This window comes from Pinus tabuliformis, chromosome Q, assembly GCF_031772625.1.
Source record: "Pinus tabuliformis cultivar Carrire ecotype Pingquan chromosome Q, CPIR1, whole genome shotgun sequence".
NCBI lineage: Eukaryota > Viridiplantae > Streptophyta > Pinopsida > Pinales > Pinaceae > Pinus > Pinus tabuliformis.
Window position 1 is genome coordinate 700,527,038 of NC_142296.1, and position 72,089 is coordinate 700,599,126.

Consider the following 72,089-nt stretch of genomic DNA (forward strand, 5'->3'; position numbering starts at 1 on the left):
TGACTTGTGCGGTCCCCGATTGCAATATCAAAATTGGCGGGGAAATGAATTATTGCAATTGGCAAAAAATACTTTATCACAATCGGCGAGAAGGAGTGGTGACGAGACTTGGATATGGAAATTGGCGGGGAGCTTTGCAATTTGTGATATCTCAAAAGTTAAAAAAAGGGAGATGAGCGGATATGTATCTCAAAAAGGGAAGGGGCCAATAGTGATTATGGTTTGTGGGTCCTGACGCTTAAAAAGGGTTTCAGCATGATTTCTAAATGTTTTAAAACATTTCAAAGGGGAATGGGAAACATGGCTAGAGTTGGATATACAAAGGGATTTTGGCTAGAGTTAAAAATGGGTCACTGCGGCTAGAGTTTAAAAAACAAAGGAAAAATGGGGTTTGTGAAAGAAATGGTTTTAAGAGAATATGGAAATTTCTCCAAAACAATTTAAACTAGACCTATTCTTCCTCCTTTAATCTCCAATTTGCAAAGCACATCAACCTCTGATCTGAAAATGGGGCACTAAAGGTTTCTTGTCAACTTACAAGAACCTCTCCCACTTCCAAAGCTTAAATATTCCCAAGACTTTATGATTAACCAATTGCTTAATTAAAAAGTGCTTGAAAATAGGTGTATGCTTGTCTTTATTTTTGGACTGTTCAAGTTCTTATGTTCATTTGCTTAAACTGATATGAAAAACATTTAAAAGCAAATAAAGTAGCAAATACAATGCAGCAATAAGCAATCACACATGATAACAATATAATATGGAGTTCACCCTGATATCTTGGGCTACGTCTTCTTGAGCTCTAATCAACTCGATTAGGCTCTTTGGGATTACGGTTAAAAATGTTTTATAAGCTCCACGCTCAACTCCATTGGTTTACACAGAACCTATGGGTTTAGAAATACCATCTCATCCCGCTGGCTGTCCTTACTCTGTAGACAGATCTAGGCTTCTCTGGACTTGACTCCTTCAATCAGTGCTCTGAGCTTCTTGAGCTTTTGGCTTCTCTGACTCCCTCAGAACTCTGTATTGTCTCTGGAACTCCTTCTGTCTTCGACACACTCTAGACACCAGCAACAGCTTGATCATTTTGATCTCTTTGTTGTTCTACAGCTTCACTACATCATCATGGCTCTTTGATGTCTGCTTTGAGATCTTTGGCTTTGAGGCTCTGCATCCAACTTCTGGTGGCTATGCCTCTGTCAAGCACTCTGGCTCTACGGCTCTGGTGCTCTGGTTCTTGGCTCTGGCTTTGGCTCTGTCTCTTGGCTCTGCTCTCTGGCTCTGGCTCTGGCTCTCTCTGAGCTTCTCTCGGCCTTTGCGTGCCTCTGTAGTTCACTCGACCTCCAAGCGACTCTCTGCAACCTTCCAATGCTCTCTTAAGCGACCTTTGGTCAATGGTGCTCTCAGTGTATTTGTAACACATTGGTTACAGTCCTCCATCATGGAAAAACCACGCGTTTCCATAAAAGAATCAGTTTCTCATTGTAATGAATCGGCGGGCACAGGAAACCTAACTGTTCGGCCTTCCCCCTGCAGAAATAGCCAAATAATGCAATACACAGGAAAACTGTCGAAAACACATGATTGGAGCATTTAACCGGATCTCAAAATTCATTCAATCGCATCTATATCCCTCTCGGGTCTGTCCTGTCATCATAAATCGAGATTGCATAGGCGGGAGGTCAAAAAACCCAAATACAAAGGAATTCATAGAAAATCCGAAAACCCGGACATCAAAACTTATGAAATCGGGTCTATAAACCCATCGGGTCCGGCCCTTATCGGCATATTGTTATCGCAAGTCGCATGGTGCATGTAACGGTCCTTTGTATCGGGGATCCACTGGTCGCCCAATCGCCGATCACCCCAATCAAATCCTGACCGTTGATCTGTGCACCCAATCCAACAGACCACGTGCAAGCGCACATTGCCCATCGCTTTATTGCATGTCGCGATATCGTTGTCGCAATGGCCCGGGGGTCTTCCCTTTGGTGATTCCAATCTCCGATCTGTCGATGCGCCGATCAATGATATCGCACCTCGCGTATCGCATCGGCGGGGTCTATGCCTCTGCTCCTTCGATCGACGATCGCCCCGATTGCCGATTCAATCGCATATTGCTTTGCCTAGGGTCCCGATATTGGGTGCAGCCTACCTCTAACCCGATATATCGGAGATCACTGATCGAGGGTCTTTCCGCCCTTGCGTTAAGTCCTTCCCTTGGCTTTTTTCGATGTGATTTGTTCAATGAGCCTTTTAGGCCATTTTCATAAGAATTTGCCTCTTCAAAAGATAAATGCAACCTTCTTTCTGTGATAACTTCTTCATCCGAAGTCCATTTTAGCTCATTAAAATTGAATTAGATTCAGATTGAAAGGATATATGCAATGGGACTATTTTCAAAAGCATCCTTTGACTTTCATTCTTGAGTAAAAAGTCATCTAGGATCATTTTTTGATCAACCTCTTTCAGGAAAATAACAGATAGATGCAAATGATTAATCAAAATAAAAATTATTTTTAGGGGTCATGGATAACATATGGCTTGGAGGCTAGCTCCAAACATCTTTGTTCCTTTGTCCTCTTTGTACAACTAGAACTCTCCTTTCAGAAGGTGACAACACCTTCTTTGGGAGGGAATTTTAACGTTGAGGTTGTTTCTTTTTGTTGCCCATTTTGAAAGGAGGTTATTTTTTTATGATAGTTTTGAACTTTTGCATGTCTTTTAATCATTGTTAAGATTTGTGAAGTTTAACTTTTCCTCGATGTATTTCATATATGAAAATGTTTTTATGTAAGCACATTTTATTATGTATATAATGGTTGTTTTTCTTTTTAATATATTTTATTTTATTGAAAGATGTGAGTGTTTTTTTTTTTTCAAATCTAAATGGCATTTTTTAAATTGAATAAATAGTTAGAAAGAACAAATAGATCCATAATAGATAAAAGGGATGTATGTAGAATGCAGTTTTATCGATTTTTTTTTAAAATAAGTAAGACATGATAATAAAGATTTATTTGTTAAATTGAATAAATAGTTAGGAAAAAATAGGTCGATAATGGTTAAATGGATGTATGTAAATTTATTTTTATCGAAGATTTTTAAAATAAGTAACATATGATAATAAAGAGTTGAGACGAGTAATTAAAAAAGGTGCAGTCTAACATATAGACAAAATAGACCTTTTCACTGAAATCCATAAAACAATTTCAAGAAAGAATGTGATTTTTGTTGTTGTTTAAAATGCATGTTTCAATGCATAAATGGATTGGGTACCCCGAAAAACCTCTTAGGGTACTTAAAAAACTTAAACTCTAGTTTTTAAAATCTCCCTCATATTTTGGTTACAATTAACTAAAAAAAATGTAGCGAAAAATATGATTTTGTCTGTAAATTAGACTATGGCATTAGAAAATATATGTCAAATTAAATAATTAAAAAATATATAAATTTAAAATATAAAAGAATATAATAAAGATTAAAATTTTGAGGTAAAAGAACATATATATTACAAATTAAAATAAATTATCATGTAACAAAATTTAGTAACTTTAGTAATAAAGAAAAACAAGATAGAAGTGGACAACTAAATAAAATATAGACATAGTTGTATAGGTTTTAAGCTTACCAAACGTTATAAGGATGTCTTGGTTCCAAATGTAATGGTGCTAAGGCATTGTAAGGATATTGATATTCCTGTATCCTTTAAAGTAGTTATAGTTTAAGGTTATTAAGAAGGATGATTTTAGTATTAAATTTAGAAATATAAAGAAAATGAAGAATAAATTAAAATAATACAATCCAAAAAATCATATATAAATAATAGTAGTTATAAACATCTAATATATATATTAGAATATTAAAAATAAGAAATAAAAAATAGGAAATAATAGAACAAATTGATAGGATCACAAAGCATCGAGATAAGGTGATTTTATAGGATCACAAAGCATCGATATATGGTGATGTTTAAAGATATCATTGTTTGATTCCATAGGACAAATAATTATGGATTTTTTTGGTCATCAAACACTAATACCAAAGGCAAAACCATGGGTGCCCATATACTTGGAGTTGGAAAACTACCAGTAACTTGAACTTGACTTAGGAGATTAACCTAGTCCTAATCATTAACCATCTCATCTGAGTTTTCACTTTCCCCCGCTCAAGCTAGAATACCAATACACTTGCCACCCTGGTCCTCTCCAAGTGGTCCATTTTACAACTTGATGACCCCATGTGCCACTGCACTGCATGTATGCATGAGCAAGCTCTTAAGGCCTTACAACTACGATTGCTCACACACGTCTACCTCAACATCAAGTTTTACAATTTCCTAGGTAAATTCCTTGTACCAAAACCCTTAGGGTGTTCACACTTCACACAAACCAACTCCTTTATTAAACATCAACACCATTTACTCCATCTTTGTTCTTTTCTTTTTCTTGTCCATACCACCTCTCTTTCACTATATCTTACCCGTTCCTGACTTTTCAACACCGTGCTGGCATTATGATACACGTGTTGTACTTTATGGCAACCCACTTGTAGCAAAACAACTCACTTGTATATGGTAACTATATGAATCTATAGGAGAGATATCAAATGTGACAAAATGCATGGCAGTTCAAGGAATCATTTCAGAAGTAATATGGCAAATTATAGTGTAACAGGTATATTCAGAAGTAACAAGACATTGGTATAGAAGAACAGGAAGATGGAACTTAGGTCTACTGATCAGAATAAAGAAAGTAAAGGAAAAGGTTGATGTAAAGCAGTTTAAGAAGTATACGCAAGTGCACTTAGTCAAAACATCGTCTACACAATGGTCCACAGAACAAAAGGAGCGTATACGTATACATGCACTCCCACAGAAGGAAAAGAGCGTACATGTTGGAAAACAAAGGTTTTGGTCCAAGGTATTGGTCTGAGGTATTTGGTCCAAAGTATTGGTCTGAGGTATTGGTCCTAAGTGGTTTTGGTCCAACGTATTGAGAAAGACCTAAAACTATATACAGAGGAGAAAATCAAAGGGATAAGTAATGAATATCTTATGAAGTGTTAGATAAAAAAAAAATATGCATGTAATGGGTTTCTGATGCTTTTCTTGATCTAGACTAAATATACACATGAGTGTTTGATGATGGATGAGATCTAATGATGGATCAGGATCATAATGACTTATCATTATGTGATCTGATAATGGATGGGCTAGATATGTTTGCTAACTCATGGTTTATACTTTATATGTAATGATCTGGGTATGTCTAAATTCGGGAATTGCAGCGAAGTTATAAGTATTTACATATCTATACGCTGATTCACTTTGGTGAAGGTGCGTATAGATGCTGGTTTGGCTTTTCCAAGTAGTGTATGCAAAATAAAAGCTTGATGTTCAAGGATGATTGATCTATCAAATCAGTGTTGTTGTTTTACTACTATCTGTCAATGAAGTCTTCTTAGATCTGAAAGTAAAACTGAATGCATAAAGAGTTTGTGTCTCATTGATTAATTGATTGAGAAAGAAGGGTGATTCTTGTTGCTATCTGTTTAGAACTCTGTAATACGACAATAGATCTTCAGAATGTCACTGATTGGTACAATTTTTGGTTCAGAGGTTTTATGATTCAATATCTTTAGAGGTATACGTAGGTTGGGCAAAAGGAAGTAACGCATACATGCAGGTTTACTTCATTAAAGGAGCGTATACATTCTGACACACATCTTTTGAGGTTACAGTTAGTTCTGGTTGTTGATGTAGTGTTATGGGCTCAAACTTGTGTAATGGTTATAGCGATCTGTCTATTCCAGTTGATTGGTTGAATTTGATTAAGCTTGAATGAATGGTTGATTCAGTTGTGTCAGAGGTTCAGAGGTTTCCATGATTGATTGTTTCAGTTATATCAGAGATTGATGATTGGGTTTCAGTTATATCAAAGATTGATGATTGGGTTTTAGCTATATCAAAGATTGATTGGGTTTCAGTGATTGGTTGATGCAGATGTATTTGATGGTTGTATTGCAGTGGTGATTGATTTTGAGCTTCAATATTACTAATGGGTCCAGTATGAAAATTTGATGAAACGTGGCCTTCATATTGTAGTATTGTGTACCAGGAGTATCTAGACTGAAACTTTATGAAACGTGATCCCTGGAGGATATTGAGGGTTGGAGCCTTCAGTGAGGAAGTCAAAGCTTCCTGCCAGTAGTGGCTGGTGATTTGATCATGGGGTTGGACCTCCCTTCCAGTAGCAACTGGAGAACGAGTCAAGCTTGTAGCCTTCTGTAGGTTGGAGCCTACGTACTAGTAAATATATTGGCTAGTACAAGAACTAGGGGGTTGTAACTCCCTTCTATAAGAAGCTGAAGAACGAGAGAAGGTTGTAGCCTTCTGCAGGTGGGTACCTGTGTACTGGTATGAGTCTGCACCAGTACAAGATTGTAAACAGATTTTATTATTATTAAAAGAAGACAGAGATGACAGCAGTAGGTGGTTTTCACCCACATTGGGTTTCCACCTTAAATCTTGGTGTTCATGTGTGTTGCTTATGTGTGATGGTTTATTTTGTTATTACTGCACATGGTTACTATTTAATGTTTAATAAAGTATTGTTGCACTGATTAAATATCAACATATGATGAATTAACTGAATCATAAGTTCACTGGATATATGCTGGTTGCCTCAAGAACAGTTGCATGCACACAAGAGTTCCCTTCACTAAAGTAGCGTATATAAATCTGATTATGGAAATGAAAAAGTTATTGATTTGTGAATATTGATTCACCACCCCCCCCCCTCCCCCTCTCAGTATTATTTCCAACAATTGGTATCAGAGCAGGTCCTTTGGGAGAAGCTTACTCGCTTGAAGGAGATATGTAGTAAACAATGGGAAAGAAGCTAAAGAAGAAAGCACCTCAAAAGAAGAAGACATATCAAAGGAACTGTGACAGTGGGAGAGGCGATTGGCCTTTATGTGGAAGCAACTCTTCAAATTTAGAATCACCTTAGAATGACTATGAACAAGCAAAAGAAATATCAGGTATGAATTTGTTGTCCTCTAGTGATACATTTCTCTGTTCATTTGAAGATAATGAAAGTGACAACGAAACAACTGAATTTTTTCTTATGGGTGAAAGAGAAAGAAATCAAATAGAGGCAGAATTTAAAAAGATCTCAGACAAAATTAGAGATCAAAATGATCTAATTGATAAAATGGAATGTCCCTACAAAGAAGAAGTTACTAGGTTAAAAGCCCAGTTGGAGGAAGGAAACAAAATAAAGAAGCAGTACAAAGAAAAGGAAGATCAAAGTCAAAGGCTGCAGGATGAAGTGACATCATTGAGAAATGAAATGAATGAAAAGGACACAAAAACCAAGGAACTTATAGAAAGAACCAGCTATTGTAAAGGTCTTGAAGCTATGGTCATTTCTCTAAAGGAATATCTCAAAAATTCAAATAAGCATAATGAAGAACTACTCCAAGCATTTGAAGAACAAGAGAACGAAGTTCTCGAATTAAGGAAACAAGTGGAAGAAGGAAGAAAAGATGAAGCAATCATGAAGAAGTAGTATCTTGAAAAGGAAGAGCAATACCAGGTTGAGGTAAATATCCTAAAAGGTAAATTAGAAGAAAAGGATAAACTTTTACGATTTCAAGATAGTACTAAGATTTTTGATGATATTCTTAGTAGTCAAAGGTATCCTACCATCAAATATGGTCTTGGATTTCATGAAACTATTAAAGGAGAATCTAGCTCACAAACTGAAGCAAAGAACTATAGTGCAAAATCTGAAATTCTCAACAAGGAGATAAGAGGTCAACCCCATCAACAACCAAGGAAAGGAAGTCTTCAAAGAAAATCATTTACTCCTAACTATGGAAGTGATAATTGGTTCTTTACTCTCATGAATAATGTTGAATGTTTTATATGTCATAATTTTTGACATGCTGCAGCAAGATGCAGAAGTAGAATGGTTCAAGCTAATGACCATCACACAAAAACATCATCAGCTTCCAGGTACTTCAAGGGATATTATTTTTCTTGCAATATGTTTGGTCACAAAGCCATTGACTGTTATAGAGGGAATATGAAACATATAAGATGTTATGCTTGTAACAAGTTTGGGCATATAACAAAAGAATGCAGGAGAAAATTTCGGCCAACATACCAAAAGGAGCAAACTTCATCACACTCCAAGGTATGGAAGAAGAAGGAAGTACAGTAAAAAATATGTGGCATAGCTCAGTATACAGACAAAACAGACTCAAGAAGAACTAAAAGTATGAAATTTCAGTGCTCTAATTCTCATACACAGTTATAATGAAGACAAGTCACGTATATACGCTAGTTAGAAGCTGCACAATCACGTATATGTTGGTTTGATGAAGAAGCAGTGGGACAAACTCATGAAAAGGGGTCTGATATGGTTCAGTCAATTATCAATTATCTTTTTTGTTCTAATTGATGATGATTATAATCTGTTGATGATATGCAGAAGTGATTTTGACCCTCTGTTATCGAGAAATCTAGTGTCTATTCAGAGTTGCTAGTCCCACTAAGACGGGTAGCTATCTTAGAAACAAACAGATTAAAGTCACTTGTTTTTCCTTTACGAAAGAGAGATGGGAAAGAAGCAGAGAGTACCAACCTTAGTCTTCCGCTTGGCTCCTTGCTTGTTTCCTTTCCCCTTTGACAGAATCTCGCCACTGCTTCCTTACTTGTCCAGCTTCACAAAGCACCTGTAGATTCACAGTAGCATAATACTATCAAAGCATAGAGATCTTTCACTGTAAAAAATATAGGATCAGATATATATTGGCCATACAAATTCATATAACAAACATAATATTCAGAGATACACAAGAATATGGAGGAAAACTCAAATAGATTTATTAGTAAAAGTCATAGAAGAGAGGATTACAACCACTTGGTCTGACCCAACGCCATTCTCCCAGCTTGAAAGCCCTCTTCACTTCACACAAAGCAAGATCACCCAACAATGTCTTCAAAGAGAAACCAGCACCACCTCTTTGCAAATTACCAAATTCCAACCCTTGGATCTCTTGGATGAGGGATCCATTTATAGATATTTGCAGGGGGGTGAGTCAGCTTCTGGGATTTTGATTAGTGTCATCTCTCTGATAGTTCTTAGTTCCACATGGAGATTTTAGATCTCTTACTCATCCCTGGGCGAACTCAAAGAGGCAAGTGTCAAATGAGCAGTTTCTAAAATATTCTCTAGGTTTCCACCTAGCAAACTGCTTGTGCCATTTGTCTGCTCTCGCTCATTGCACCCTATGAAAGGGATTTCCAGTATGCATCGCACTTTTGGCATGTGGCAGGTGAGATGCATCGCACCCTTAGCACTGGGCAGTCTGTATGGTCCTGCTTTGACCAGTTCTAAGTAGATTTTCATGGAAAAATTCTGGGAGGTGATTTAATCAGCTGACCTTGCTCCTTTAGGGTATGAAACAACACTTTTAGGGACTTAGAAGCCCTTGGTTTATGGACATATGTGATTGGGTTGCAGTGCCCAAATATGTCTATAATAGTTGCCCCCTAAAGCATGAGGTCTTAAATCCTTTGATGTCAGGTGAAATGCTTTATAATGAGGATCTGAGGTTTTTCGCACTGGAAAGTGACCTGTAATAAGATACAATACAATACATTATCTTCATAATATTTTCATGATCTGGCTGAGGCGAGCATTCCCATGCTCAGCTTGATAAATTCATTTTCATGTACATAGGACAGACAATCGTCTGTGTGCAGACTGATGAATCTGGTAGAGCCATCATCCCTTAGCTTGGATGATTATCTATGCAGCAATGATGTACATTTGATGTCTTTATTTTCCTGAATATATCGCAGCTCGGATGGATGAAACTAGATCCGGGATCTTCAAAACTCGTTCAATCTTCGCCCGAAGTACAAGTCGATCCATGTGAATAGGTGTCTTGATGTCGAACATGGAAATACATTGCCTGATTACCAGCCAATGATGTAAGCTATTAACAGACGCGAGAGGAATCACCGATAATGATGATGACCCTCAAGGTACCGCAGTACAATTCACGTGGTGTGAATACATGAGTTGATGTCAAACACCATGCAAAATCTTTTGGTCAAAGACCATTAGTGTAAACCTGTCGCCGGAAGTGAGAAACTTGCCATTGAGGCATGCAAGCTTCAAAGTACTGGAAGGGATGTCCCTAGGTTGGCTTCTTGGATAATGAGTTGATGTCGACAAGAAGTGACCTGTCGTAGGAGGGCATTAATGGATCCCACATCTACGACACGGAATGGAGCAAATGATTTCGTAGAAGTGAAAATGATCTGATGATACAAGGTTCAAGGTAGCGATCATGAAAGAATGAAGCGTGAAGGTATTGTAGCGGATGAGACACAAGCTGGGTAGGTGAATTCTCTGAGTGACTTCTCTTGAACATATCGGCGACACTGAAATGGATTGGTAGCGTTAACCCCAAAAGTGGATGGTACGGTGGAAAAATGGCGATATGATCGGTGAATGGAATAACCCAACCCGACTCAATCATGGTGATGGAGTGAAGGTGTCATGTTCAAGAGCGACCTGCTACCAATGAAGTTTCTTCAAGTTTTCTTCCCAATTTTCCCCAGTCATTTCTGACCAGTACCTTTTTATTTTTGTCAAGCTTGAGGAGGATAACATATGCTTGTTCTATAATTTGCCCTTCGGGCAAACCCCTCGCTATGTTTTAACGAGCCTAGCGATAGTGAAACTCGCTCTTGTCTGAATGGACAAGTTTGTCGCTATTGTTTTAACGAGTTTAACGACAAGGATAACTCGGCCCTTTTCAATTTTAGAGAGTCTGAAAAGAGACGGAAAGAAGACTCCAATATTCCTTTTTCGTAACATAATCCCTTAAGTTAGAAAAAGTATAAAACAATGCGAAAGGGATGACTTTATGATAGTTTTAACGAGCCGAACAAGACAAATGCTCGATCTTTTTGTGTAATAATCCCTTAGGTCCAAAAAAGATTAAAATCTAGAGGAGGGATAGCACTTCCAATCACTTTAACGAGCTGGAGAGGCCAATCGCTCGGCAATCTTTTCATATTTTACGAGTCAGATGAAAATAGCTTAAGGAGACTCGTTTTTTGAGGAACGAGTGATGTTTTCAGATAGCAGCTAGTTCCAGATAAGGTTTGGAACTTTCCAATCATGGCAGTGTAAAAAATGTGGCTAATAGGATCACTCATCGTAGCTGTTCCTCAAAAGGGGTAAACAATCAAATGGAGGTGAATAATCGACAACAACAAAGTGGAGGTGATGGTAAGAACACGACCAAGGCTCAAAAGCTGATGATAATACATTCACAAAGGTTATTTACCAGAGGTGGGTTTATTTTTTAATGAGCTTAAACTTTGGTGGAACATATGCTCATTGCTAGGTTTAATTTTTAATGAGCTTGAACTTCGCTTAAAACTGCTCGTGCCAGTCGTATAATAAGGATGTCTCATCGATAGGTTCATTTTTTAGGGAGCTTGCACCATTCGAAATTATGCTCCGACTCCTTTCATTATGTAAGCTAGGAACGACCAATCCTACGAGTTTAAAGGGTTAAGAACTACAAACTAAGAAAATAAATGGTCGCTCTTCACTTTCACGCAAAAAGTTTGCATGCCCCCAGGTATAGCGAATTAGAGTTTCCCCAGATAACCCCTCAATTTGCAGACAAAACACTTGTTTTATTGTGAGAGGCCTACCTTTCAAGGTTACCCTTAAATTGCAGACAAAACATTTGTTTTATCGGGAAAGGCCTACCTTTCCAGGTTACCCTTCAATTTGCAGACAAAGCATTTGTTCTATCGGGAAAGGCCTACCTTCTAACAAAGGTATCTTATTCCAGTCTAATCCCATTTTCCGAGACAGACGGGTGTGTCAGACCAGTCATATATCCTCTGTGGAAACCTACCCTATACCTGAAGTTTTCCTGCCGAAGCAGGCTAGGGTGCATGCCCCCTGGGTTTCAGTCTTAACCACCAATCACTCGCGCTCATTAGGTGGACAGACTAGAGATTGACGAGACATTCCTTGTGCAAAAAGACCTGTTAGGGATGGCATTTGACTATTAGCTATGTGTGAACTGGGGAATGAAAGCTGGTCTACGAGTTGGACCACTCTGCCTTCATGTGGAAAACACATTACTCGAAAGAGTGAGGAGACGATGGCTCCCATGCTATAAATGTAGTCGCGCCCAAGGAGTAGATTATAATCTAAAGGTCCTTGGACTACCATTACGTTTAGATAAACGATTTTCCTTCTCAAAGTTATAGGCAAATTTGGAAGGATCCCTAACGGCCGACTAGTTCCTTTATCGAAGCCTGTCAGATATCGCATCTCAGGCAAAAGCGATGGCGAACCAAGTGCTTTCCAAGTAGTTGAGGAAAGGATACTCACAGAAGCCCCTTCATCTATGATGGTACCAACCATGACCATTTTGTAAGTTTGCACTATGATTTGAAATGGTACATTAGATGGTAAACGAGGTCTGCCTAGTAGATTCCAATCGAAGGAAATGACTAGGTTGCTTGGAGGTGGGACCGAATAAACGGCCAGATACAACTCCGACGAATTTCCTTCCTGCGGTAAAGGAATGGGCAGATTGCCCCCATGTTCATCGGAGTCTGTGTTTACGAAAAGAATTTGAACGGTGTCGTTCTCATTCTCTTCGGTGACTGTATCATCTAAAGGTAAATCTTCTGAAGTCAAGATGGGGTCGACTACCATCTCGACTTGTTGACTTTGGTCCAATGTGGACTCAGAGGGTTTATCTTCAATGATAGGTGCTTCGACCGACTCCAAAGGTGGGTCAGTCAGATTTTCAACTAGCAATGGATTCGGCAAGAGTTTCTTGTACCCAGGAGGGAGTCGCTATGGTGATACAGGACGATTATCCAAGACTCTTTTAGCTTCATCCAGGAAGGGACAATGATGGAGGGCATGGTTTCCTTCACACAGTCTGCAGGGAAATTTAGATTTTCCTTTTTGTCTGGTGACTTCGCTTTCACTAGTTGACAGTGTACTTTCAACATGATCATCAGAGGTTGACGACACCGGATTGTGCAAGCGGGGAGACCAGTCCCTTAGGATCTGTGGGATGCAAGGACAATCTTGGTGATAATGGTCTCCTTTGTAGATGACACATGGAGATTTAGGTTTGGATGGTGCAGTGTGTGGATTTTCGCTAGACGATGCATGGTTGCTCCTTTTTTCCATTGGCTCCTTCTTCTTCTTCTCAGTTACTTGGTTTTTAGTTTTACTATCTTTACCAAGCGAAGAGAAAGAAGGAGAGGGAGAGACAAACGAAGTAGAAGGTTTTGGGGGAACTCTGGTATCATCTAGTTGCTGATTCGATTGTTCAGGAATCACAGTGTTTTGAATGACAGAGGTCAAGAAAAGCCATACCGACAGGCCAATTGTCAGTCCTGGAAGGGACAATGTGGCCATATGAGGTGCACCAACATCTCCCCAAGAGGAGAAAGTACTAGGACTTCCCCCAAGGGGAAATCCTTGGTTGGTGGACTCCATTTTCTCAACCTAAGACTAACAAGGGAATAGTGAAGTTATTCCAATTGAAATAAATTTCAGACGCTTTGACACAACTTGTTTTTTCAATTTTTAAGAGTCGAGAAAAAGCTAAAGATGACTCTAGTCGCCTTCGATTTTTAATGAGCCTGAAGTGACAAGTGCTTAGATGGACCTTTTCCTTTAAGGAGTCTGAATGGAATGAAAGAGACTACTCTGGAAATCTAGACAGAGATTTACCAAACCAATCGCAAAACTGTAGAATACTTTTTATGGTACGGCAATCAATCTTCTTGAATGTCGTGTTCAGTGCATTGCAATCGATAGGGCGGCAGACATGGCTTCCTAAGGATAAAGGATATAGCCTATTGTGGTATCCCAATATATACTCGACGGTACGTGGGAGCACAAGTCCATACTGACACTTATTGTATCAAAGAGGAGGAATCACCCAACCTACGATGAAAGTGACAGTTACCAGGCTTTACGACGCCAGAATACGTCTCTAGCCTAGACTTCTAGATGTTGTGCATTAGGTTCCAAAGCATTTTTATGTTCATTAAATTTATTTTACAGTTGATCTTTCTTAAGAAATTTTCCTTTCAGGTTCATCGCGTGATGTAGATATACAATTCCTAAAATGAAAAATCTAAGATGATAAACTATCGTTTAAACTTCTTTTTGCAATGAAAATCCTAGCAACTAAGGAAATAGAAATGAAATCCTTTCGACATAGAGCAGAGAGCACACACTAGATGCACTGTCCTGAATCAAAATCAACAAGCAGTCTAAATGCAAATGCACGTGCATGTATTTGTTTTCCGCTTTCTTAATGTGTGAATGACAAAAATAATGCTAAATACAAATCTAAACTATTCCTTCTTTCAAAGCGACAATACTAACGATTTTCTTTTCAAAAAACGAAAAGGAGACAAGACGACACTTTTACGATTTTGAATTGAAAACTGCTTTCGACACTTGAAATACTACTAATTCAGATCAAATACAAGAGTAACAGTATAATCGACTATCAAGAACAATGGGATTCTTTTCTTTTACTGAAAATGACACTTGCGACACTTCCAAATCAAAAGACGACAGTTCGATTAAGCTAATTCTTTGTAAAAGAGAATTGTAAATGGCGCACAATACATAAAAACATTCACAATTATTTGTACAATAGAGGTTGGATGATGCAAAGAAGGGGGTTTCAATAGTGGTCTACTGATCACAGACAGCAAAACTCCTGAATAAAACTGAAGACAGTGAAGAAAAAACCAAAATCTGGAGGCAGATCTTGTCTTGTCTGTTCATCGCACCTGCAACACAGGGAAACAGGGATGCATCCCACCTACTGCACACGGGAGGTGCGATGCATCCAGATTTCCTAAAGGAGAGGGTGCGATGGTCAAGGAACGAGACTTTAACTTAGTTTTCGGTCACAGTTTGCAGTTTAGTCCAGGGATTTAGGCCGAGCAAATGATAGTCAGTGACTACAAAGTATAGGGCTGATCTAATGAGGTTACTCAAGCTACCTCTAGGGCACTTAGGATGTTTGCAAATCAATTGTTCATTTCACAAACAAACTCGAAGATTGACTAAAGCAGCATTGATCTACTTCGCACTTGCATAGAAAATGTAGTTTGAAGGCTAGCTGGCTTGACTTCAGGCTCCGTCTGTGGTTTATGAATCAAACAAATAGAGACAAGAAATCAAACTAATCGCTCCCCAACGGAGTCGCCATTTTGTTATCGGGAAATCTAATGTCTATTCAGAGCTGCTAGTCCCACTTAGACGGGTAGCTATCTTAGAAACAAATAGATTAAAGTCACTTGTTTTTCCTTTACGAGAGAGAGAAGGGAAAGAAGCAGAGAGTACCAACCTCAATCTTTCGCTTGGCTCCTTGCTTGTTTCCTTTCCCCTTTGACAGAATCTCACCACTGCTTCCTTACTTGTCCAGCTTCACAGAGCACCTGTAGATTTACAGTAGCATATTACCATCAAAGCATAGAGATCTTTCACTGTAAACAATATAGGAGCATATATATATTGGCCATACAAGTGCATATAACAAACATAATATTCAGAGATACACAAGAATATGGAAGAAAACTCAAATAACTTTATTAGTAAAAGTCATAGAAGAGAGGATTACAACCACTTGGTTTGACCCAACGCCATCCTCCAAGATTGAAAGCCCTCTTCACCTCACACAAAGCAAGATCACCCAACAATTTCTTCAAAGAGAAACCAGCACCACCTCTTTGCAAATTACCAAATTCCAACCCTTGGATCTCTTGGATGAGGGATCCATTTATAGATATTTGCAGGGGGTGAGTTAGCTTCTGGGATTTTGATTAGTGTCATCTCTATGATAGTTCTTAGTTCCACATGGAGATTTTAGATCTCTTACTCATCCCTGGGCGAACTCAAAGAGGCAAGTGTCAAATGAGCAGTTTCTAGAAGATTCTCTGGGTTTCCACCTAGCAAACTGCTTGTGCCATTTGTCTGCTCTCGCTCATCGCACCCTATGGAAGGGCTTTCCAATATGCATCGCACTTTTTTCATGTGGCAGGTGAGATGCATCGCACCCTTAGCACTAGGCAGTCTGTATGGTCCTGCTTTGACTAGTTCTGAGTAGATTTTCATGGAAAACTTCTGGGAGGTGATGTAATCAGCTGACCTTGCTCCTTTAGGGTATGAAACAACACTTTTAGGGACTTAGAAGCCCTTGGTTTATGGACATATGTGATTGGGGTTGCAGTGCCCAAATATGTCTATAACACCCTCATAAGTTGTTGATGACTTGATGTATAACTAGTTGATGATGATGCCTTGATGATCCTTACTGATATATGCAATGATCATATCTGGTAATGAACAGTTGGCACAAGTTTAGGGGGAGAATATGCTATGCTTCTAATAATGCATTGTTGGCATTATGTTTAGAAGTCTTTGGTACTTATGTTGCTGAAGTGTTTAAATGATACATCATGCTATGTTGCAGCCATGAGTTGCATATGATGAAATCTCAGATGATACTTACATTACTTGAGCCACCTAGCTGTTATTTAGATCAGATTTATGGATGATTGTGGATAACCTTCTTTATGATGCATACAGTACATATGATATGTTGCTTACAGGACAAGGAGAAGTACAAAGCTTGAGTACACAACTTCATTATTTGATGATGAGTCACTCATTTATTTTATGCTGATGTCATCATGCCTTCAAAGATGCATAAAGTTCATATGGTGCAGTTATGATGCAGGATTCCTATAGTTCTTGGCTCTCACATGGTTAAGGATTGTTGTTGTTGATGGTATCAAAAAAGCTTGACAAATGACTATGATCTCATGGTTTGCTAGATACATATTGCTATCCCTTTGATGGATACACATTATGTTGGATACATGGATGATTACTTAAGTTGCATATTGATAAATATTGTTAGTTGGCCAAGAGAACGGTGTTATTACAGGTCTCATGAAGACATAGCTATTTGAAGACATGGATATTCAGAGACATGGCTTACTTAGTCACATAACTGTTGTAGGGAAAAGTATCCGACTCGGATGACCCTATCCCACTCTAAGGGTGACAGTTCCTTAGCAACAACTGCAAAACAAACTACTTAAGGTTTACTTCTTTATGAAAGCAAAAGAGAATGGAGAAAGCACTAACCGTTGCCTTGCGCTTAATGTCGAATCCAAACTCTTCTCTTTGGCCGCTTGCTCCTAGCTCTTTGTTCTTCTGCTCGCCCAGCTACGATGAGATCCTGCAAAATAACAAAGAAGGAAACTACAAGAGGCATGCAATCATAACTGGTTCATGGATTAGTGTAAACCAAACATGCAATCATCACAATATATAATTGAAACAAGAGCACATAGAAGAACCTCAATAGCTTTTATTAATGAAGAAATAAAGGTTCTGAGAGTATTACAACCATTGAAGGCTCCAACCCAGCAACACCTCCCAGCAGAAAGAATTGCTCTTCTTCACCTCTCTCAAACAATCACCCAATAACTCAATAGTGAAACCAACAGCATATCATTACTTTGCACAAAATTCCAGCCTCCTGAGCTCATAGGAGAGAGCTCAATATATAGATGAATTGAGAAAGGATGAGTCAGCTTGCAACTGATGTGTAGCTGCCTTGTGTCCTCTCTCTCTTCAGTTAATCTTTAGTTGATCTTCAGTTCTTGAGTCCACTTGGAGAACTTTGCTTCCACTTGGAGAAACAGAGCCTCTGACTCATCACAAGGCGAAATACCTGATCCAAGTGTCATTTTTGGAAGATTCCAAAGCAATGACTCACTGTGCCACTTGTCCCTTCTCGCTCAGCGCAGGTGGCCTTTGTCCCACTTGCTTTGCAACGCAGGTACACCATGGAGCAACTGAGTTTCAGCGCAGAAACCTAGTGGAGCACCTGCTTTGATTTCAGGATTGCTTGTTTTTGAGTGTTTTCAGGTGGAGAAATGATCTGAGCACTGTTGGTTTGCTGACCTTGTTCCTCTAGGGGTAGGAACATCATGTTTAGGGAACTTTGGATCCCTTGGATTATTGACAATTCATGCTTGTTGCTGTAAGGCACAAAATTGTCTATAACAATAACCATGATGACTTCTTACTTTATGATGATAGGTTTGATAATCACATAGGTTGATTATCATGGTTGAGGCTTATCAGATGTGGGATGTTCCCTAGTGATGATACATGGTTGATATATTGAAGGTTCTTGTGGAAATATCATGCAGTTCTTGATGATGATGTTATGATCATAGATGATGACTATGGTGTTTTCACATACATATGATATGATTTTGTGTTACTGCTTGAAGATATGACATATGCTTAGTTGATTCATGGAAGGTTATGATAAGGCTCTTTATACTAAGGAAACAGAGAAATTTGATCTTGATGAGATCAAGAGGATGAGTTGATATCTATATGCGGCATACTTTGTCATAGGTTGACGATATTTACATTGTCATATATTGGGAACTAATGATGGACATATACAGGTTGCTGGACTGGATGTTGCTGACAGATGCTTATGGAGCAGATCATATATGGTGTATGATAGTTGCTGATGACTATCATGGTCTTGTTTAGATCTTTGGTCTTTGTTATAAATTTCATGTATATCATTTAATGAAAAGGTCATATAAAGGCCCATAATATGTCTTTGTCTGTCATACTCTTTTAATGAGTCCTTTTTGGTCATATGATGTAATTTGTACCCCCACTATGCATGGGAAGGATGATGTAATAATTGCTATATTTCAGTCATGTATAAACAATTGGTATATCCCCACTTGGTTGGGTAGATGAGTCAAATTTGGTATATCCCCACTTGGTTGGGAGATTGATGTATGTATAAGTCATTGGTGATAGGAATTTCATACTCACATAGTTGAGTTATAGAGTCATGTTATTCTTTTTGAAAATATATTTGCAGACTCTGCATGTGCTCAGAGGGAGCATGGATGGTATAGTGCATCTCAGTGTGTACAAAGGGGGATTTTAATCAGAGAATTCAACATGTGCCTAGGGGGAGCATGATCAATGTTTATATTCAGTTGTTCAGATATGAAAGTCTTCATTTTGGTTAGCCCTTTGCCCTTGATATCAAAGGGGGAGATTATCTTGGTCCGCCCTTTGCCCTTGATGTCAAAGGGGAAGAGTATTTTGGTGTTTCTTATTATCTATAAACAGTTTCTACAGCTTGCAGTAATCAACACCAACATGGTTGCCATCAAGTCCAAAGGGGGAGATTGTTGGCATTCTGATAGATGTGTTGTACTTGATGGCAACCCACTTGTAGCAGAACAACTCACTTGTATATGGTAACTAGATGAATCTACAGGAGAGATATCAGATGTGACAGAATGCATGGGAGTTCAAAGGAATCATTTCAGAATTAATATGGAAAATTACACTGTAACAAGTCTATTCAAAAGTAACAAGACATTGGTATAGAAGAACATGAAGATGGAACTTAGGTCTACTAATCATAATAAAGAAAGTAAAGGAAAAGGTTAATGTAAAGCAGTTTAAGAAGTATACGCAGGTCCACTTAGTCAAAACAATGTATGCACGCTGGTCCATAGAACAAAATGAACTTATATGTATACACGCACTCCCACAGAAGGAAAATAGCGTACATGTTGGAAAACCAAGGTTTTGGTCCAAGGTATTTGATTTGAGGTATTTGATCCTAAGTGGTTTTGGTCCAAGGTATTGAAAAAGACCTAAAACTATATAAGGATGAGAAGATCAAAGGGATAAGTGGATAAGTAATGAATATCTTATGAAGTGTTAGATCAAAACAAATATGCATGTAATGGGTTTCTAATGCTTTGCTTGATCTAGACAAAATATACACCTGAGCATTTGATGATGGATGAGATCTAATGATCGATCAGGATCATAATGACTTATCATTATGTGCTCTAATAATGGATGGGCTAGATCTGATTGCTAACACATGGTTTATCCTTTATATGTAATGATTTGTCTATGTCTAAAGTCGGGAATTGCAGCGAAGTTATAAGTATTTGCAGATCTATACACTGTTTCACTTTGGTGAAGGTGCGCATACACGCTGGTTCGACTCTTCCAAGTAGCGTATGCAAAAGAAAACCTGATGTTCAAGGATGATTGATCGATTAGATCAATGCTGATGTTTTACTGCTATCTATCAATGAAATCTTCTTAGATCTGAAAGTAAAACTGAATGCATAAAGAGTTTGTGTCTCATTGATTAACTGATTGAAAAATAAGGGTGATCCTTGTTGCTATCTGTTTAGAACTCGGTAATATGACAGTAGATCTTCAGAATGTCATTGATTGGTACAATTTGTGGTTCAGATGTTTTATGATTCAGTATCTTTAGAGGTATACGCAGGTTGGGCAAAAGGAAGTAGCGTATACATGCATGTTTGCTTCATTAAAGGAGCATATACATTCTGACACGTCTTTTGAGGTTACAGTTAGTTCTAGTTGTTGATGCATTGTTCTGGGTTCATATTTGTGTATTGGTTACAGTGATCTGTCTGTTCCAGTTGATTGGTTGAATTTGATTAAGTTTGAATGAATGGTTGATTCAGTTGTGTCAGAGGTTCAGTGATTGTTTGATTCAGTTGTGTCAGAGGTTCAGAGGTTTCCATGATTGATTGTTTCAGTTATATCAGAGATTGATGATTGGGTTTCAGTTATATTAGAGATTGATTGGGTTTTAGTGATTGGTTGATGCAGATGTATTTGATGGTTGTATTGCAGTGGTGATTCATTTTGAACTTCAATGTTACTAATGGGTCAAGCATAAAAAGTTAATGAAATGTGGCCTTCATATTGTAGTATTGTCTACTAGGAGTATCTAGTGTGAAAATTTATGAAACGTGGTCCCTGAAGGATACTAAAGGTTGGAGCCTTCAGTGAAGAAGTCGAAGCTTCCTGCCAGTAGTGGATGGTGATTTGATCAGAGGGTTGCAGCTCCCTTCTAGTCGCAGCTGGAGAATGAGTGAAGGTTGTAGCCTTTTGTAGCTCGAAGCCTACGTATTAGTAAATATATCGGCTAGTACAAGAACTAGGGGGTTGTAGCTCCCTTCTAGAAGAAGCTAGAGAACGAGAGAAGGTTGTAGCCTTCTGCAAGTGGGTGTCTGCGTACTGGTATGAGCCTACACTAGTACAAGATTGTAAACAAATTTTCTTATTATTAAAAAAGACAGACGACAACACCGGGTGGTTTTCACCCACATTGGGTTTCCACCTTAAATCTTGGTGTTCATGTGTTGCTTGTGTGATGGTTTATTCTATTATTACTGCACATGGTTATTGTTTAATGTTTAATAAAGTACTGATGCACTGATTAAAGATCAACATATGATGAATTAGCTGAATCATAAGTTCACTGGATATACGCTAGTTGCCTCAAGAACAGTTGTGTGCACATGCGAGTTCTCTTCACTGAAGTAGCGTATATAAATCTGATTATGGAAATGAAAAAGTTATTGATTTGTAAATATTGATTCACCGCCCCTCTCAGTATTATTTCCAACGCACTGCCTATTCCACATAATGCCCATGGATGCATTTGTCTACTTCTTCCACTCCAGCGCTTGATCCCACCTTCAATGCCTTGGCCCACTCAAATATAGAATCATATCCATTCTTGGAAAGGTATTAAATACATATTTAGATTTATTTATGCAAGGGTGCTTTCTTGTAAAATTTATTAAATTATTATTCATCATTTGTATATTTTTTAATATGTTATCTACATTTTAATTTTTTTGAGTGAAGTCGATGTAATATACCCTAACCACACCATTGAATATTGAAACTTCATGTTAGTTTTCCATTATTTATTTGTATAGCTTCCACCATAGAACTATTTCTTTATTGTACATTGTGAACTATCTGTACCACTACAACTTCACTATTAGTTACACTTTTATAAAACTATGAGGTATTCATATCCTTTCATCATCACAACAGCACAACTTATATATTAGACACTATATTATCATATATAGTAATCATCAAAGTCATATATATCACCAAATTAAAATCCATGTAGTTTTGAGAATTTCAAGATAATTTGATCATACAACAATGATTTTTTTTTTTCTTCTTGGTAAAAACTAATTCTATTAAGAGGAAGTATGGTACAATATGAAGATACAACCAAGAGAAGCAAGAAAACAGGCAGCCAGAAAGGATTGACTATCCACCTCGGCCCCTTGGAGAAAACAAGAAGAGAACAGTGCTAAGCAAGAAGTAACAAGAACAGAACAGAGGATTCTACCCAACGTGGGTAGAATCAACTATTCGGTATTTTTTTCCTTTCTTTTTGCCAACTTTGACCCAATCAAGATGAATCTGCTGAGCTGGCATGATTTACAAACTGAGCTGGGCTGACGGAGAGGACTCCTTGTCTGAATCCGAGGGAGAGGACTCATGAATTCTTTTCTGTGAGTTTGGTGGGACAGTAGATTCCTCAGGACCAGTCGAGGGCGGATCCTGTGCTGACATTGCTTCCATTCCTTCCGCATCGCCTTCCTCTTCATCTGAGCTGGAATCAATATCATCCATGGGAGGAGGATCATGAGGTTTCCAGCTTTTGGATTTCGGCCTAGGATTGGCTTTCTTCTTTTGGGCAGGGATCGAGGGACAAGAGCTCTGAAGGTGCCCTGTGTGATGGCAATTTCGGCAGCGAAAGGCTGTGTTCTCGTAATCTAGGGTCTGAGTGCAATGGAAGTCTCCAATTTTGAGAATAATCTGATCAGGTAGGCCTTTGCTCATATCTATTTCTGCACAAATTCTGGCGAAGGTGTATATATCTTTTTCCCCTCTGGAGGTGTCTGTGGTTAGAAAGCGTCCTAGAGTATCGCTGATTCCTTGGAATACAGCAAAGTGCCATAGATGCGCCTGGAGATTAGGAAGTCTGACCCAGATGGGGAGCTTAGTGATGATTTCTGTAGAAGGATCAAAATATGGGAACCAAGGGGTGAGGAATAAACCTGCTGAGCCCGAAAACCATGGGCCTTCAGTTAATGTTTTTTGGTAGTCTTCACTGAAAGCAAATACTACAATGAAAAAACCCTTTGAGCAGAGAAAAACCTTGCAGTTGTTGGTCCAGTTAGAGTGAATCCATTGGTAGAGATCCGCTGTGCGTGGCCATAGCCCATTGAACCTACATATAATGGCATGCTCTGCATACTTTTGGATTTGCTCATCCAACGTAGGATGCATTATTTCAATGGAGGGGGTTTCTTCCAGTTTTTCCACCAAAAAAGGTTTGGGAGCCTGAGCTGGTGGAGCTGTTTTCTTGGGCCTCTGAGCATGGACAACATCTTTGTATGAAAAAGCCGCAGCTGAAGATGACTGTCCAACAGCTCCCCCTCTCAAACGAAGGGTAAAAATGATGGAGGCATTTCTCTTAATGCTGTAAAAAGAAAGGGGATAAAGATCGTCAAGTTGTTTACCTTCGTGGAGGAGACATTGAGAAGCAAAGGGAATCCCCAGCCTAAATTCCAAGATTCGCTTGAGGTCCTGCACTAGATCCGAAGAGCTTACCCATTGTAGCAGAGTTTTGCCAGAAAGGAGCACGATCTGGATCTGGAACGAGGCAGAGTGATCAGACTGCTGCTTTCCACTGCATATATTCTCCATAGAAAAAGGGGCTGTCACAATTCTGGGCACAACCTCTGCTAGACGGAGAAGAATAGCATCGGTTTGATTTGGACCTGCGACGAGAGGCGGCAGAGCCAAGGGAATATGGCACGACAACGATTTTGTCTTTGTACCTGCGGATATCGCCTTTGAAGACATCAGGCCTGACCCTGAAGAGCCTTCACTTTCTAGCTTCAAACCCTCGTCGACGAATCCTCCCTCGTCTCTTATCCACTGCACCAAATCTCGCACGTCTGGGCTCAACCCTACGCCCTTCATGTCGTAAAATATCCTGACAGCCTCTTCGGAGCACCCATTCTGTGCATACCCACAGATCATCGCACCCCATGAAACCTCGTCTCGCTTCCGCATTTTGTCAAACACTTGCTGTGCATCCGCCATATTCTGGCATTTTGCATATATGTCAACTGGCGCACTCCCGGCCAAAACCTCACGCTCCAATCCAGCTTTAAAGACATGGGCGTGGATCGGCTTTCCTTCTTCAACCACTGCTATGCCGACAGAGGCTATCAGAACATTTCCGAACGTGGACTCGTTCGGCATCGGGCCCCCCCACTGCATTTGGCAAAAATGTTTGAGGGCCTCGCTAGCGTGCCCCTGAAGTCCAGTCTTGATAATGTGGGCATGGATCTGTTTACCCCGAGCCAGGGCTTTGGCGGCGGTGCATCTCTTTAGCATAAAAGCATAGCTGTTGGAGTCTAGGAAAACACCGTCTGCCATTTCCACACCCTCAAAAATCTCATTGCATCGTGACCAGAATACGGATACACCATGAAAATAACGCAGAAAATCGTTGTGTACAGATTCGACGTGGTTCTGTTGGAGGTGGTAACCGGAAAGCAACCCATCGACCCGACCATTCCCAAAGGCGTCCATTAGGTGGAGTGGGCGCGAGACACAATGCAGAGCTCGGCTTCTGTCTAGTTCCATACAACAATGATTTAAACTAAACAAAATTGATCAAAAAATTCTAAGAAATTATTAGGCAACACAAAGATTAATTCTACATTAAATAAGCTTGAAAAACAATACAAATAAGTAGATACTTATATAAACAAATGATAGATGATCTAACAAAAAAAACAAGAAAATTAAAACCATAATAATTTAATGTACATAATTAAAGAATTAATAAACTCAATAAAATAGTAATAAGTAAAATCAAAAAACATTTTTACATTTAAAAATAACAAACTATCGTTAAAATAAAATTTAAAAAAATAATACTCATTCATAGAAATAGAGTCATATTTAACAAAACTAAGCTAGATGCTTGGAAAATGATTTAGGAAAAATACAATATCAATTAAAAAAATCTAGCATTAATATATTTATAACTCTACCCTATCATTCAAATGTATAACAACTTAATCCATTCATAAAAATTCAATATAATCCATCAATAAATCATATTTCTATATAAATTAAAATACATGCATTTCAGCCGACAAAATACACATACATTGTCGTGAATTTTTATGAATCTCATAAAATAATCGATACATCATAATCAAAATAGGAGAATCCATAAAATAATGGAAAGTAGTATATGTCGAAATAAAAGAATGTATACATTATAATGAGAATAGGTGAATCCATAAAATAATGGAATGGAGCATATGTCCAAAGATGTTTCCTAAGATTTAACGAACTCAACCCTAACGTCGTTTTGGAGTGTACTTGCTAACAATTCGTCCGTTTATTGGTTGCGTAGGTCTTGCATTCTTTTCGAAACCCTGCAAAATACAATTAATTGAAGATCAGAATATTAATGATTCGTATTTATCACAATATCAATTCATATATGAATCATAAGTTTTTATTAAGTTGGAATTAAAGATTTTTCTAAATTAAAAATTATAATATCCAAAGGAACGTCAAACAATCATTTAAACATTTTTTTATAACTTTATATTTTGAAATTCTAAAGCTTCACGTTAAAATTAATAGTTTTTTTTTTCTTTTTTTCTTAAATCTAGGTGAAATTTTGATTTATATTATTTAAACTAGTTCTTTTATTGTATATATAGATTTGGCACTCTAAAAACTCCTAGGGTACTTATTGTACAAGGGTTACACATCAAACTTGTGATTTCAATGAATTCTTGCCAGATTTTAGAAAAATTAAGCTAAAAAAATCCACAGGAAAAATTTCAAAAAACCACACTAAAGACAAATGGAAAGAAAATTATACCCCAAAAATCATATTAAAAAATAAACATTAAAATAAATCAATAATCAATCATTTTTTTAATTATTATATTATTATCTAATTTTAAAGTCAAAATTAAACCATACACTAAATTGATATATACAACTCCTTTATTTATGAGAAAACAATAAAACCAATTCCCGACAGTTATTTGACTACTAAATACATTTCCTAATCATAAATTATTTGACTACTATATACATTTCCTAATCCTAAATTAATAATTATTAAATGTTAATTTTACAAAAACACATGCAGCCAGCGAAAGAATTCATCTGTCTTAACTTTTTTTCAAAACCAATCTTCACACAAATTTTAAACTAATTTATTTGCCTTCGTAATATTTTTTCAAACATAAAGATCCAAAATCAAATGAGAAATCCCGGGTTAAGTATATCACAAACTGTTAACATTGTAACATTATTCAGTTAATAGCAAGCATGAGAGAGAAAACCCAGTACGTACATCATTCACAGCGTCTTGCAGAGCCTTCACTTGGTCTTTCGAGACTGTCCTTACCTGCACAGGGTTTAGTGAAAAAGCATCAGGTCACAGGGTCGATACTCATGGACGCAGATGTGTGTTTAGGGGGTCGATACTCATGGACGCAGATGTGTGTTTAGGCGATAAGGAGACAGGCGATGAAAATACCTCGTCAATCACGCTCCAAATGACTCCCTCCGTGCAAGGAGGAGTCGTCAAAGATCCCGTATACCGGTAATATTTCCTGCTATCGAATTTTATGTCATTTGGATTCACCAGGCCCAGGGGTTCCTGCGGCGGTTTCATATCCGCAATCGACTTGATTTCATCCATTAACTGTTCATTATACCCAAACATTGTGAGCATTAAAACATAATCGCCTCCTAATCTGCTAATGAGGCAAAATGACATTTGTATACAAATATACCTCTGCCAAGAAAGTGTCAGGCCCGCCAAACTTGTAGAGGATTCCAATCACGGCAATTTCACCGTCCTGCGCTTGGTGCACGATATGGATTTCTAAGGGATGCCTGTTTCAATGCAAAAACCTTTAGAAATGCCCAAATAGTAGAGTATAATTTAGTGAAGCAAAGATTGAAAAGAGGATTTTGAGATTCTACTTTTGTCCATCAATAGTGTGCTCGGCCGGGGTGTGCCAATGGCTTTGACGCAGTGTGAATCTTTTCCCTTCTATCTCAACACCGCCGGCGCCTTCCGACCAGTTCACCTGATGCAATATAGCCATAGGTGTAAGAGAGAATCGAAACCGAAACGTTTAGATGGAAAAATCGTTAAAAGAAGAGAGAATCGAACCCGAATCCTTTAAATCGAAAAAGCGTTAAGAGAAGAGGGAATCGAGTCAGAAACATTTAGATGGGAAAAGCGTTAAAAGAAGAGGGAATCGAACCCCGAAACCTTTACATGGGAAAAGCGTTAAAAGAAGGTTTCGCTTACTGACCATGATGTCGTGACCCCTGTTCATAAGGGTTGTTTTTCCAGGGTAATAGAATCTGCGGAGCCTGCCCGGTCCGGAGAGATTAAGGCATGTCTCTTCACCACATCGATGGGAGACTGATGCGTGCCGTTCCCGCAGGCCTTCCATTCCTCCTTGAGCTCCCCCCAGTGCTCAGGCCCATTGGGACCCTCTTTATACTCGAACTCACTCTCATCCTCTGTTCGTCAATGCAACAAAATCGAGTTTCAGATTAATCTCTGCAAAATTCTATATGAAGATTTAAAAAAACACAGTTATGAAGGATATGTGACAAATTACCAACTTCTTGAGTTCGAACCCTGGCGATGAAGAGGATCAGGGCAAATGCAACGAATTTTGATATTACATGTCGCGCCATAGTAAGGAAGCGAAACAAATAATGGGCGGGACAGTAGAAGGTTTGGGTAAACAGAAGCAAAATAAAGAAAACGAAATAACATAAAAGCTATACACTGAAGCTTACCTGGTAGTCTGTTGGCTTCCCCAATTGCCTTGCCTGCTATTTATTTCTTAGTTTGGCAGCAGAACGCGCTGGCGTGGAATGCGATTCGGTGTGAAAAATAATAAAAATAATAGAATTTCCTGCAACATTCGTCAGTGACTGGGTCGTCTCGCTCTGCTAAGGAGAGGACAAAAGAAATACAGTTTCGAGAAGGAAATACAAAGTTGGTAGAGCTTTCAAGTCCTCAATATCAATATCAGTTGTATCGTGGAAAGGACTTTGCGCCACATAAATATTTCAGGCACTTTCCAATCTGCCGGATTTGTTCTTCCCGGCACCCATACCTAAATGGAATCATGGGATGGTATGTGAATTCAGGTTAACATGATTTAGTGCAGGCCTCGTCATTACAATTTAAGTTTCAGTGTAATATCTTCTGGTTCACGTTTTTTATGATTTATTTCGTTGAGGTGAGAGTAGGAGCCTTTTCAAGTAACATTTTCAATCAGTAATTTTTCGTCGAAGATTTCTCAACTTACGCATGTTGAATGAACTCTTAAAAGGACATTAAAGTGGTATCGTTGATGTAACGTGGAGGTTGAAGAATTGTTCTTTGAGAGGAATTTTTTCGTCGAAGATTTCTCAACTTACCTATGTTGAATGAACTCTCAAAAGGACATTAAAGTGGTACCGTTGATGTAACGTGGAGGTTGAAGAATTGTTCTTTGAGAGAGATTTTTAATTGTTGAGATTTTCTATTTGGAGTAAAATAGGCAAAAATCTCTGTAGGTGACAACAATAGAAATTTAGTTCCTAGATTAGCTCCATGTTGTTGGGAGATGATTAATGCCTCCTATATTTGATGTGAGTGAGTTAATGAGGAGGTTAGATTCTCTTTGCTATATAACAGGCAACCATTCGGATTGTTTGCTATGAGGGTGAGAGTTTTGTGAGGATTTCATTTTTGTAATCACCTGTTTGATTAATAAATTGCCGATGCCTATGTTGTGTGGACGTAGCCCAGATTGGTTGGGTGAACCACGTTAAATTTTTTGTGTCTTATTTGCTTGATATATCAGTTGTATATTTTTGTTTAATTTCCGCTATTGGTTGGGTGAACCACGTTAAATTTTTTGTGTCTTATGTGCTTGATATATCAGCTGTATATTTTTGTTTAATTTCCGTTGTGCATTTGATCTCCAACATTAATGTGGAGGTTGTTGTTGGAAAGGTGGAGGAGACAAAACATAAATTCACCCAAAACACATGAGTTGCGGCTCTTTTATTGATCCCATAAAATTTTATTCTTACAATGATTCTGGTGAAGGTTATTTTCGACTAACGACTCGCCTAAAATATCTTGACATGCATACGCACTTAACTTAGTTAACTCACACTCTAAATATGGACTGCATTTAACTCTTCTTCCATCACTCGACTTGACTCAACGCTCAACGCTCAACACTCAACACTCAGTTAACTAGTTCTATAATTTTAGGGAACTCCACATGTGGGAGTAATTACAATTTTTAACACTTCCCCTTAATTACCATTGTATGACTCAACATGACCTAACTATCACACAAACATGCATGTTGGTCTACGTCTCAACTAGGCTTACAATGACTCAAGAGTTTTACAATTTTGCATTTTCTTTTTCTCTGCTTCTAGATTTTATATCCTTGAAATTGCTTCATTCTCCGTTGAACTTTCTTGTTTTAGGCTTTATTCACTTGTTGTTGCTGCAATTTTTCTTTGACTTGTTTTGAACTTGTTCGGAAAAACAATTTGATCTTGTCTACTGCATCTTCCTCTTCAAATATTCGTTCAACTATGGATTGTTGCCATAACATTGCATCTTCAAATTGTCTTCTTTTCTTTTCTTATTGCGCTTCATATTTGTGACTTTCTTTCTGCCATATTTCTTGATAGCAAAACCTTATCTCTTCTTGGTTTCAATGTATTCATCTTTGTTTTTAGAAACATCCATATCACTCTTTTCACTTTCGTCATCAGGTAGAGATGTTTTTTTCTGTAATCTGCACATTCAAGATCATTATTCACCATTTCATTCAATTCTTTTATTCTAGTTACTACTTTAAGACTCGCTTCAATTTGTTCTATTGGTTTCTAAATCCATTCTTTAATGAGCTTCAAATTTGCATCAAACTTATTAACAACCTTGCTTTCAACTTCTTTGCCCGTGCTATTCTGAACACCTACATATTAAAAACCAATGTTAAAAAAATCTTTAATATGACTCTCTTCAATGAGAGCTTCCTTCTCTACATCTGCCTTCTTTTCAACTGCATGGAGGTTGTCTTCCACTATTATGTTGTTAGTGAATATTCTCTTCAAAAACTCTTCAATCACTTTATCGTGTTCTTGATCATCAACTACTCCTAGATGACACACTGCTTCATGAGCAGTTCCAACAGCTTCAAATCTTGTTGCTACAGTGGCATCTTTAACCTTCAATGTTTCATCACACGTGGCGCTTATCATATTGCCACAATCAATCCCTGTTTCAAAAAAGAAACCACATATCATTAACATAATGTTCATCTACACTATGATGGGATATCTAAACATGCATGTGCTTATTGTCAATTTCATTGACAATTTCAACTTCACCAAATCCATCAACTATAGTTGGATTCACCAATTCACATATAATTTTGCAGTCATCATTACATATGTCTCATCACAGTGGGATTCACAATCATCTGCATCATCCATGTTACAATGGATTCTTTGAGCATTTATATGCTCTTGCTTTGTTTTACACACAAAGGCTTCTGCTTCTCTCTCTACAATCTTTGTTGCATCTTGTTCATCCATATCCATGCTTGCATAATAGGTTTCAATTTTATGGTCTTGACAACCATCATCCACTTTTGAGTGGAGTTCTCCAAGCTCTGTTTTCCTCTCAGGGTCTTGCTCATCTACTCTCATATCTGCAATTGACTTCTTTTCTTGTGACATAACCTGATGTTGCATGTCACTCCCCTTTGCACCAAATTCTTCTTCCAGGAATTTCCATGCTTGCTTGGAAGTTGCAGCTTTTGCTATCTTACACAAACACTTCTCGTCCAATGCTTGTTTTATAAAATTCAATGCTAAAATATCACATGCTGCATCATATGGGTTATTAGATTCGTACTCAATTAACTTTCTAGCTCGAAGAAAAGTTAACATATTGATAACCCAATATTCACTTGTGAACATAGGAGGTGGTAGAAAATCAAAGCTACACCAATCACCCTCGATTTTTTCTTTGTCTTATGCTATACTTCTCTCAGTTCCTCTACTGCAACGTGAACCTCTCTGACCATGGCAATGGTCTTTACCTCTTCTTTTTTATTTATTTTCTTAATATGCTTTAGTCACGCTTTACGACCCATGACTACAGTCTTTCCTCTGTTTTATAGATTCTTTCCTTATTGCATGAGGTTATCTTCCATATCGCCCCTGAAAAAAAAATGATTTTCAATATGCACTCTCATAAGACACAATCTTCACCCAAAACACTGTCATGCATGACAAAAAAAACTTGCAGATAACAGGATTTTGCAAAGCGCTAAACTCTCTTGTTAAATAAAATCATTTTCTTTTAATTCTCTTCCATTTACAAAAATTTCCTTTATAATATCTTCTTTAATTTTTTTTTGTTAAAAACAAAAACGTTCTATAAAGTCTTTTCCTTTGGAACCCAATTTTGTTTTCTTATTTAAGAATAATTTAAAAAAATATATCCTTTCAAAAAACTTTTGTTTTTTTTAACCTTTAATATATATAAACCAAACCTTTTATTTTGAAGGCCCTTTTTAATAAAAGAGTTTCACCATGTAAAGCATCCTCGTACCTTAACGCTCTTTTTACTTGTTGACTTTTTAACACGTTAACGCGTCTATCGGGATGAGGGCATGCGACTAACGCACTGCACCACGACAAGCTCCAACTTTAGTTTTTTAACGCAACAAAAATAAGTTTAACCCGTGTGCTTCCGGAAATGCGTAAGCTTGTGACTTTTAACACACTGTATATACCCTACAAGGTGCGTTATAGCATTAACCACAAGGAAAAAAAATACCTTGAAATACCTTGTTCTGATACCAATTTGTTGGAAGGGTGGAGGAGACAAAACATAAATTCACACAAAATACACCGACACTTCTATTGATCACACAAAAACTTGATTTTTACAATGAATCCGATGAAGGTTATTTAACCTTTTCCACTAGCCACTCGTCTAAAATATTTTGATATGCACACACACTTAACTTAACTTAGTTAACTCACACTCTAAATATGGACTGCATTTAACTCTTCATCCATCACTCAACTTGACTCAATGCTCAACACTCAACACTCACTAAATTGGTTCTCTAATTTTAGGTAACTACACATGTGGGAGTGATATTATTGTGAAAGGAGGTTACTTTTTTTTTTAAGATATAATTTCAACCTCAGGAGGAGGAATGATTGTTGATTCTCTTTTTGTTTTTATTAGTCTTATAATTGGATCTACAACTGCGAGTTCGGCGTTACAACTTTAAAAAACTATTTGAATTAAGAAATTTCAAGCGTCACCCAATCGCGCCTGCCAATGGTAAGTGGTAGTGTAGCTAATTGAGGTAACATGGCGGTAATTGTTGTTGCAGTTTCATATCTACACCTTTAGTGTGTGTCCATTCACCTGCGAAGGCTTCCACCGGTAACTATTCTAACTATGTTGTGGTTGTCCATTTAGTAGCAACCATCCTCAGAATTTGTGAGCGAAATGATTTGATATCGAATAGTCTTCATTGTTGTTTTGATATCGGTTTCGCTTGTGAGGAACTCTGATTCTGCGACACCGAAATGTTCCCTTTTCCATTTTTCTCCAACATGAAAATGGAACACCAGTGTTGCCACGGTACCGACCTCTTCCCCAGTTGTGAAATACCATGTGAGGAACTTCATACAAATTCTCGACCATTACACCTTTGTCCCAAGAGTTATCAAACATTTCAACAGAGGTATCTCATCAATTCCTACCAATCGGGTGGAGCTTCCACCAAATCTCTGATATTTGTATATATTAGAAACGAAGGCACAGTTTAAGGCCCTGCTTGTTTTATTTAATGCTAATTCTAAAAATCTCCATTAAATAATTAAACATTCTAGAATAATAATTATTAATTTAATATCTTAAATTAATAATTATTTTATTCTAATTTTATAACCTATGATAAAAATTGTATTTTTGGATCATCTAACATTATTGAGTTATATTATGTATTTTTGGATCATCTAACATTATTGAGTTATATTATGGGATCGATCTATTATGACCTAAACTTTTGGAGGCTTCTTGTTTTGAAAATATAAGCATGGGAATTGGGAAATTTTGATTAGTTGTAATCTTGCTCATATGGTTTTCTAATTTTTCTTTCGAGCATCGCATTGATGGTCATTCAATGCCATTTGGAAGCCAAACAACTGACTACAACAATTCGAGTACCCGCAGGTTTCTATGTTCCCCACAAGCTTTCGCCGATTTTTCCACATTGATTACAAATCTCGAGAAAAGTTTGTCAGTAGAGGATTCACATGTAGTTGTATTCAGAGGATCTTACGACGGGAGTAAGTTGAAATATTTTGTTGAACTGTGATCCTAATATTTATAACTTCAAGTACTAATGATGTAATCACACTTACAAAAGGAAATTTAATGACAAATTCAATTTGTAGTGTTAGTTTCTTGGTTTCGATTGAAATACCCACACATTACAATCAGTGCAGCCTCGTCCTTAGCATTGAGTTTGTATTTCGATAATATCACACCACCATAGAGTTTCAACAACAGTATGTTTTCAAGACTTCAAGGTATAAATTTCCTTATTATGAAAAAGTCACACTTTTGAGAGGATTTTTAAATCCATTTTAGGTTTCTTGTTACACATTCTTAATTTTGCATGGGAGAGTGAAAGTGAAAATTTCTTCAAAGTGATCAAAGGTTCCTGGAATGTTATAGATAACTTGACATACTCCGGACGGCCTAAAATCTCTGAGAAATGTGCTCAGATTTGCAGGTAACAACATTGACTCTTTATTAAATTCATGCCATAGTTCCATGTATCACAATACATGTGACTGGTAGGACCATGAAATTACATGTAGTCTGATGTATGTTTTAACATAAGAGACCTTCCTTGTTAAAGATCAAATTGCGATAATGATACTGTTAAGAATGTGGATGGGTGGTTCTATGATGCTTACTACACTAAATCCATGACAAATTATCCATTTCCGACCAACTTTGTTCAGCATTTGCTAGCGTATCTCATGGAGCAAGTGAATGCAACACCCCTTTTACATAAATACTGTATTCGTTTTGTTTTTTAAAGAAGTTTGCAGGAATTTGAATAGTGTACAATTTGAGTGTTTGAGAATTATTGAAATCACTAAATCCATGTATGTATTAAAAAATAAATTTTAAACAAACATTATTTCATCAATTTTTTTTTTGCCAATTCCAACTAAAACTTAAACACCATCTTTGTTAATTTGTATTAACATAATTCATAAATAGCGGCTAAGTGATTATAATTTATTTATATTACTTTGTTGTCCCCTGTAACCACAGACCTGCAAGGCTATAAATAATCCCTCTCGCAGTATAGCCCTCTTAAGTCAATTATACAATGCGGTAAACGTTTCTTATAGTTACACTACGGAAGTAGTTTTTTTAACCTCGTGTTGATTGTGGATTTTGGGATGCCACAGACATGAGCGAAATCAATTAATTGATTTGACCCATGTCTCACTGATCCTTGAATATTCTGGGGATCCGCAACTCAGGGGTGATGCTCATGGAGATGATGACTACCAATTTCAGGTTGATGGTTACCAATTTCACATTGAATAATGCGTTAGAAAATTTTACAAGGCAAGAGGAGAGGAGTCTGGCTTAAAAATCGATTGCGGCAAATTCAAATTTAGTTGCGGCAAGGATATCACAATTTAATTGAAATAGAAATTTAACGCACATCAAAACAGAGTAAAACCAAAAAGGTTGTGGAAAATCTACTCATGAAGGTTTAAAACCATATCGCAACAAACCATGCTTTAGATTATATTTGAAAACATAGTAAAAACACAAAAACATACTGTGATTTAAGCTTCATTAGGGTTGCAGAGTAACTATTTGTAAAACTCCCTAACACTGGTTTTCATGTTCTCATGTGGCCACCAATATTTCCTCCACGATTTTCTCGTCGCTACCTCTCAGACATACACACTCACTCCTCTCTACTTGCTCAATCATGCAAATGACTTTTACATTCATATTTATGAAAACATACAAATTTGACATTAATACATGACATAGCAAATAATTAATAGACAACATGAGCGATTTTACATAATAAATGGTTTTTTGAACTTGCAGTTTCTATGGAGTGTGGTTAACAATGGCAGAGTAAATGTTTGCCCATACCTATTTACCAATAAGTACCTTAAACTCTTTGCTGTGTTGCGGAATGGTAAACCATGTACTTCTGCTCAAACTTTAGTCCTTCCACCTGCAAACAAAATTGCAACCTGCAAAAATACTTTTGACAAGTATGGTTGCTGTCATAGTGTTTAACGCGATGGTTAGGATTAACATTTCCAACACTCCCCCCTAATCACAACTGCCGCCATTGACAATTACCAAACAATCTCTGACATAAACAAAACTTCACGTGCCAATGACTTTGTGAAGATATCAACAAATTGTTCGTGTGACCTGCAATGTTGCAACACAATTTCATCATTGTTAATCAACTCTATGATAAAATGATATTTAGCATCAATATGATTGGTCCTCTTGTGAAAGACATAATTCTTTGACAATTCAATTGCAGAAGTGTTGTCACAGAAAATAGTTGCCATTTCCTCTTGGTTGTGGTGAAGATCCCTCAACATCCTTCTCATCGAAACTGCCTGACACGCTGCTGTTGTTGTGGCGAAATATTAAACTTCTGCTGTCCACAATGACACTATTGGCTACTTCTTGGAGGTCCATGAATGGCTTCAGAACCTAAATGAAAAACATATCCTGACATGCTTTTTCTGTCATCGACACTTCTGCCCAATCACTGTTAGTGTAACCAACCAGCCTGAAATCATCTGTTGCGACGTACAAAATACCATATTGTTTTTTCCCATTCACATACCTTAGGATACTTTTTGTTGCTTCCCTATGTGTTTCCTTGGGTGTCTCCATAAACCTCGACACCACACTCACTGCATACGTTATATCCGGCCTAGTGGTGGTCAAATACATCACGCTGCCTATCATGCTTTTGTATAATGTCGGATTGACATTGTTGATGCAATATTCTTTGCTCAACTTCAAACCCATGACAGTTGGAGTTGGTGCAAGCTTGATGTTCTGTAGATTAAACCTCTCTAAAATGTCTGCCACATACTTTGCTTGAGAAATAAAAATTCCATTTTATGTTTGCTTCACTTCTATGCCCAAAAAATCTTAACAACCGCAAGTCAGTGATTTCAAGTTCACTTTTCATGACTTCTTTGAAATCAGCGATGAGAAAATCATCATTGCCTTTAAAAATAAAATCATATACATATAAGACAACGATAAGTATCTTACCGTCACTCTCTTTGATGTAGAGAGTAGGCTCACCGTCAAATTTGTCGAAACCACTGTCCAACAAGTAAGCATCTATCCTGTTATACCATGCACATGGTGTTTGCTTAAGCCCATAAAGAGCTTTCCTCAACCGATGCACTTTGTCTTCTTTGCCTTCAACCTCATAACTAGGTGGTTGCACAACATACACTTCTTCTTTCAGCACTCCATTAAAAAACGTTGATTTTACATCCATTTGATACACTTTCCATTTATGGTGTGCGGCAGTCGCCACAACTGTACACATTGTCTCCATCCTCAAAATTGGCGCAAATGTATTCGCATAATCTCTTCTATGTTGTTGCTTGTAGCCTTTGACAAGTAGCCTTGATTTATGCCTTTCAATCTTATTATCGACATTGCTCTTGGTCCTATAGACCCACTTCTCTCCAATGACTTATTTTCCTTGCAGAGGGTTCACTAACTCTCATGTGTCATTCTTTTCTATTGCTCCTATTTATTCCTCCATTTCCGCAACCCATTTTTCTTCTTTGAATGCATCCACAAAATGGATTGGGTCATCTACATGACAAAATAATGCAAATAAGGAATTCAGACTAGCATTACTATCAACTTCATCTTTCTCATAAATTTCATTTAAATTTCTAAATTTTGGTCTTCTTGTGCTTGCTGAAGATGGGCTTGACATGTCACTTGGTGTTGCGCTTTACAATGTGCTTGGAGAAGCACTTTCTTCATGGGTGTTACACACACTCCACAACACATGCAAGTTCATAAAACCATTTATTATGTAAAATCGCCCATGTCGTTTATTAATTATTTTCTTTGTCATGTATTAATGTCAAATTTGTATGTTGAGATAAATATCAATGTAAAATTAATTTGCATGGTTGAGCAAGTAGAGAGGAGTCGAGTGTGTAAGTCTGAGACCATTATGCAACACATCATAGAGTTTAAGGTACTTACTGAATTTTGGTAAATAGTCATCGAAAAATATTAACTCTGCGACTGTTACCCATACTCCACAACACCTGCAAGTTCATAAAACCATTTATTATGTAAAATCGCCCATGTTGTCTATTAATTATTTTCTATGTCATGTATTAATGTCAAATTTGTATGTTGAGATAAATACAAATGTAAAATTCATTTGCATGGTTGAGCAAGTAGAGAGGAGTCGAGTGTGTAAGCCTGAGAGGTAGTGAGAATAAAATCATGGAGGAAATATTGGTGGGCGCATGAAAACTAGTTTTACGGAGTTTTACAAACAGTTACTCTGCAAGCCCAGTGAAGCATAAATCGCAGTAAGTTTTTGTTTTTTACTTGGAGTTGTGGCCTTCATTTATCACGTGAATGTATTTTCCTATGTTTTGAAATATAATCTAAAGCATAGTTTGTTGTGATATGGTTTTAAACCTTCATGAGTAGATTTTCCGCAACCTTTTTGGTTTTACTCTGTTTTGTTGTGCATCAAAATTTTTGTTTCAATTAAGCTTCTGTGTAGTTGCGATATCCTTGCCGCAACTAAAGTTGACTTTGCCACAACCGATTTATTAGATAGACTCCTCTCCTATACCCCTGTGAAATTTTCTAACATGGTATCGGAGTGGGTTAAACTTTGTTAGTGTAAAAACAAGTGTTTTTACTAGCAATTAAAAACTGTTTTCAGGGCATAATGTTTTGAGCGTATTTACCAGCAGATAGAAAGTTTTTTTTTATTCTCAGAAATGGCAACATCAAGCACAAGCTTGAATAATCCTCAAATACCTCACTTTAATGGAAGAAATTATGATTATTGGGCTATTACAATGAAGGCCCTATTTTCTTCTCAAGACATTTGGATTTGGTGGAAAATGGTTTTCAAGAACCAGCTAATGCAACAGCAGACAATGCCTTGTCTCAAGAAGAAAGGGATTTGTTGAGGGACAACAGGAAGAAGGATGCAAAAGCCTCTTCTACATTTTTCAAGAAGTGGATGAAAGTCTTTTCCCAAGGGTTGCAGCAGAAATGAAGTCCAAGCAAGCATGGGACACCCTCCATACAACCTACCAAGGAATGGAAAAAGTCAAGACAACAAAAATGCAAATGTTGAGAAGAGATTCTGAAACACTTTGTATGAAAGAGTCTGAGAATGTAGACTCATTTTTCACACATGTAATAGGGTTGGTTACTCAAATCAGGTCTCATGGTGAGACACTTGAGGAAAGGAGAATAGTTGAGAAAGTTTTGAGAAGTTTGCCAACAAGGTTTGATGGCATTGTTGTGGCCATAGAAGAGACAAAGGATCTCTCACAGTTCTTAGTGGATGAGCTTCATGCATCAATGGTTTCTCATGAACATAGAATGAATAGAGAAGCAAGCTCCTCATTGGAGCATACCTTCAAGACACAAGTTTCATTTGGTCAAGGTCGAGGCAGAGGAAGATCGTATGCTAGAGGAAGATGAAGAAGCCCACATAGAGGTGGAAGAAGTAGCCCTTCAAGCACAAGTGGAAGGGACAAAAATCAAAATCCAAGTCAAGGCCTAACCAAAAATCAAGCACAAGGTTATAGGTATGATAAATCTCAAGTTCAATGTCATTACTGTAAGAAGCATGGTCATTATGTAAATCAATGTAGAAAGAAGCAATATGACATTAGTAAAAATCCAAGTGTAAATTTCACAAAAGAAAATCAGAACCATGATAGCATGTTTTTAGCTTGTAATGTAGCACAAGAAAAACAAAGTGATATATGGTATGTAGATTCAGGGTGTAGCAACCACATGTTAGGGTACATAGAAATGTTTTCCAATATAGATGAAAGTGTGAAATCTGAAGTGACATTAGGGACTGATAGCAAAGTTTCTGTCATTGGTAAAGGAAGAGTTAATATCCTAACAAAGAAGGGGGAGAAGAAGTACATCTCAGATGTTTACTTTTTTGCTGGTCTGAAGCATAACCTCATAAGCATTGGACAGCTCATGCAAAATGGTTACAATGTCTTCTTCAAAAATGATGTGTGCACAATTTTGGATAAGCCTCCAAGCAGACAACTGATTGCAAAGTTTCAGATGACAAATAATAGAATGTTTCCCCTAAAGATAAGATTAGAATTGAAGGAAGAAGGTGCACAAGCACAAATATCAATGAATTTAGAAGAGAATGAAAGAAATGTCGCAATTGTCACACAAGTAAACTATCAAGAAAAGGTCAAAGATGAAAATTGGTTATGGCATTTTAGATTTGGACATCTCAACTTTGGAGGTTTGACTTTGCTGCATAGGAAAAGCATGGTGAAGGGATTTCCACTCATAGAAAAACCACACAACCTATGTGAAGGATGTATCTCAAGAAAGCCACATAAAGAGATATTTCTAGCGGGAAATTCAATAAGGGCGAAGGCACCTTTGGAGATTGTCTATTCAAATTTATGTGGACCAATGCAAACACCATCAATTGGTGGCAGCCATTGTTTATTGACTTTCATAGATGACTACACAAGGAAGACATGGGTCTATCACCTAAAATAGAAAAGTGAAGTGTTTGAGTGATCCAGGTGAATATTGGTGGCCACCCGCCAATTCCAATTGGACCCCCACCATTGCTTCTTTCAGTTTTTCAATTTCCTTAATTGTAGCACACTTTACTATTTTTAGCAGTTTTTCGGGTCCTAAACTTCCGGAGCCATTTTGAAGCCCTAAACAACGTTTTTTTTGGAAATCTACCATGAGCGATATTTTTGTCTAAAATTGTCCTTTCCATCATAGTCCTTGAAGGGATCTTTCCAATGAGTTATCATGCATGTCAAACAGTGATAATATGACCAAGTCACAACCCCGAGAAGTTGGTTGTCCAACTCACCCCAACGGGGCCCATAAATTCTTGGTGTTACATCTCCTCCGGTTAGGGTTTTGGTTGTTTAGGGTTTTCTCTTATTGTTCAATAATAAAAAGGCCCTTGAGCCTCATTGTAAGACAGTTTAGAGGCATGTAGCTGCCACATCTCTTCTCAGAGGTAAGCTACCATCGCCCTAGCTAGTTTGTTTCCATTTCTATTTGTAATCATATTTCAGTATTTTACATTAATGAAATGAAGTATTATTTCCATTGCATCTCTGTGTTTATGGTTATCTCTGTAATCTTTTGCGTTCCTGTTTAAATCTAGATCATTAAGCGCTTTTGCCAATACAAGGCTCTTGTTGAGAAACAAAGTGGACACTACATCAAAGTCTTAAGGAATGACAGAGGTGGTGAATACATCTCAAATGACTTCCGTCGACTTTGCAGGGAGCATGGAATTCACAAGCAATTTAAAACAAGGTATACACCTCAACAAAATGGTGTGGCAGAAAGGAAGACTAGGACCATTATCGAAATGACAAGGAGTATGTTGAACGCAAAGCATTTGCCAACTGATTATTGGGTTGAAGTTGTCACTTTCATAGCGTATATCATGAATAGATGTCCAACCAAAAGCATCTAGAATGTGATTCCTAAAGAGACATGGAGTGGAAGAAATCATAGTGTCACTCACATGAGATTTTTTGGATGTGTGGCATGTGCACATATCCCGAATGAGTTGAGGAAGAAATTGGACAGCAAGAGGGAGAAATGCATATTTGTTGGATACCGGGATGAATCCAAGGCATACAAGCTCTACAAGCCATCGATCAAGAAGATCATAATCAACAAAGATGTGCAGTTCATAGAAGAGGAAGCATGGGATGGAACAGTCAATGTGAAAGCATGTATACCACATGAGGACAAAGAGGAATTGACAACAACAAGCAATTCCTCGGCAGTGACTCCCTCTTCTCCTATTCAAGCACAACAACGTAGGCAACAAGCAACATTGTTAACAAATAATATGATAGTGTCACGCAGTGAAGAAAGTGCTTCTCCAAGCACACTGTAAAGCGCAACACCAAGTGACATGTCAAGCCCATCTTTAGCAAGCACAAGAAGACCAAAATTTAGAAATTTAAATGAAATTTATGAGCAAGATGAAGTTGATAGTAATGCTAGTCTGAATTCCTTATTTGCATTATTTTGTCATGTAGATGACCCAATCCATTTTGTGGATGCATTCAAAGAAGAAAAATGGGTTGCGGAAATGGAGGAATAAATAGGAGCAATAGAAAAGAATGACACATGAGAGTTAGTGAACCCTCCACAAGGAAAATAAGTCATTGGCAAGAAGTGGGTCTATAGGACCAAGAGCAATGTCGATAATAAGATTGAAAGGCATAACTCAAGGTTACTTGTCAAAGGCTACAAGCAACAACATAGAAGAGATTATGCGAATACATTTGCGACAATTTTGAGGATGGAGACAGTGTGTACAGTTGTGGCGACTGCCACGCACCATAAATGGAAAGTGTATCAAATGGATGTAAAATCAACGTTTTTTAATGGAGTGCTGAAAGAGGAAGTGTATGTTGTGCAACCACCTAGTTATGAGGTTGAAGGCAAAGAAGACAAAGTGCATCAGTTGAGGAAAGCTCTCTATGGGCTTAAGCAAACACCATGTGCATGGTATAACAGGATAGATGCTTACTTGTTGTACACTGGTTTCGACAAATTTGACGGTGAGCCTACTCTCTACATCAAAGAGAGTGATGGTAAGATACTTATCCTTGTCTTATATGTAGATGATTTTATTTTTAAAGGCAATGATGATTTTCTCATCGCTGATTTCAAAGAAGTCATGAAAAGTGAACTTGAAATGACTGACTTGGGGTTGTTAAGATTTTTTGAGTAAAGAAGAACAAAAAGCTTTCAAGTCCTTGCGAAATAATGACAAGGTAGTAGTTCTTAAAGCAGATAAAGGTGGAGCAGCAGTCATCTTGGATAAAGAAGACTATGTACGAAAAATGAATGATCACCTAAATTGTGGCAGTTATAAGAAGCTGAGCAGTAATCCCATGGCCAAATACAATGATCATGAGATTAAAAAAGCCATGGAGAAAGCTGAAAGAAGGTTGTCATCTCCCAAGCCTAAGGATCAGGACCAACCTCAATGTGGTAAGGTTTTTCTACCTTATATCCATGGGGTTACAGACAAAATCGCTAAAATCCTAAGAAAGAAAAACATTATTACTCAATTCTCAGCTCCTGGTACTATCAGACAAAGTTTGAAGTCTGTAAAAGATGATATTGACAAGCATCAGCTTAAAGGTGTCTATAAAATAGACTGTTCTTGTGGAAAAAGCTACATAGGTGAAACAAGTCGCTCCCTCCAGACAAGACTCAAGGAACATGGCGCTGACATCAGGAATGGAAGATCTCGTACCTCAGCATTGGCAGAACACTCCTCGAAAACTAAGCACCACATCTGCCTAGAGAACGCATCAATTATCGCAAGGGAAGAGCAGCATCAAAGATGAAAGATCAGAGAAGCACTTGAAATTATTAAGCATCCTTGTAATCTGAACAGAGACAATGGTATGGAGATTAGCGGGAGTTGGCTTCCCCTGATCAGGGAAATCAAAAAGCGTCAACCCATCCCCAGGTAAGCCTTCAATAGGTAAGTTATCCCTATCCTATCCTATTCTATTGGTGAGTGCTTTTTATTTTTATCATAATTAGAATTATTAACATTAAAATACTTTAATATATTAAAATTTTCATAACTATTAATTAATTTATAATTATTATAATAATTAATTATAAATATTATTTATTTATAATTAATTAATATAATTTGGTTCAATTATTTGCTCCTTTATCTTAATAATTATCTTTCTAATGCTAGAATATAATAATTTCTATATAACTAAATTAATATATTAATTACTATATTGATCAATTATAAATATTATTTATAATTATTAATATGGATTGATTTAATATATTAAATTAATTTATAGAAATTAATATATTTTAGTTTAATATATTATCTAAATAATTTTTTTTTAATATCAATTCTATCTTTAGGTTATAAACCTATTTATTAATTTTTTTTTTTTTTTTAATTTCAATAAAGCATAAGAAGATTTATTAAAATGAAAAATTAATTAAAATAAAATAGAAAAATAAATTAAAGATAAATTAATATATAAAACTTTTTAAAAATATTATGTATATTAATATTATATATTAATAAAAAAATTTAAAAATTTATTAAAATGAAAAATAATTTTTTTTAAAAAAAAATATTAATTATTATATATTAAATAAAAATTTGTAAAAATATTAATTATTATATATTAATTAAAAAAAAAATTAAATTTTTTTTATATATATTAATATTATATATGAATTATTATATATTGATTAAAAATTTTTAAAATTTATTAAAATGAAAAATAAAAAACTTTTAAAATATTAATTATTATATATTAATTAAAAAATTTTAATAAAAATTTTTAATAAAATTTCAATAAAGCATAAGAAAATTTATTAAAAGGAAAAATAAATTAAAAATAAAAATAGAAAAATAAATTAAAAATAAAAATAAAATTAAAATTGAAATAAATCTAGATTCAAGCCGACCTGTGCTTTTCCTTAAAAATTTTATCCTCATGGGTATTTATTCTATCCATTCTGCTCTTCTTTTATCATCATTCTCAAACCCTGATGATGGATCCCATTTGGGATTTGAAACGTTGGTATAAAAATGTTCATACTGTGGATTCTCCGGTCAATGGTTCAAAAAAAATAAAATGGCATTTTTATTTCTCAAGCAAAGTATGTGGCAGACATTTTGGAGAGGTTTAATCTACAAAACATCAAGCCTGTACCAACTCCAACTGTCATGGGGTTGAAGTTGAGCAAAGAATATTGCATCAACAATTTCAATCCAACATTATACAAAAGCATGATAGGCAGCTTGATGTATTTGACCACAACTAGGCCGGATATAACGTATGCAGCGAGTGTGGTGTCGAGGTTCATGGAGACACCCAAGGAAACACATAGGGAAGCAACAAAAAGTATCCTAAGGTATGTGAATGGGAAAAAACAGTATGGTATTTTGTACGTCGCAACAGATGATTTCAGGTTGGTTGGTTACACTAACAGTGATTGGGCAGAAGTGTCGATGACAGGAAAGCATGTCAGGATATGTTTTTCATTTAGGTTCTGAAGCCATGTCATGGACCTCCAAGAAGCAGCCAATAGTGTCATTGTGGACAGCAGAAGTTGAATAGTTCGCCACAACAACAGCAGCGTGTGAGGCAGTTTCGATGAGAAGGATGTTGAGGGATCTTCACCACAACCAAGAGGAAATGGCAACTATCTTCTGTGACAACACTTCTGCAATTGAATTGTCAAAGAATTATGTCTTTCACAAGAGGACCAATTATATTGATGCTAAATATCATTTTATCAGAGAGTTGATTAACAATGATGAAATTGTGTTGCAACATTGCAGGTCACAGGAACAATTTGTTGATATCTTCACAAAGTCATTGGAACGTGAAAGTTTTGTTTATGTCAGAGATTGTTTGGTAATTGTCAATGGCGGCAGTTGTGATTAGGGGGGAGTGTTGGAAATGTTAATCCCAACCATCGCGTTAAACACTCTGACAGCAACCATACTTGTCAAAAGTATTTTTTCAGGTTGCAATTTTGTTTACAGGTGATAGGACTAAAGTCTGAGCAGAAGTACATGGTTGACCATTCTGCAAAACAACAAATAGTTTAAGGTACTTATTGGTAAATAGGTATGGGCAAACATTTACTCTGCCACTGTTACCCACACTCCATAGCAACTGCAAGTTCAAAAAACCATTTATTGTGTAAAATCGCTCATGTTGTCTATTAATTATTTGCTATGTCATGTATTAATGTCAAATTTGTATGTTTTCATAAATATGAATGTAAAAGTCATTTGCATGATTGAGCAAGTATAGAGGAGTGAGTGTGTATGTCTGAGAGGTAGCGACGAGAAAATCGTGGAGGAAATATTGGTGGCCACATGAGAACATGAAAACCAGTGTTAGGGATTTTTACAAATAGTTACTCTGCAACCCTAATGAAGCTTAAATCGCAGTATGTTTTTGTGTTTTAACTATGTTTTCAAATATAATCTAAAGCATGGTTTGTTGCGATATCGTTTTAAACCTTCATGAGTAGATTTTCCACAACCTTTTTGGTTTTACTCTGTTTTGATGTGCGTTAAATTTCTGTTTCAATTAAATTGTGATATCCTTGCCGCAACTTCTTCTCCCCCTTCTTTGTTAGGATATTAACTCTTCCTTTACCAATGACAGAAACTTTGCTATCAGTCCCTAATGTCACTTCAGATTTCACACTTTCATCTATATTGGAAAACATTTCTATGTACCCTAACATGTGGTTGCTACACCCTGAATCTACATACCATATATCACTTTGTTTTTCTTGTGCTACGTTACAAGCTAAAAACATGCTATCATGGTTCTGATTTTCTTTTGTGAAATTTACACTTGGGTTTTTACTAATGCCATATTGCTTCTTTCTACATTGATTTACATAATGACCATGCTTCTTACAGTAATGACATTGAACTTGAGATTTATCATACCTATAACCTTGTGCTTGATTTTTGGTTAGGCCTTGACTTGGATTTTGATTGTTGTCCCTTCCACTTGTGCTTGAAGGGCTACTTCTTCCACCTCTATGTGGGCTTCTTCATCTTCCTCTAGCATATGATCTTCCTCTGCCTCGACCTTGACCAAATGAAACTTGTGTCTTGAAGGTATGCTCCAATGAGGAGCTTGCTTCTCTATTCAGTCTATGTTCATGAGAAACCATTGATGCATGAAGCTCATCCACTAAGAACTGTGAGAGATCCTTTGTCTCTTCTACGGCCATAACAATGCCATCAAACCTTGTTGGCAAACTTCTCAAAAATTTCTCAACTATTCTCCTTTCCTCAAGTGTCTCACCATGAGACATGATTTGAGTAACCAACCCTATTACATGTGTGAAAAATGAGTCTACATCCTCAGACTCTTTCATACAAAGTGTTTCAGAATCTCTTCTCAACATTTGCATTTTTGTTGTCTTGACTTTTTCCATTCCTTGGTAGGTTGTATGGAGGGTGTCCCATGCTTGCTTGGACTTCATTTCTGCTGCAACCCTTGGGAAAAGACTTTCATCCACTTCTTCAAAAATGTAGAAGAGGATTTTTCATCCTTCTTCCTATTGTCCCTCAACAAATCCCTTTCTTCTTGAGAAAAGGCATTGTATGCTGTTGCATTAGCTGGTTCTTGAAAACCATTTTCCACCAAATCCAAATGTCTTGAGAAGAAAATAGGGCCTTCATTGTAATAGCCCAATAATCATAATTTCTTCCATTAAAGTGAGGTATTTGAGGATTATTCAAGCTTGTGCTTGATGTTGCCATTTCTGAGAATAAAAAAAAACTTTCTATCTGCTGGTAAATATGCTCAAAACATTATGCCCTGAAAACAATTTTTAATTGCTAGTAAAAACACTTGTTTTTACACTAACAAAGTTTAACCCACTCCGATACCATGTTAGAAAATTTCACAGGGGTAGAGGAGAGGAGTTCATCTAATAAATCGGTTGTGGCAAAGTCAACTTTAGTTGCGGCAAGGATATCGCAACTACACAGAGGCTTAATTGAAACAAAAATTTTGACACATAACAAAACAGAGTAAAACCAAAAAGGTTGCGGAAAATCTACTCATGAAGGTTTAAAACCATATCACAACAAACTATGCTTTAGATTATATTTCAAAACATAGGAAAATACATTCACGTGATAAATGAAGGCCACAACTCCAAGTAAAAAACAAAAACTTACTGTGATTTATGCTTCACTGGGGTTGCAGAGTAACTGTCTGTAAAACTCCGTAAAACTAGTTTTCATGCGCCCACCAATATTTCCTCCATGATTTTATGCTCACTACCTCTCAGACTTACACACTAGACTCCTCTCTACTTGCTCAACCATGCAAATGAATTTTACATTCGTATTTATCTCAACATACAAATTTGACATTAATACATGACATAGAAAATAATTAATAGACAACATGGGCGATTTTACATAATAAATGGTTTTATGAACTTGCAGGTGTTGTGGAGTATGGGTAACAGTCGCAGAGTAAATGTTTTTCGATGACTATTTATCAAAATTCAATAAGTACCTTAAACTCTATGCTGTGTTGCATAATGGTCTCAGACTTACACACTCGACTCCTCTCTACTTGCTCAACCATGCAAATTAATTTTACATTGATATTTATCCCAACATACAAATTTGACATTAATACATGACAAAGAAAATAATTAATAAACAACATGGGCGATTTTACATAATAAATGGTTTTATGAACTTGCAAGTGTTGTGGAGTGTGTGTAACACCCATGGAGTAAATGTTTGCCTATACCTATTTACCAAAATTTATTAAGTACCTTAAACTCTCTGCTGTGTTGCAGAATGGTCACCGATGTACTTCTGCTCAAACTTCAGTCCTTCTGTCTGCAAACAAAATGACAACCTACAAAAATACTTTGACAAGTATGGATGTTTTCAAAGTGTTTAACGTCGTGGTTGGGATTAATATTTCCAACATAATGTTAAGGGGTTATTATTATTTCTTTTGAAAAATGCTTACAATACCATAATCAGCACGTGATATGGAATGCATTAAATGTCCAACAATGAATATGGGATTTAGTTTTTTTATAAATTTTTGTTGGTAACTTTTGGTGAATTGGTAATTTGTTAAAGTAATTTAGGTAAGGTGTACTATTAAATTTAAGGATAAATTAGATTTCCATTATATCAAAGATATATGCAATGTTAAGTTAATTAATTAAATATATCAATAACTTATAACTGAAACCAAAAATCCCAAATCCCAAATTCCAGAAAACCCACATAAAAATCTCTATCCAAAAATCATAAACCCTACTAAGAAGCTCATGGGAAATCTCTATCCCAAGTTTCACTTACTATTAGAAATTGGTTACATAACATAATAGAAACCCGGATTAAAGCATTGCAAGAAAATTCAATCCATGATTTCCCCTAATGTTCAACCTACTCAGAAAATATTCCCAAATCCTACTCATACTAGTGAGGTCAATTTTTTTTTTTTTTCACTTTAGTCATGTCCATCCATTTCTGGAGTATTTCCAAAATTAAAAATCCTCACCATGCTTTACCCCAAATGATCAAGTCATGCACATTCAATGATTAATTATATCAAAATTTGAAGTCATTCATTTTGTTTCAAGATAGGATTTATCAATTGCAGTTTAATGTTTCCTTACATTTCCAAACCATTATACTGTAGGTTTGTCTATAAATTGTTGTACCCATGGCTGACGACCCAACTACCAGTATGTTTCTTTATTCGACTTTCTATTGAAAAGACAAAGGAGTAAAGGCACAAAATTTCACACACACAATAACGAGAGTCATGGATCTTCTATTGATAAAAAAACTTTATTTGACTTCATTACAATGAACCTGGTGAAGGGTATTTAAAATTTGTCGTCTAGTGACTTTCCTAAAATAACTTAATCTGCAAACACACTCTAAATTCCACTTTACCCAAAGCATGATTTAACTGGAAGTTACTCAACTTGAATGAGTTAACTAACTCTCCAAATTTAGCTAATTATTGCATACATGGGTAATTACAATTTCCAACACTCCCCCTTAATTGCGGCCATATGACTTAACATAACTCAAAATGACTCAACTATGTCTACTAGACTTACAATAGAAATTGACTCAATCACACTATTACACGAAGGGCACTTTTAAGACATTTTTTTAAGACAAAATAAATCTTTTGTCTTAAAAAGTCACTTTTTATTTTAGTTATTTTACATTAAAATTTAATATCAATTGAATTGTCTTAAATACAAAATTTAAGACAAAAATAGTTTGAGAAAAAATATTTTAAGACAAAACTTTATAGTTAAGACAAACAATTTGAGACAAAACTTTATCTTTAAGACAAAAAAAGTTTTAAGACAAAAATATTTTAAGACAAAACTTCATATTTAAGACAAAAATATTTTAAGACAATTTTTTTTTTATTTAACACAAAAATAGTTTGAGACGAAAATATTTTAAGACAACTTTACATGTCAGAAAATTAGCAATTAAGAAAAAACTATATCAATTTAAGACAATATTATCTAACACTTGCAAAATTGACTCTCGCAGTGTGCCCTAAGTCTGTCATCTTGTGGGCTACTACTGTCTCATGCCTATACCAAGGTTTCTATTTCACTTACCATTCACGTTATCTTATATAAATACAACAAATTGTTGGGTTCTTAGTTTTGTGGAGGTAGCCGACTCTGAAGAATGCAAAAACGTTTCCTAGCAATATTTACTAGACATTAATTCCTCTTTTGTCCCTTTGATCTCTGCAACTTGTCTATCGTTGCATTCAGGAAGTTTGTAAAATTATTCCATGAGTGGATAGGGGATAATTATATTTTTAATTTTTGAAAAGAGATATTAAAACCACATGAAATTTAATCATATCAATTTCTTTCTTTTATATTATATTTTCCCTTTTTATTAATCATTTTTAATTAAATATAAATTAAAATATGCTAATTATATTAATTTTCTAATTAATTATAAAATTAAAATACAACATTTTGAAAAGATAGAATATTTTTAACTAATTTTCAAGTATTTAATTTAACGTATATTTATTTGAAAATTATATAAAAAATTACATAAAAGTAATAAATTAAAGATAATTTGATTTTAAAACAATTAAAATATACATACCACATTATAAAAATAGAACTACATTGAACGTGTTTCTCGATGGGCTTTGGCTGGGCAGATTTTGTAAATCAGAGCATTTAATTTTCGGTTGTCTCAAGTTCAAGTCTCAGGATGTGTTTTCAGTCTCAGTGCAACCTGCAGTTGCAATGCAACACTAGTGCGAGCCCAAGGGTGAGGAATATTGAAAATGATACCTTGACTAAAGGTTTGGTTCCATCATCTCCCCGCTCTAGATTAAGCACGCTGAGGAATGGTATTAGGATTTCAAGAAGTACGTGTGCAATTTGTTTGCAGACGATGCATCATCTCGTTCATGGGTGAAATTTTACTCTTGTGCACGAGTGGTGTTGGGCCATGGAAAAGGTATCTTTTATCCTCATAATAGCTTAAATTAATAATCTGTCTTGATGTGTTTATCTTCATTTTAGGAATAAATATTAAAGAAACAATGGTGGAAGCTGGATAAAACTGATCATTAACGAATTGGGTAAATCAAAACATGAAAAACTAACTTTCACTATCTTTATAAGCAAGAACATGAATTGAACCATTGTTGTCCAAACGACAAGAACAACAACGACCAAGAAAGGAAAAAGATAAAAATGACAATGGAAGATCAGGAGGGTTAATTCTATTGTGCAATGAAATCAGATTGTTGGTTGTGAAATCCTCAGGATCACCTGATCCTGTTTATTCGCTTTTATCCATTTATCTTTCCAAGGTTATATAAAGCCATCAGGCGAAATGAACAACTAGTTATAAATTTTAAGATTTAACTATTCATTTTGGACAAAGAGTACTTTCATTACTGTGACGCTGTAACTCTATTATCAAGTTTAATGAAGAAGACTGTGTTTTACCTATAATCGTATTCTGAGTGTCTTATGGTAGTGACTCCTGGAGACTTTGGGCCTAGTCGATAGGATATTTTCTACTTTAATTGTGTCATATTTATTTAGGATTATTCCTATAATCGTTTATTACTGTTAGTTTGTGAAATTAGAATTATTCTGATTACTATGAGTATTGATGATCATGATTTGATTTTGTCGTTCAAACTAGATTCCAGAGTTTGTCATGTTTTATATTTTCGTGTTAATCTTTACTGAATTTATCATATTGATTTCAGTATTCGATTGTTATTAATTTTGAAGTAGTATTACTAGATATCTCAAGCTTATAGTTGATTTCTTTCGATGAGATGTTTGCATAGTTACTTGTTGTTCAATTTCTATATCTTCCTTCACGCTAAACGAATTATTGTCAATACCAGTTTGATTTTCTAAGACTGATTTGTTTTACTTGCATTCCGATTCAGTTCTTTCCATAATAGATTAAAGTAGATTTGGAAATGCTTTAAATATTTCTTTTAGAATTGTTTTGGATTGAACTTCGAGAATGAGATATTAATCATTGAAATGATTCTAAATCATTTCATTATGAATTAGCCTTTGAATTCACTTGCATAGACAATGTTGAACTCTCTTGAAATAAACAGACTTAACATGGGTTGATGATTAATGTAGGTATTAAGATTGCTTGTAACAATCATCTTAGTGCACCAACATTTTGGCACCATTGCTGGGGAGAGTGTTTGAAAGTGATTTATTTTTATTTTGCTGTAAAAGAATTGGGTTTTAAAAACGGGTGGTAAGAACCTACACAACCAACAAGTAATGTGCTTGCTCATCAGCCCGCTTTTCAGCAAATGCATAGAGGTTAAATAGGAGTAGTTTTTTTTTTATTTTTTATGAATGGCTAGGAATAAAAAGATAGAAAAAGATCATAACCCCCTACCTAAATCCACAATCCCAAGGGATCGGTGAGCCTTGGCATATCAAATTTTATAGATGAAATCATAAGTAAAGCAGAGTCTTAGGCATCAGTAGGACCCCACACTATATCTCGAAAAAACCCTACTGTAATCCCTCAAGCAACAGGCTCACCATCTGCAACCTACATTGAGATTTATAGCTAAATTGGAGGATCATAATAGAGCCTTCAAGTTACAAAAAATTTACATTCTGATCCTTTATAGGAGGGAAAATCGTGCAATTTAAGAGAAGGAGAGGGAGAAACTAGTGGAACTGCTAAGGCAGAGCCACATTTGTCTGAATTAGGACCTCCTGTGATCCTAGGTTTGGGCAGTGCTGCAAAACCATCTCGGATTTAGAATACTCTGCATACTCAAATAGCACCCCCTGAAGTCCCGCAAGGATATTGGCACATTTTTTACTAAATGGCGAATCAACCTCAAGGACAGACCTCGACATTGGAATACCCCATAGTTGACCCAGTAGCTAATGCCTCGATGAAAGCTATTCCCTTGAAAAACCTTCCAACCTTTCATGGGACAAACACAGAGGATCCAGATGCCTTCGTATTCGAGTTTGACATCCTCTCTAGAGGATGCGATTGTACCATCGACCCTCAAAAACTGAAGTTGTTCCCTTCTACCCTAAAAGGAGCAACTTTGAGGTGGTTCATGGGTTTATGTGGATGCACTATTAACTCTTGGGATGACATGAAAACTTATTTTCTCACAAAATATCATGACTATTATAGGATTAGGGAATTAAAAGATGAAATCTTTAAGATGTCTACAAAGGATAATGAAACTTTAGAAGAATATGTCGAACGGTTTCACTACAATTTTCAGAGATCCCCTCACTCTACATTAGCAAAAGAAGTCCTGGAAGACTTCTTAATTAAAGGAATGAAAGAGGAGTGGATAGAAACTATAAATTTGATGGGGAAGGGAGAAATTTCTCAAGAGGATTATGATGAAATCATTCACTTGTGTATAAGGTGTTCGCGAGTTAGTACACACACTGGGTTACGAAGCTGAGATCTTATCACTAGAGGAAGCAAACTGCATAGTGGAGGTGTAACAAGAATGGAAATCGGTAACCTCCTGGAGGACTTCAAGACAGACATCCTGGGCACCCTTACAACGCAGTTGGACGTCCTGCAGGCCAAACAGAAACAAGCCTTAGCAGAACATAACTTGGCCATTTTTTTCCCACGCTACCAGAAGAAGCACAACCAATGAGAGTGTCCATTGGACATGGTCCAAACATGCGCTATCTGCACCAAGGACCATGCCACTAAGCAGTGTCCATCACTTCTAGGGCTAAAAGTAGTTTTTAAAGAAGCAGAAGAAGAGACAAAACCTGTATACCTAATTAATCAACGTAATCCATACCCATCCCAGTGGCCTGCCTCTACTTCACAAAATTTGAACTGGTCTCCAAATTGGGAGTGACATCTAGGGATCACTAGTCCTCCTGTGGGGACATGTCCTCAACCTCAACCTACATTATCAACCCCATATCCATTACAGAAAAATCCACAGCCCCTTTTGCGTCCCCAACTACCAACTCAACCAAATCCAAACCCCAATAACAGACCGGTTCAGCAGATACAAATTGTTGAAAACTTAGATTATGAGACTGAAAAAAAAGAATGCTGTGAACTTAGAGTGAGGTCAGGATGCATTATCACTCTTGAGGAAGACAGAGACCAACCACCAATCGAGTTATAAACCCAAAATGTACATACACCATTGACTGTGACTGACACAAAAATAAAACAAGTAGGAGATACAGCTGAGCATAAAGATCTTGAAAAACTTATAGTTACCTCTCCCCCGTTCCCTGAAAGATTAAAAATACCTAAACCAGTTGTTTATCCAGACTTTGATCTCGCAGGGGAACTAAAAAATCTTTGTATTAAAATTCCTCTCCTCTAGGCCATCCAAGATATTCCTATTTATGCTAAAACAGTTAAAGAACTATGCGTGAAAAATCCTGTGAGGAAAGTAAAAGCTTCACCCACTATTCATGTCATAGGGACCTTGTCTGATTTTCTCTTGAGCGGGGAAACGCTGATAAAATATGAAGATCCTGGGAATCCCATAGTTACAGTCCAAATATATGGCCACTCCTCTCCAAACACATTAGTTGACTTGGGTGCAACCATTAACATCATAACAACAGAAACCTGTAAGGCACTTGGTATCATAGCCCTGGAACCAATGACCACCATGATAGAACTTGCCAATCATTTGGTGGTAAGACTAGAGGGAACTTTATAGGATATTACGGTTTCTGTTGATTCATGGGAATACCCAGGTAGATTTTCTCTTCATAAACCCAAAAAATTGATTAGATGGGCACCCTTTAATTTTGGGTTGAGCTTGGCTGGCAATAGCAGATGCTTACATAGGTTTCCAAGAGGACAACATGACCATTGCTAAGGGGGACATTGTAAAAAATCTTGTTTTATATCCTCTTGCCAAACCAAGTGCGCCCATTGTAAAAATACATAAACAACCACCCTCATATTTGGAAGAAAGGATTCATTCATCGCATACAATAGCAGAGGCACTTTAGTTCAAGAATCAGACTGAAGATGATGTAATCAATATGTTTATGAATCACCCAGCCACTACGAACAATGTAAAATTTCAAATGTTAAAATAAATTCTTGACAATGAAGCCTTGGAAGACCCTTCGAAAGATACTAATGATCAACATATCCAACAACTGTCGTTCATAACAATAAGGCTGTTGAAATTGAACCAGGAAAGATTTTAAACATTAATGATAGTCTGGACAGTGACCAACAACAAAAGCTCATACAGGTTCTGCAAACATGTAAAGGGGCTTTTCCTTGGGGTTATCCAAACATGAAGGGCATAGACCCATAGTTATGTACACAACATATCTACATTGAAAAGGATGCTCGTCTTATCTGCCAACCTCAACGGAGATTGAATCCGCATCTCAAAGGTGTTGTAAAAGAAGAGCTACAGAAGTTACTAGATGTGAATTTCATTTATCCCATTTCAAATAGCAAGTGATTCTCTCTGCTGGTAGTTGTTCCCAAGAAAAACAAGAAGTGCTGCATCTGTGTCGATTATTGGGAATTGAAGAAGGCCAAATAAAAAGATCGCTTCCCTCTTCTATTTATTGATCAAGTCCTTGAAACACTGGTAGGAAATTTTTTTTTTCCTTTCTGGATGGCTTCAGCGGCTACAATCAAATCCAAATCATCCCTGAAGACGAAGACAAAACCACTTTTACCTACCCATGGGGTACATTCACTTACAGAGTGTTACTGTTTGGCTTATGCAATGCCCCAACTACGTTTCAAAGGGCCATACTCAGTATTTTCGCTGATATGATAAATGAAGGACTTGAAGTTTACATGGATGACTTTACCTCGTATGGGGACCACTTTGATCAAGTGCTACATACATTAGAGAAGGTCTTGGAATGATGCATCGCCACCATGCTTTGTTTAAGAAATTTCAAGTGTCACATGATGATGATAGAATGCATAATCCTAGGACACCACATTTCTGCAGCCGTGATACATCTAGATCCAACAAAGATACAGGTAATTCTCCTACTACCTACATCTTGTACTCAGAAAGAGGTACGTAGCTTCCTTGGATACGCAGGTTGATATCACAGGTTTATAAAAAAAAATCACAAATTTCTACACCTTTGTATGCTTTAACAGTAAATGTTGACTTTAAATGGTCTGATAAATGTGACACAACTTTTACAGATTTGAAGAAATTAGTTTCGACAACACCAGTATTGTGTGGACCCAACTAGGAGCTGCCCTTTCACATCTCTACGAACGCGTCAGATGTAGCAATAGGTGTTGTCCTTGGCCAAGAGGAGGACAAAAAACCTTATGTTATTTATTATATCAGCAAAAATCTTACTGCTGGTGAACTTAATTATATAGTAACAAAAAAGGAATTCTTAGATGTAATTTATGCTATAAACAAATTTATACATTATATAACTCGCTATCAAGTTTTTCTGTATACTGATCATTCCGCCATTACATACTTATCTAACAAACCCATTACAAATGGTCGAGTGACTCGTTGGTTGTTACTTTTGTAGGAGTTTGATATCACCATTAAAGATCGGCTAGGGACGGAAAACCCAATTGCAAATTTTCTGTCTCAGGTTCCAAAGATAAATGATCCATTAGGAGTAGATGAATAGTTTATAGACAAACATTTGTTTATCGTAGTAGCTAAAATGCCATGGTATGCAGATGTGACAAACTATTTGGTGGTAGGAAAGTTGCCGAGACACTTGACAGCAAGGGAAGGGAAATAGATTGTCCAACACAACGCCTGATTTTCTTGGATTGGCGGATACCTTTTTCATACAGAGTCTGATATGTGCATATGCAGATGCATTCATGAAGATGAAATCTACGACATCTTGAAGGCTTTCCATGACGATCCCTGCAGAGGACATTTCGCAGATCACAAAACTGGGCATAAGGTACTACAGATGGGTTATTATTGGCCCACTATTTTTAAATACGCTAAGAAATATGTCCAGGCTTGTGATAGCTACCAAAGGATGGGTCGTCCTGGTCAATCTGATGAAATTCCGTTGCAGCCCCAATTGGTAATAGAACCTTTCAAATGATGGGCATTGGATTTTGTTAGCCCATTTCATCTGCCATCAAACCAAAAGGCCTACATATTGGTTTCTACAGAATATGTAACAAAGTGGGTAGAAACAATCGATTTTCCAAGAGCTACAAAAGAAGCCATAATCAATTTCCTTTTTGGGTTATTTGTGCGGTATGGTTTACCTAGAGAAGTGATAACAGATGGAGGAGGGAAATTTGTAGGAAATAATATTACAGCCACTCTACGGAACCACCACATCACACATAGAGTCACTTTCCCGTATCACTTGCACGCGAATGGGCATGTTGAAAGCACCAACAAGGTCATTGAAGCAATTCTAACCAAGACAGTTTCGACACATTGGAGGGACTGGGTTGCTAGACTGCCAGAGGCGTTGTGGGCTTATCGTACAACTTGGCGAAATACTACCGGATATTCTCTGTACCAACTTGTATTTGGCAAAGAATCTATTTTTCCTATTGAATTTGAAATAAAGACTTTCAGAATAGCCCGGGAAGTGGGATTGGATCTAACGGAAGCCCAAACTAAAATACTTCAACAAATAAATGAATTGGATGAGGCTCGACTACTTTCTCTACAATGCACCATAATTATTCAACAACAAAGTGAAAAGTTGCATGACAGTCTTATTAAAAAGAAGACATTTCAAAAAGGAGAATTGGCACTCCTCTATGATTCCAGATTCTAAGACTTTCTGGGCAAGTTACAGACAAGGTGGCTTGACCCTTATGAAATTCAAGAGGTACACAACAATGGCATTCTCACTTTGACTACCATTGATGAGTCTGACCATTATTTCAAGGTGAATGAGCTTCGGGTGTGTTTTTATCATAAACGACTCACCAAAGAGTCCTTTTTCCAACAAGTACGTGATGATCGCACTATGCAAATTTTAGCTGCAAGGAGTGAAGACCCGATAGCTTTAATTTCATAAAAAAATCTTTCTTGAGTTGGAAATAATGTATATATTCTCTTTACGGTTGGTTGCAATTTAGTTTAGGCATCACTATGTAAATACGAGGATTTCTCTTGTTTTTGGGTGTGTTTAATAATTGTTGTTCAATCGATTGAACAAATCCTGTTCAATCGATTGAACAACTTCAATTATTCTTTTTGTATATTTTGTTGTTTAATCAATCGGACAGTTCGATTTTTTTTTCCTTTTGTCTATTTTGTTGTTCAATCAATTGAACAGTTGTTGTTCAATCAATTGAATAACATTGATTTCTTTTTGTGTGTTTTTTTGTTCAATCAATTGAAAAACACCGATTTCTTTTTGTGTGTTTTGCTGTTCAATCAAGTGAACAACTGTTGTTCAAACAATTGAACAACACCGATTTCTTTTTGTGTGTTTGTTTTTCAATAAATTGAACAACACCGATTTCTTTTGTGTGTTTTGTTGTTCAATCAATTGAACATCATTGATTTATTTTTGTGTGTTTTGCTATTCAATCAATTGAACATCATTGATTTCTTTTTGTGTGTTTGTTGTTTAATCAATTGAATAACACTGGTTTCTTTTTGTGTTTGTTGTTCAATCAATTGAACAACTGCTATTCAGTACAATGAAAAACTGTGATTTATTTTTACTGTTCCATCAGTGATCATTCTTTTTTCCATTTTCTTTCTCTTACATGTTTTTAGTGAAACCATCTATTTGGATTTGGAGTTTGTACCTGAGATAAAATAAAAAACAATAATATTACCATTATGACTTGAAAAACCTTTGATGGTCATATTTATTCCGAAATTGACCTGGTTGATCTATATAATGTCTGGTTGAATATCTTCTCTTTGGACACATCATAAAATGATTACTATCCTAATATCATGCTGGTTTATCTTTCACACTTTCAATTGATAATTCCCTTCGGTATGATGATATGGGGATAAAAGCATAACTTTCATCAACATTTTTTTTCTACTTCTCACACCATCCCTGACTCTTAAGGAGTAAATGAGCCTCCCTCCCTTTACAATAAAAATATGAAAATATGAAAATATGAAAATATGAAAATGTAACATACATCTTCTTAAAGAGGATAGGGGGTCTCATCATGAGCTAGCCTACCATGATCATAAGGATGTAACAAGTGACATTCCATTATGGCCACCACACAAGGGTAATGAGTTTTTTGATGGTTAAAACTATCAGAGGGAAATGAGGTCTGATCACAAGCCGATCTGATCACTTTGTTATATCGCGGTGAATAGCAATATGATTATCTGGTTACCATGCCAACATAGTGGTCTCTTTATAACAAGGAAAAGGAAAATCATATAAATACTAAAAGGAGGACTCTGGCACATTTTTGGGGTTAAAAAAAACCATGTCGAGACAATGAACGCCTGCTGGAAGCAGTGGCTCTGCTTGTGGTATTGAATTACTATGTTACATTGCCAAATATTCTTTATGCTATTACCCTGTATTGATTCATTTCTAAAGGAGAATTTACCATTTGAACAAAATTTCTAACTAAATTAAACAACATGCATGGTAAACTATATCTTTATATGCATTATATCATTATTGTTCGATCAACCGATACCAATAGCCATTACCATTTATCATCGATCATGCGTTCGACACCTTTTCCACCTAAGGTAAATACCTCTTCACATAATGATCTAATCTCTGTTTTATTCCTTTTACGGGAATTTCAAATATTTTGACTTGTATTGCTCTAACTGTTTTTGTCATATTTACATCGCTTTGATTGATTTTCCGACTGCATTTATGACTTCCCAATGCCTCCTCCCTCTTTCCCATGCTTTGTGGGCGTGGATGCCCTTTTTTGATTGGAGGGGGGATGGTTTGTGTTATGGATAGCATGTGTGATGATTATTAAACTGCTTTCTGGTTGGAGGAGGGAAGGAATACATTATGAATGCGCGTGTGTAATAATTATTAAATTGTTTTCTGATTGGAGGGGGAAAGGCAAGCATTATGGATAGCATGCACATTAATTATGAAGTTACACCAAATACTGCCGATGAGATAAATAACATAATTTCATTTGATATTCTCTAAAATAACGTCACTGGTCTTGATCTGAAAATGAGATCTTAGATTAATATTAAGGTATCACAGACTCATGTGCAAGATTTTCCTATATTACTTAGTGCAACGGATCCAAAAGATTGTGAATAATATAGACAATAAGCAGTTAGAGAAACATAACAAACACACACGCATAACACAAAAAATAATCAAGGCGTTCATCCAAAACTCTTGGGCTACGTCTCTTGGTCTAGCTTTCAGTGGTGACCTCTCTATTATGTCTTCAAGAGCAGAGTTTTTACAAATGTGAGCTCAAATTGAGTCTCAACACAATAGGAACAAACAACAGGGTTTTTCTTGAATCCCTCAAGTCTTTCTGAGTACATAGACTCTCCCTCTCACTCTCTGTCTCTGTTTTCTCTCTGTCTCAGCACTACTTGCCTCTGTCTCTGACACTGAGTGGCTTTTAAGCGTATCGGCACTTGTTTGTTCATTTTCCCTTTCGGGCTCTCTGGCTTCCGGCCTCTGTCCGCTCAAATCCCCTCTGAGCATTAACCAATCATGGGGTAACGTCTTCAGGTATGGTGGCCACCTATTTTTAAATGGAAGGGACCATCGGCGTGTTTGAAATCCCAAAATAGTAGTTTCTCTGTTTACATACAGAGATACATAGAAACGCTGAATTTTTTTCCAAAACACCTTTTATCGGACTTGAAATATTATTGAATCTTCCCTAAACTCTGTCGGGTCTGCCTTTATATCACTATCGCAAGTCGCTAGTCATGGGTTCCTTTGTATTTGGGTTTATAATGAAAAACCCCAAATACACAGGAAAACCCGACAAATTGCTCCATATCGGACTTCAAAATATATCATATCACATTCATAAACCCTTTCGGGTCTGGCTATATCACATGTTGCATATCCCTTTTGACTTCCAATCGTTGATTGCGCCGATCGGCCTTATCGGCTATCGGCGCATCGCTATCACATGGTCGCTGGCCTCCTTGGCATCACCCCTTACAAAGCTACGATGCAATATTGCGATGCGATATATCGCAATTGCATATCGCCAATCCTTCAAACCGCGGGCTAAGTCCTTCTGTGTATGCATATGAGCGATGCGATATTGCACGAGTAGATCTGGACCATTGATCTACGCGCTTTATTGATGGTCCTTGTTAAATCACGCTTGATCGCTATCCTGATTTCCATAAGGACGCTTCTGATTAACTCCATTTGCCACCTCTAATTGGGATATGCCGATTAGATCTGGACCGTTGATCAGCCAGACCCGACGGGCTCCTGTGCGATGTTTCTTAAGCCACCAATAGACTATGTTTTCGAAAATTCTTCATGTTTTTCCCATCCGATAGTGTTTTCCACTATTCTTGAAGGTTTATCCTTAGTGATAGTGTTTAAGTATTGAAAGACGTAGAGGTTTTTAGGATCCATTTTGGATCACGTCTTCCCACTGAAAATATTTTGGACCATCAAAAGTTGGGTTTTAAGCATCAATCAAGTGAGGATACAGCTTCCTCACTTGCCCAATTTCTATCCATCGTGCACTGCTTGGTTTTGAACCTTTGAGTCCGATCCTCAGGTACTCAACATCCCCTCTACGTGTAGTTCTCACCTTCCTGTCCAGAACTGTGTCTTCTTGCAACTCATTGAGTTATTCAGGCAACAGATCATCAATAGAAGGCAACTGACTTTGCTCTTCAGGATCTTAAATCAATGAAGGTTCATACAGTCTCAACTTCTCTACATTAATGACTGAATAGATATGCATATAAGCTAGAAAATCAAGGTGAAAAGCGTTTTCACCAATTTTCTCAAGTATCTTGAAAGGCCCATACCTTATTGGTTTCAGCTTCTTACCTTCACCTTGCATTTTGTCTTTGCTGATGTACAACCAGACTTGATTACCAACTTGGAAACTATGCTCAATTCGATGCTTGTCATTCCTTGCCTTGTACTTGGCCTAGCTTCCTTCCAGTTGTTCTTGCATTTCCTGGTTAATTTCTTGGATTTGTTCAATGAAATTGGTTGCTTTGTCCACATCACTGTGTCCATCAACTGCTATGTCTTTACCAAAGACAAAATCCAAGGGAGACTTTGGTATAAAACCGAAACAAGTCTTAAAAGGAGATCTCTGAGTAGAACAATGCTTGGCATGGTTGTAAGCATGTTGCATATAACACAAATGTTCATCCCAAAGCTTGGTATGCTTCCTCTAATAGCCTCTAAGCAAATGGATCACTATCCTGTTGACCACATCTGTTTCAGCATTTGTTTGTGGATGAAATACTGTGCTCTTCTTCAATATGGTGTTCATCAATTCCCATAGACTTGACCAAAAATTCCCAACAAATAGGGAATCTTGATTAGATACAATAGAAGTGGGTAACCCAAAATGAACCCATATATGCTGAAAGAACAACTTTGCTTTTTTTTAGCTATAATGTACTTGTTACAAGGTATCAAAATACATATTTTGTTGAACCTATCCACAATAACATACAAATAATCATGACCTTTTCTAGATTTTGGCAATCCCCCAACAAATTCCATGGAAACACTTTCCAAGTACAAGAAGGAACTGGAAGTGGGGTGTACAAGCCTAATTTTCTATTACTGGGCTTGCTTTTAGCACACATAATACACCCTTTAATATATCTAGAAACTGTTTCATGCATTCTTGGCCAATAATAGAACCTTTGCAACTGTGCAACTGTTTTACTTACACCAAAATGACCTGATATGAGAGAAGTATGTGCTTCTCGGATTATGTTAACTCTTTCAGTTTGTGGAATGCATAACTTTCCCAAATGAAATAATTGTTGGTCCTTAACATAATAATCCAATTCTTCTACTTGCCATGACTTAAAGTTGCATATACATCTTTAAAATCTACATCTTGAGCATATTGTTCAATGTAACTTTCATGCATTATTGAGTTATGCTTAAGTATATTAGATGCATTTATGATTGGTCTTGGTAGCATATCTGCAACCTTAATGTGTATGCCCTTCTTATATCTGATGACAAGATGAAATTGTTATAGGAAACCCATCCACCTATAATGTCTTGATTGCTATGGTTTAGTTTATGAGTGCAAATATTGAAGTGGTTGATGATCTGTATGTATGATTGTTTCTTTGCCCATTAGGTAATGTTTCCACTTTTTCACACTCTGTACTAATGCATACAATTCTTTATCATATGTGGGATAATTAACTACCGCAAAATTAAATGTCTCTGAATGATAGAATATGGGTTTACAGTGTTGCATCAACACTGCTCCCATGGCATAGTCACTGGCATCTATTTCAATCTCAAATGGTCGTTGAAGATATGCCAGTGCTAGTACTAGTGCTGTACTAATTTTTTATTTTAAGGTGTCGAAGGCTTTCTACTGTTTGCCTCCCCACTGAAACACGTTTTTCAATCTTGTTAAAGCATGTAATGGAGCTACAATCAAAGAAAAGTTAGCAATAAACTTTCTCCAATATTGTGTTGCTCCTAGGAAACTCCTAACTTCTATAGCAGATTTGGGTTTAGGCCAGTTCACAATGACTTCAACCTTAGAGGGATCTATCTTCAATTCACCACTCCCTACAATATGACCAAAATAATTTAAATATGTTTTGCCAAATTCATATTTTGATAAATTTACATAGAGATTTTCTCTTTTCAAAACATCTGAAGTCTGCTTTACATGCTTGAAATGGTCTTCCCATGTTTTACCGAAACAAAGAATGTCATCTAAATATACAATTGCAAAATCATCAATAAAATGTCTGAGTACATCATTCATAACTCTCATGAAATTTGTAGGAGCATTAGTTAAGCCAAAAGGCATAACCCGCCATTCATACAACCCTTGCTTTGTCTTGAATGCAGTCTTCCATGCATCTTGTTCTACAACTCTGACCTGATGATAGCCACTACTCAAGTCTAACTTGGAAAAGTAAACTGCTTCTTTCAACTGATCTAATAGATCATCAATGTGGGGTAGAGGATAACAATTCTTGATTGTTATTGTATTCAGTGCTCTATAATCAATGCACATCCTCCACGAACCATCTTTCTTTCTCACCAGTACGATTGGAGATCCACATGGTGATGTGCTTGGACTTATGAACCCTTTATCGAGCAGCTCCTGTACTTGCTTCTTGATCTTTGCATTCTCTAAATCAGATAACATGTACATTCTGATGTTAGGTAATGGAGTGTCTTTCTTCAAATGAATAGCATGTACTATTTCCCTTTTGGGTGGTAGACCTTTAGGTTCTTGAAATAGGATATCATATTATGAAACAACTTTAACTAAATCAACTTTTTGTTTAGCATCACAGCGTTCAAATACATTGGTTTTATCAGGGTTCTTTTCCTTTACAACCATTAGTAAAAATTTCTTGCATGAATTTACAATTCTTTTAATCTGCCATGAGTTTATGAGAGAATATTTAATTTTGAGTTTATGAGCTCTTACAATATATTCTATTCCATATTTAGTGAGTTGATACTTATTTTCATCGCTATAGAAAATGGCTTTTCTATCATACAAGTAAGGACTTCTAAAAAAATACCACATATATCCAGGGAACTATATCTAACTCAACCTCATCTACAAATGTTGGCCTAATAGCAAACCTAAGTTTACATTGTCTTGTCACTTGTAGCTTTGCTTTATCACATACCCAACCTAATGGATATGGCTTCTTGTTAGGTGTTGTTAGTAATCCCAACTTCTTTACAATTGTTTCAAAAATCAAGTTTACTTGTGATCCACTATCAAATAAAGTATCAATCTTTTGGTGCTTGGAAATAACTCTAATATGAAAAAGCTTATGTCTTTTCCTCTCATTATCTTCATTATCAATAGATTGGGAAGAATTACTTGTAGATGCTTAAGAATTTTCACCTTTTTATACCTGTGGCTGTGGCTGTTGTTTCATCACTTGAGTCTGACCCCAAGTCTTTCTGAATAGCAGTAGCAGTCTTTTTCTTATTACCACCGAGCTTCTTAGGTTTTAGCTCTGGATGCAAAGACCAATAGTGAGCATCATCATGTCTGTCCTTTTTGCAATGAGTACATGATGGTTTGTCCTTATGTACAGTGTTTGTCTTCCTCTCCTTCCATTTGAGCTTCTTCTTTTCCTTGTTCTTGCTTACAGAGGGTTTTGATGATCCCCCAATCTCTGGGTTCAAATTTTTTCCTCTAGCTTCTAGATGTGTAGCCTGAACTGATACATCATCTAGGCTAGTGGGATTAAACATGAGAATGGTGTGCTTCAAGTAGCTATGCAGGCCACCTATATACTTCAACAAAGTATCAAGTGAGTCTAGAGATATGCCTAGAGTTAAAGCTCTTTTTCTAAATTCTTGGGTACAAATTTGTAAACTTTGACCCTTTAATTGGCAAAGAGTTTGCCAACTCGTCATTTCTTGTTGCATATAAGCTAGAGGATAGAATTGTTTTTTTATGGCAGAAACAAATTCATTCCAAGTAGAAAGAATTTTACCATGTCTCTTCATATTAGCTTGTGTCTTGCCTTCCGACCACACTAGTGTAGTTCCTCCAAGGCGAAGGCTGGCCAGCTGAATCTTTCTCCTTTCTGAATCAATGTACATCAATCTGTCTAATCCAGTTATCTAGCTTTTCTGCATTTAGTTCTCCATCATAAATTGGCCGAAATATACAGGTACAGTTCAAACATTCTTATAATTAAAAAATAACCATTAGATTCCCATGAAAAATAGTCTCTCAACAAAATTGTGTAACAAATTCCAACCTCTAGGCAGTAAAGGACAGTTAAAACAGTTACACCTTTCTTCCTGAAAATAAAAGGAAATCTCAGTGGAAGAAAAGGGGTTCAGTCTGTATTAGAAAAAGGAAGTAGAAGAAAAGTAACGAAGGAGTATCCAGAGCTAGACTCGATCCAGTGGATTAACTGTTACAGAAAGGAATCAAAAGCTAGAAAATTGGACTGTAGTCCTCAGGTTTGTAGCTTGACTCGACCATCAATAAGAATTGTTCCCTATTATTCTGGAGTGAAAACTAGGGATTATAAGATGACATTATTTCCCTTCTTACTGCTGGGAGGATAAGGTCTCACCCTCTTGAATTCGAGGAAATTTCATAGAACGGATAAGTATTTATGCTTGGTCTTTAATATTTAGTTTTTGCATGAAAGAATACTTATGAAAGTTCCAAGTTGAAGTCGTACCAATAAAATCTATAACCTGTGTGTGTTTATGTTCATAAGCTGGAATGATTTGGCATATACTTAGGGTTTATGTTTATATCCTATTGTTGCATTTTTTTAATTGTTAAGTTATGGTATGTTCTATGCTTATAACAGTTTACTTCTTTTTCTTATAATATTCCACCGATTAGCAATCACATGTACATAAAGTAAAGTGCAGATAGAACATTAAACGATCGACAGAAAACAAGCCAAGACAAGAGACACAAGATGTGGCGGCTAGCCAGGGACAAACCCCACAATGTGTGGGGAAACCCTTTGATCAAATCTTCTTTTATCTTCAATAATTCAGCAGAGAGAAATAGTACAATAAATCTGATTCATATCAACAGTAGCAAACCCTAGATCAGTAGCATCAACATTAACGGCTTCATTATCAAACTAGGGCAGACCATATCTCACAAACCGACAGTCGGATTGACTTCATTCCACCACCAAGAGTTTCGGCTTCCAGAGGAGGTTCAGATGAACCTACAACACAGTTTAGATGATGAGATCTTCTAGGCCACGCAAGTCAATCTTTACTTCTGCAGTTGCAGCTTCAGTTTCAACAGTTTCCGGCTTCAAACTAGGGCAGTCGATATCTTGCAAACCGTTCATCGGATTGACTTCATTCCACCACCAAAAGTTGCGGCTTCCAAAGGAGGTTCAGATGAACCTACAACGTAGTTCAGATGAGGAGATCTTCTAGGCCACGCAAGTCAATCTTTACTTCTGTAGTTGCAGCTTCAGTTTCAGCAGTTTCCGGCTTCAAACTAGGGCAGTCGATATCTTGCAAACCGTTCGTCGGATTGACTTCATTCCACCACCAAAAGTTGCGGCTTTCAAAGGAGGTTCAGATGAACCTACAACGTAGTTCCAAAGAGGAGATATTCTAGGCCACGCAAGTCAATCTTTACTTCTGCAGTTGCAACTTCAGTTTCAACAGCTTCCGGCTTCACATGTGTGAGAGAGAGAGACCCATTTCAGCGCAGTAGAGAAGAGACTCATATCTGCGCAGTAGAGAGAGAGAGAGATGTGATGAGATGAGTGAGTCTAAATGAGGAAAAGTCCTCTTATATTTATACACAACGTTGGTGGGTGAATAGATGCGACTGTTGGGCTTCTGAGCCTACATGAGTTGTAGGTCGGCTTGATAATAATCCCATAATCAAAATAAATTCATATCTCCATGAATACTTATCGGAATTGGATGATATTTATATCAATCCTACACCTCTCGACAAGAGGAATCTAATAAAAATATTATTAGCCATGAATAAGATGACCCACATGAAGTTTTGCCCTGGTTGCCAGTTTTAACATTTATGAAGTGAGTAAGTTTAGCATTTATGTAAACTTGACAATTAAAAGTGGAGGAAAGAGATAGGGAGGGAAAATTGTTAAACCCTGAACCCAATTAGAACCATGATTGGAAAAATTGTTTAACCTTGGAATATAGAAAACCGTAACCCAGAAAATAGCAGAGCAAGGAAATCGAACAAGAGAAATGCTTGTAAGTTTGTAATGGGGTTGCATAGTAAATAATTTTGTGAAGGAAAACAAACATTAGGAATGCAGTGTTAAAGAAACTGAGATGTTATTAAGTTACAGTGAAATTCAGAGTGAGTTCTGGATACACACGACCATAGTTAGAGGTTAGGACCGAGTCGCTGCCTTGGAAGCAACTCACACCAGTCCCCTACCTGGTTATGCATATTTGGAGACCTGAGAGTTCATACACCCTACAGGTATTCAAAAGATTTAAATCTTAAATCCTGACTGGGTATTAAGTGTAGGCAACAAGGAAGTTATAAATGATCAAAACTAGAACTGGAACTGCTTAAAAGAAACCCATTATGTATAAAATATCATTTAAGAACCTGCATGTCAACATAAATAAACATGAAGGTTTCATACTACATTTTAAGTGGGGCAAATAAACCTTGATATTCAACAAAATATGCTCAACACATATGCTACAGTAATAGATAGAGAAAATCTCTTGGTATAAGTATCATTACCCAGAATAAAGCCCACTTAAAGAAAACTATAACATCATAATCTGAACGAATTTCTGAATCAACTGAAAAAGAGCTTAAAGACCATATCCACAGGGCTATATAAGAATGAAACTACACAAAGCAATTACCTTGGAAAGAGTAAAACAGGAACCTCATACATAACAGTTAAATTAAGTATCAGTCCAAAAGCTCGAAAACTAGGTGACATAAATATATATAAACGTATAAAGAAACTCTACTGCAGAAACTCTGTGTTCATCTAGATGCAAGAAGAGTTAATATAAAAAAAGAAACAACTGATATAACTAATTCTTTCCATATCATAAGTAATACCCTTAAAAAATATGCAGTCTAGCCTACATGATGAAACGTTGCAAGATGTAGTTAAAACCTGGAGAAAATAGGATATCGTAGCCTAGGAAATGTCAACTGAGACCCTGACGAGAAGATTCTTGCGATTAGCAACCACACCAAGGGTAAAACTTTAATTAAATTTAGAGGTTAAAACCATGACAGTAGTATAATACGACACGTAGAAAATTTTATTTCTTTTACCTAGATTCGGGTTTTCTAAAACCTGAGACTCCATTCCCAAATCCTGAGCCTGGAGACACTTCTTCATCGAAGCACTGCAGTTCACCAGAGGAGGAGAACCTACAACATGACATCCTAAGATGATTAAGAGATTATAGATTTGAAAGAACTATATTGAATTGTAAACTAGAGGTAACAAGGACCCTATTGGATTACCTGAGCAACTGATCATTCAAAATCTTGCAGAGGTTTAAAGGGGCGACAGAACCAAAATTCTTAGCAAAACCCAACAACAGAGGAGTGAACCATGTCATGAATACTGCAAGTCGACAGAAGAATAAATCCAACAGTGGAGGAATGGACAACATCATGAAGGTTGCAGGTAGGCAGAAGAATTCATCTGGTTTACAATGGCATAGCCCCCATTTGAGGTGACAATAATATTGAGTTGCAGAGTAGGTTCCGAGAGAGAAGTGGAGGAGAAATGACCAACTGAAACCTTAGGCACCATGGCCTTGGGTAAGAAAGTGTTAATAACCAAATGTTTAAATGCACAGAGAGTGTAGAAAAAATGAATAATATGCAAAGAGGACAAGAAGCCACCCTACCTAACCCAGAAATGTGGGTACAATTGGGGGAAAATAGGACGAATGAAAATATTGTGTTGTTGGAGACTGTTCAACAGCTACGAATAGAAACGATGAACTTGCGTGCTGACAATGAGACACTAAGGTTGAAGCAAGAGAAAATCCTGAAAAGTCTCTCGGATCCACATAATATGAGGGATACAAATCCTAGTGCAGAAAATGGACACAGAGAGGAGATACGACAACAACAAAGAGGTCCTCCAGAAGTAGAGGAAACTCTAATGAATAATAATGAGGCAGAATTCGGGAATACCTCTTGGGGTAGAGGGCCTAAAGCCAAAAATTGAGTTACAAGGAGAATTTAAGAAAATAAAACCTCCATTATTTGACAACGAAGCGGAAGAGGTGGCTGAATCTTGGTTAATTAACATGAACTTGTATTTTCATATATATATGAATATGATGATGATTTAAGGGCGCAACTAGTCGTTTATCAGTTGCAAGGGAAAGCCACCCTGTGGTGGGAAGAGACAAAGACAGCGCGAAATGTAGATGAGGAGGGTGTAACTTGGGATACTTTTCAAAAATATTTCAAGAATAATATTTAAATAAAGCGTTCTATGGTGAGAAAGTGAAAGAATTCCATGAATTGCAGTTAGGACAACAATCTATGGATGAGTTTATAGTGAAATTTACCTCCTTACTGCGTTACGTTCCGTATATATGAGAAGAGAAGGCGAAAATACAATGCTTCTTAAGTAGTTTACCTATCCATATGAAGGAACAAATAGAGTTCGATAATCCCAAAAGAATGGACGAAACTATTTGAAAGGCTCGTATCTGTTATCAACAAATGCAGTAGAAAGGTGAAGGGAGTAACAATTGGTCGGCAAAAAGAGGATAGAAAGGGTTCTCAAGAAATTTTAAGAACAACAAAATAGGGGGAATGAAACCTGTGCCCAGGAAAATAGGGGGTGGAACCTTTGGAAAGTTTAAGTAGTAGAATCGAAACCTCGATGAAGCCAAAACAACAAAAACTCATAATAAGATAGAAGTCAGACAACCACCAAAACCACCGCTATAGTGTTGGGGGTGTGGCGAGTCTCACTACTACAAGAACTGCCCTCATCGCTCCAAAAAATGGAATTACAACAAGAGTTTAGGAGGCTTCCACGACTGGAGATGTGGCCAAAAACATACCCAAGATCAATGCTGCCTTGGAGGTTCATCAGGTAGAGTATCAACCTGCCATGATAGAATTCGGAGGTAAGATAGCTAACCAGACTGTGTCTATTTTGATTGACCCTGGAAGGAGTCTTAGTTATGTTAGTCCAAAAATAGTTGAAAAATTTTAGTTATCAAGTATGAAATTTAAAACCTCGTGGCTGGTACAATTGGCCACAAGGGAAAAACGTAGAGTAACAACCAAGGTAGAGAATTTCCCTGTGGAAATTGCAGAGCAACATACAAAATAAAATCTAAACATATTTCCTTTGGGTTCTTATGATGTATTAATTAAAATGGATTGGTTGGAAGGACATTGGTCCTTAGTGTATTGTAAAGATAAAACCATCAGTTTCCTCACTGAGGAAGGAAATAGATAGAAGCTACAAGGTATCAAAAGAAATATTAAGTTGTGGTCAATCACTGCTAACCAGTTAAATAAGTCTATTCAGAAGGGTTGTCAAATATACGCAGTACAGGTTGGATACACTAACTCAAAGGATAAATTGGCAGCTTTGGAAGAGATATAGATTGCCCGAGATTTTATTGATGTATTTTTGGAAGACATACCCAGATTACCTCCAAAGAAAAGTATTGAATTCACCATAGAACTTATTCCTAGAGCTGCCCCAATGTTGAAGGAACCCTATCATATGAGTATTCCTGAGTCAACTAAACTCAAAATGCAGTTACGGAAATTACTTGATTAAGGGGAAATTTGACCAAGTGTATTATTTGTCAAGAAGAAAGATGGAAATGCTAGGACTTTGTATTGACTATAGATAATTAAATAAGTTAACCAATAAAAACAAATATCCATTACCTCGAATAGATGACTTGTTTGACCAGGTCAAAGGCGCCACCGTGTTCTCTAAAATTGATCTGCGATCAAGTTATAATCAAATCTTCATTAAAGATGAGGACATATGTAAAAAAACGTTTAGAACATGTTATGGCCACTATGAGTTTATTGTATTACCTTTTGGGTTAGCTAACACTCTGACAACCTTTATGAGTTTGATGAATGGAATTTTCCATCCCTACTTGGATAAGTTTGTCCTAATTTTTATTGAAAATATTCCGATTTATTCTAAGAATGCAATAGAACATAAGGAGCATCTGAGGATGGTTCTCCAAACTTTAAGAGAGAACGAAGTCTACGATAAATTTAGAAAATGTGATTTTTTTAAGGAATAGATACAATATTTGGGGCACGAGATATCCTCCGAAGGTATTGTTGTGGACCCTGAAAAGATAAGAACCATTTTAAATTGTCTGTTCCAAAAAACATAGCAAACATCCAGTCCTTTATGGGTTTGGCAGGCTACTATTGCCGATTTATTGAAGGGTTCTCTAGGATTGTGTACCCTATGAAATCACTACAGAAAAAGGGGAAAGTTTTTAAGTGGACAACAGAATGTCAACTCAGTTTTGAAAGATTAAATAAATTGTTAACATCTACCCCAATTCTTAAAGTAGTTGATCCAGAGAAGGACTTCATCATTTGCACGGATGCTTGCTGGCAAGGAGTTGGGGGAGTTCTAGTGCAAGACAGTAAGGTGGTGGCTTACAAATCGAGGAAGCTCAAGGAGCATAAGCAACGAATTTCAGCTTATGACCTAGAGCTTACTGCAGTAATACATGCCTTGAAGTTATGACGCCATTACCTATTGGGGAGAAATTTGTGGTTATGATGGACCATAGTAGTTTAACTAATTTCTCTA

General features: G+C 36.7%; 1 pseudogene across 1 annotated transcript; it reads right to left on the minus strand.

The window, feature by feature from the left end:
• Nucleotides 1-25,232: 25,232 nt before the first annotated feature.
• On the minus strand, nt 25,233-27,833 carry LOC149221473 (alpha carbonic anhydrase 7-like; annotated as a pseudogene). The gene is made up of 7 exons (XR_016249654.1): nt 27,755-27,833; nt 27,440-27,653; nt 27,102-27,208; nt 26,909-27,011; nt 26,650-26,817; nt 26,464-26,517; nt 25,233-25,522 (listed from the first exon to the last, which is right to left on the minus strand). The product of XR_016249654.1 is annotated as an alpha carbonic anhydrase 7-like (transcript).
• Between the last annotated feature and the right edge of the window lie 44,256 nt (nt 27,834-72,089).